This window comes from Corvus kubaryi, unplaced genomic scaffold (genome assembly GCF_017639235.1).
Source record: "Corvus kubaryi isolate FWS band 111438036 unplaced genomic scaffold, C.kubaryi_AGA036_p1.0 133, whole genome shotgun sequence".
Lineage (NCBI taxonomy): Eukaryota > Metazoa > Chordata > Aves > Passeriformes > Corvidae > Corvus > Corvus kubaryi.
Genome location: NW_024580667.1, coordinates 35,533,528 through 35,605,616, shown reverse-complemented (window position 1 = coordinate 35,605,616; position 72,089 = coordinate 35,533,528). Strand labels below are relative to the sequence as shown.

At 39.8% G+C, this 72,089-nt stretch overlaps 1 protein-coding gene across 1 annotated transcript; it reads left to right on the top strand.

Annotated features, from left to right (window-relative positions):
* Positions 1 to 26,386: 26,386 nt before the first annotated feature.
* On the top strand, positions 26,387 to 69,905 carry IPO5 (importin 5). The gene is made up of 26 exons (XM_042043476.1): positions 26,387 to 26,535; positions 31,609 to 31,689; positions 37,212 to 37,404; positions 37,905 to 38,007; positions 38,238 to 38,334; positions 39,343 to 39,447; positions 42,676 to 42,798; positions 42,885 to 43,005; positions 46,423 to 46,510; positions 50,320 to 50,426; positions 52,690 to 52,814; positions 52,900 to 52,989; positions 53,080 to 53,253; positions 53,481 to 53,699; positions 54,112 to 54,195; positions 54,910 to 55,042; positions 55,136 to 55,257; positions 55,762 to 55,858; positions 56,333 to 56,505; positions 56,942 to 57,053; positions 57,672 to 57,727; positions 60,034 to 60,156; positions 60,732 to 60,951; positions 64,159 to 64,387; positions 65,882 to 66,023; positions 69,175 to 69,905. The coding sequence occupies exons 1-26, from the start codon at positions 26,452 to 26,454 to the stop codon at positions 69,259 to 69,261; spliced, it is 3,288 nt and encodes a 1,095-aa protein (XP_041899410.1). The 5' UTR covers positions 26,387 to 26,451; the 3' UTR covers positions 69,262 to 69,905.
* Positions 69,906 to 72,089: the final 2,184 nt, after the last annotated feature.

The following is a 72,089-nucleotide window of genomic DNA, read 5'->3' as shown; positions in this document are numbered from 1 at the left end:
GCCTGTGTACTCTGTGACAAAACCACTGTGAGCTGTACATCAAAGAACCTGGACTCTTCTGAGTTCAGTGAAGAGAAGCACAGAGGTTTTTACTGAATACAATACATCAATCAACAATACCACTACAGCCCTCTTCATCTAATTTAATTTATCCTTGATACTATTTTCAATTAATGAGAGGGCATCTTTAAAATTTCAATCACTGTGTTGCAGAATCCTGGATACAAAACTAAATTGTAGCGTGTGGGAATTGGTTAAGTTGTACTTTTAATGCTTTGAAGACATGTAAAGGAAGCATAGGCCTTATAGACACACCAACTTTCCATACCTTCTGTCACAATCACGAACTTGGAGCAGTTCAGACTCAATAGCATGGAACAACCACACCACTACAAAATGCTTTCCATGAGGAGAGGAAAATAAATCCCATCAGTTAAAGGAATGTTTATATCACTGAAAATATCCCTTATTATGGCTCATGCAAATATCCCTTATTATGGGTTAGGCAAATACTATCCATTATTAGATTTACGAAAATAAGTGATTTGTTAATATAAGTTGTGTCGTTTCTTCAGGAAAGAAGAGATAAAGCATTGCTATGTGTATCAGTGTGACTCAGAGATCCAAAATGCTGAAGGAGAAAAACTTCTTAAATAAACTGTGGTGGAAACAGATGAGATGAAGCATGTGTTTGTTAGCATGGGGAGTTAGGTGGCTCTTGGTCACCAGCACAGGTGAGACCAACGCAAGACAGAAGTGCTTGCAAGTATTCAAGAGCCAGCCCTAGCGAAAAACAGGGATTTCAGGGAGATAGACCTCAATAAGCATAGAGAAGTCACAGGTAAAATCTCACAGGTCTCACATATAAAGAGAAAAATGTCTCACGTATAAAGAGAAAAAGGGGTCTTGGAAACTTTGTCTGGACAGAGAAGCTAGTCTGCGAGTGACACTTTTCCCAGTGCAGAGGCAGGGGCAGGAGCTGCAATGAGAAATCAGTTTAGCTATTTTATGGTCTTTCCAATTATACCAAATGAGGGAAATAAGCACATATCCATAGAAACAAGGTCAGACTGACTGGGGAGTATACAAAATAATAGCATAAGCAATTAAGGGAAAAGTCAGAATTTTATTCCCAGAGGAATAAAAAGAAAAGAGGAGATGCAGGAAGATAAATCCATAAATCCATCTGTAGAGATGTAAAGTACCAAGAAGATGACCAAGAAAAATGTGGATTTGTAGCTTTATTGAAAAGACAACCTATTGGCAGATGACACCAGGGAGGACCAAATACCTTTCTATGTTTATCTTCACACAATACAAGAAATCAATTAGCTAGTGAGCCAGAGAGAGTGACAAATCACTGTTCAGAATATAGAAAAGGTGGATTGGAAAGCATTTAAGTAAGAAAAGTGTTTTTTCAAATCAGCCAGGCCTCATTAATATTATCCTAGTGGATTAAACAACTTGATGTGAGCTATCTTGGAGCACACTTGGAGAACAGACAATTACTGCAAAACTTGAAAGGGAGACTCAGCTTTAAAAGGAGACAAAAGCAAGAGTAAACACAGAAGAATAGCTAGCTGTCTTCAGTTCCCTCAAGCCACTGAAACAAACAACCCAGTATCTTTAAGCATCCATAAAACAAGGAAATAAGTAACAGTCAATGGGGATTTGTCAAGGACAGACATTGGGCTAAAATAGTTTCCTCTTGTGAGTAGAGGAGAAATAGCAGATGTCACAAGCTGAACTTGGAAAACAGAATTCTCAGAGATGAACTACAGATTAAGTTACTGCAGCAGAAGAGCACAAGTAATGTTTCTGCAGGGTTATCTTAGAAATAGAACTATCTATTACCAAGTGATGGAAAAAAGCATAATCCTATCAAATCTGCAAATTTAAAAATAAATAAATAAAAGAAGAAAAAAAGCTTTTGAACAGGGCTATAATTCATAGTAATTGATAAACTGAAGAAACCTTTTCTAAAATAGCCTATGATTCAGCAAAGAAAAGTACAGAAGTCTACCCTTAAGCAGGAATAATGAGTCATAAGACTGGACCAGATAGTAGGTCTGCAAAGATCTGCAAAGGCATTTCAGTGGATCATAAGCAGAACAGCAGTCAATGATGTCATGCTGTTGACGAAACTTATTTATTCTACTGGGTCATAACACTGGAAGTATAACCCGTAAAAAAGTAAAAAATTATTCATCTGGCCTATCCACACTGGTTAGTTCTGAGAAAGTACAGAGGACAACAATCAGAATTACCAAAGATCTAGAAAACATGACCTATGAGGTAAGAGGGTGTTCAGTCTGGAAAGAAGACAACCTCAACTCAAGAAAACCCCAAACTGGAGACAGGGCTGCCTAAAGGGAATACAGGAATGAATGGGCTGCATCTGTAACAAAGAAGATACAGATTAGATATTAGAAAAAACCTGCTATCTCTGAGAATACAGAAGGATGGAAGAAGCTGTAGCAGGAATGTGAGAGATCCAGCTTTTGAGATACTGAAGACTAGGTTGTATTACTGCTTTTAAAGGAACATTGCTGATAGGGGAGTTTCTGCTTTTTGGCATGGAAAAAGATTGTATGACTTCTTGGAGCCTCCCCCAACCATATAATTTTATGATTCTGTGCTTCCAAGATGATGAAGCTAATCAAACAAGCTAATTAGCATGTCTTTACACATCTCAGTTCTAGTCTCAGAGTTGCATCAGACTACCTAGGAAAACAGCTCCAGCAGATTTACTTTGCAGCCACTGTGTTAGGAACGGTGTTTAATGAAAGCTGACTGTGCAGAACTAGTCTATGTCAACTCTATAGGCAAATGGCAAGATTATAGACTCCTGTGTTGAGGCAGCAAGCTGGAGCTAAATCCCATCCATCTTCAGGGCTGTGCAAGTCCTGATGGCTGACTACTTTGGTCCCATGGTATTTGGTCACCAGACCTGCTCTCTGAGCTGGACTTCACTACTCAGTAAGGATCCAGGAACCTACTGGCCGCTCCAGCAGCCTGGAGTTCCACTCAGGGACACTCTCTATCTGGGCTATTTTAAAGCCAAAGAAACTGCTACTCACTTTCTTTTTATAATGTGCATGACCTGACAACTTAGAGTCTCATCCTATTATTGACTGCACACATTAATCATGAAAAATAAAGCTAAGTGGTAAAACCACAGCCTAAATACGTCTTAATTTCCTTTGGGCAAAAGCTGCCAAGTTACAGGTACAGAAGCATGTTTTTGTTTTTAATTTTTACTTACTCGAGTAGGTGTGCTTTAATTTAGAAGTTGTTTGTGTGCAATTTTTAAATAAGTCAGAGCTGATTTCTTGGAAAGGCAACACGAATTCCCTTTGCCATAAAAAAAATAATTATACTGTGCATGTTTTATTTGCCACTAGGTGGGAGTGGAACATAATCTTCTAGTTAATCTTTAAGTAGTATCAATATAGAAAGTGAAAGGCAAGGTATATTTTCTTGGCTGGTCACTAAAGAAAGATCATTCTGTCGATAGAGAATGGCTTCAGTGATTCATAGGTGTCTACAGCTACAGCAACATTACATTTTTATTTAAGCCTTCAATAAAGTACTGATAATTCATTAGAAAACACTTTGACTCCTACTCAGAATACAAGTTTTTAACTTTTTTTTTCAGTCAACATTAAAAAGTAGAAGATTTACTTCTTTTTCTGAAACTTACACACCTATCTGATGCATTTTCAAGGAAATGCCTTGAATACTATACTATTGCTCAGCCCTATCACCTATTGCTACTGCTGCATCTCTTGTTAGTATTGAGAACACTGCGTATCTATATAGTCTTCAGATACATTTCAAAATTTGTAATACACCTAGAAATAGTGCTCTTTTTTATCACATAAGGCCCATTTGTTTTTCATTACCTTTATTTGCAATTATTTTTGAAAGCCTGTGCTGTAAACAAAAAGAGTGTTTCTTACAATAAAATATCCTGCCCAATAATCCCTCTGCATGTGTCTGTACCTCACTTGAAACAGGTACCCTTTTCTTAAAGCACAGTATCTTACTCTCTTATTAGTAATCAGAAATTACCATATCAAAGTACAACTGGATCATCAAAGAAAGAATGAACGACAATCACAGGTTGCAGTCTTTTCTTCTTTCTTTAGAAAGCTTAACACAAAAAAAATAATAAATTGAAAGATATCTTAACTATTTCTTGGAAAAGTACAAAGTTAAAGCATACGTTAGGAGGAATACACTGGAGGTTTCCAACATCATGGTGGTGAAGATAGAAACAGTTTGCATCACCTCTCTTGGTGCAAGAGTTTTCAGTGAAATTAGTAAGGAGCTGATTTGAACAAACAAGAAAAGCAACTTTTCATACAACGCGCATTGAAACCATAGAACACCGCGCTAATGATTGCAATGAAGTAAAAATAAACTTAATTAATTGATTGATAACTACTCAAATTATGGAAGGACAAATCAGTCATGTTTTTGAATCTTCTTTTTTTTAATGTTCATCAGTATTAAAAGCAATGGCTAAGATGGAAAAACAAAGATCTGTATACGGATGTATATGTATCTGTAGCACCTATATATGGAACTAGTACAAGATGAAGGACTGTATTTTCCCCTCAGCTTTAAGAGCATCTCAGTTCTTGCTTGAGCCTTGAAAGTCCAGCCCTGCTTTGGGAACAGCTCTGCAATGGCATGAAGAAGGCATGGTGCCACTTTAGAAAATGTCACCAATGCTTCCCTTCCAGACTGACCAAGTCTGATGGCTGCTGGGCAGGACAGGCTGGTATCTCACTATGCTTCAACCTTTAGGGACAGCTTCAGGCAGGCAAAAGCATATCTGGTAAAAAAGGCAAAAGCGTATTTGTGGACTCCCTCTGCCATTCTTCAGGGTACAGCTGGCGCTCTCTGGGTCACTGTGCCCAGCTCCTGCCATGTGCCCAGTCACTCTGCCAACAACGTACACACAGCTAAGTTGGGTTTCCACCAGGCAGCTTTTCTTGCTGAATACACACAAAGAGACAGCTGTGGTTTAAGGAGTTACCAGGCATTAGTATGCTCCCCACACTGATAAGACCTGTACAGGAGCCTTTGCTAGCCCAACAGGCATCAGGCAGGTGGGGAAGGGTCAGTCCTGCTGCTCCATGCTGTGACCTAGAACCTCCTCACTACAGTTCTTTAGGATTTTATACTGTCTGTGTTGCTCAGTTTTGCCTCCTAAATTGCTCTCAACAGCCCTACCTTGGCCTGCAATTCTGCCTTCCTTATGTCCCATGGTTTTACTCACAGCTTGGCCATAGCAGTGGGTGCCTGAGCCGGGGCTGTGCAGCTGGGACGAACCCGAGCTGGATTCTGGGCATCGGAGCCCCTGGGGAGGGGCTCAGCACAAGGTAAAACAATGCAATGGTTGCACCATGTGCCATCTCCAGGCGGTCCTAACATAAATTTAGCCTCCTTGGGACACTAGTGGGTACTTCTGCAGTCAAAAATAGTAGGGATGACGCACACCCTGCTGCTCGTCCCCTCCCTGACTGCACACCCATGACAGTCGACCTGAGACAAGGGAATATAAAGCTGCTCTCCCAGCTCCAAGTAAAAAGTGGAGTTTCTTTGTGAGACAAAAATTTTTGTTTGTGATAAGAGAAAATCCTCTTTATGAGAAGGGAATGCTTCTGTGACCTTTTCCTCATGTTTTTGCTTCCATGTGGCTGTACAGTTGCACAAAATTTGGTACCACAGAATTGCCTGCAGCACAAATCAGTTTCTTTTGTGACCAGAAATCACTAGCAGGATGTCATGGAAACAGCTTGAGCTCTTAAAATGAGGATTTTATTTACATTATAAAGTTGTTTACATTGAGTCCAGGATAGAGTGAAGTGAAGCTGCTAAAATACCTTCTCAGAGCTCTGAGGACATCCGGTTCCCTACATAATGTCCTAATTAATAATTTGAGAAAAAAAAATGCATCTAATTTAAATGAAATCAGAAGAAAAGTTTCAAAGCATGCCCTCAAGACATACATTGGGTACACTTGAGAGCCTGTGCCTCAGCAGTCAGTCCACATGACCTTGGACCCTTGACCCACAGGCACACTGGGACCTGGGACCTTCCACACCATTTCTCACAATCTCCTCAAGTGATGCAGGATTCCCTGCTCTCTTTTCTTCCCCTCTCCCCTCACATTATTTTTCCAAGGAAGGATCCAGCTTCCCTTCCCCTGCTTGACATTTTAGCCTAATTTTTGTACTTTCTGCTTGCAGCAGTGAGCTAATGGGGAAAGGGACACTTCCATAATTAGCAATTTTTAAGAGTGGGAGTGGATGCTTCTGGGACATTGTGACTTCTGAGCAGCGGAGTTCAAAATTATAATCAGGGTGACTGACAGAGACATGGTGCGCTTGGGGACTGTGGAGGACAGTTAGTAGGACAGAGAATGCAGCGTATGCTGGCACCATCCCAGAGGAAGCTTCTAAACCAAGGATGTGTTTCATTAGGGTGGTATCAAAAAGACAGGGCTTGTCAGCGTGGAACAGGAATACACACAATCATGAAGAAAAGGCAATTTTTTCCAGAAATGCTTTAAATGCTCATGCTAGTTTATAATTTTTTTTCTTTTCCTAGTCCAGACCTGTTTCAACACACATAAGGCTAATTCTCCCCTGACCTATATTTATACATCTTTACCCATATATCAGCTCCCTGGTCTAACCTGGAAATCAGTCTTGGTTTGAGCATGCTGTTGGTCTAGATGGTCCTTCAGAGACTCTTTTCCAGCTGAAATTATTTTGTGATTTGATATTTTAAACAGCTGGAAAGCACTGTTGTAGCCAACCAGTTTGCTTTTAACATTCATTTTTCACTTGCAGTGACTCCATACAAATGACAAATGTAATGCCAAGCAGTCAGAAAGCACGCTTCAGGTGTTTCACCACAGGCTTTGACAGCCCAGATCACTCCCTAGCAGTTATCCCGGCTGGGTCTGTCTAATAGGGGCAAAGGGCAGGATCAGGGGCTGTCATCTCCAAAGGGATGATGGCTGCCTCTCAATTTGACCTATCTTCCTTTTATAACAGCTGAGAGTAACCTGAACTGCGTTTCAGCTCAGATACTTACTCTTAGCTGCATCAAACGAACAGCAGGCAAAGAAAAAAAAGAATCTTACAAAACAGCTAGAACACTCTATTTACCAGTATGATTTTTATGCAGTGAGACATAATTAACTTTTAATACTGTTTACAATTTTTGAAATTTACCCAGTTTGGTCAGTAATTCCATTTTTGCACTCAGAGGAAATGCCTCTGGTGATTCAACTACTCTTAAAGGAAGAATGCGAAGTATTTTCAATATCCTAATGCCAGCCAACAAAGCACTGATACACATTAGTTTGGAAATTATGGGGTGAGGTGCACAATAATTCTCATGAAGAATAAGCAGGAATTCCAATTAAAAGGAAAATTGCAAAATATATCCAATCAAATTATGCAAATGACAGGGAAATAGAACCATATATTTTATCTGAGATAGTGACTGCTACAGATAGTGTGACAGAACAATTCTTCACATTTTGAAATAGCTCTGGAGTGAAAATCTTCACAGCTTTATTTAAAAAGTATTCAGACCAGAGGTGGTCCTGGTGATTAGCTGCTTTGAGAATTTCAGTTATGACAATAAACAGAGATACACTATAAGGAGCACCTTAAATTATAATTTTACACATTAAATAAGTGTACACAAGAACTAAATTGGAATAAGCAGACCAAATGGATTCACATGCACTTTGTGGACATGCACATTTCATTTTTGTGTTACTGAAGAGGATTTTACAACACAGCAAAAGAAAATGTTCTTTGCAATGAAGTAGAATAATGTAAAACTGAGGGGAAATGATTGATCTTGAAGGCTGTTAGAAGGACCTGCTAATTTCAACACAAGTTTGCATTGCCTTTTAAGCACTGATGAGGGTAATTCAACAGTATTCAATTTCAGAGTGGAAAAAAAAAAGTGCAACTAATCCTACAATGAATTCACGTCTCCTGTGACCTCAATGGGACTCCTGGCCTATGGGTTTAAAAACAGCAAGGAGCACAACACACTAACTGAGTATCAGTTTAACTTCAGGAAAAACACTAAACATTGTAGTTAGTTGACCTTGTCTGGACACCAGGTGCCCATGTACCACTCTATCACTCTCCTCATCACCCAGACAGAGGAGAGAACAAAAGGCTCACGGGTCAAGATAAGGACAGGGAGAGATCACTCTCCAATTACTGTCATGGGCAAAACAGACTTGGGAAAATTTATTTCATTTATTACCAGTCAAATCAGGGTGGGGTAATGAGAAATAAAACCAAATCTCAAAGTCTCTTTGCTCCATCTCACCCTTCTTTATGGGCTCAACTTCACTCCCAATTTCCTCTACCTTCACCATCCAGGAGCTCAGGGGGACAGGGAGTGGGGACTGTGGTTAGTTCATCACATGTTGCCTCTGCTGTTCCTTCCTCCTCAGAGGGAGGACTCCTCATGCTCCTCCCCTGCTCCAACATGGGGCCCCTCCTACAGGAGATGGTCCTTCATGGACTTTTCCAGCTGAGTCCTTCCCATGGGCAGCAGTTCTGTACCAATTTCTCCAGCATCGGTCCTTTCCATGGGGTGTAGTCCTTCAGGAACAGGTTGCTCCAGCTTGGGTGTTCCACAGGGTCACAAGTCCTGGCAGAAAACCTGCTCCAGAGTGGGCTCATCTTTCCATGGGGCCACAAGTCCTGCCAGGAGCCTGCTCCAGTGTGAGCTTCCCACATGGTGGTCACTGCCTCCTTTGGGTACCCACTTGCTCCAGCATGGGATCTTCCACAAGCCATAGGTAGATGTCTGTGGACCTTCATGGCTGCAGGAGCACAGCTGCCTCACCATGGTCTTCACAACAAGCTGCAGGGGAATCTCTGCTCTGGTGCCTGGAGCACCTCCTGGCCCTATTCACTCTTCCGTGGGATCTGCGTGCACAGAATAAATTGCAAAGGTAAAGACAACTCCCCCTGAACAAGCCTTACGTGCTGTCAGAGAGATCGTTGTTTTGGTGAGCTGTTCTTGATACAAGGAGCAGGTTGGTACCTCATGAAACATCCTCTTGTTCACTTCACATTTCTCACAGAATTTAAGTGCCTTTGGAGATGGCAGTGTTTTGTCCACTATACAAAAAGCCTCTTTTCCCCCTTTTCATTGCTTAGATGAAGGAAAATATCTCTGTGACTCAAAGCCTATAATTTCATGCAGATACATAGAACGGGTAAGGACAGAGTTGATTTATTAATGGTCTTTCATCCTCTCGTCCTCAGTGCAGACATGCAGTAAGCACCAAATTAATTTGCTTCCATGACATGCTTCTTTCAGGAGACTGACTTCATTGGAAGAAGGGGGAGGACACTTGCAAAAAGTTCTTAGCATGCAACCACAATCACTGCATCTCAGTCCATTGAGAATACAGAAGAGCCTGGTTAGCAGGACATCTTTCTCCCTTTCTAAGGAGTTACACCAAAAGCTATTGTCATGCAGGGACAGTTCTTTAGCATTTAATCTGGTTATTTCAGTAGAGCTAACTTTACCAGACCACTTCACACACTGAATGTATGTGCTTCTCTGCAACATTTCCTACAGAGACAAGCACCTGCAATGGACTCTCTGCGCTCTGTGTGGAGTCTATGCATTGATTCCTGCAGCACTCCACTTGCAGGATCCATTGATTCCTGCAATCCCTCTGTGGGATTTCTGAAATTTCTAGCACAGACACAAAGGTATGTGACTTCAGTCAGCAACTTCTCCAAATGCCCAGACAAAGGTTCTGTCAAATCCCTCATGCCCAGTCCACTAACTCTTCAAGACCATTGGTAGCACCAGCAAGCAGGGAGGAAAGCAGGAGGGAAGCAGCCCTCCTTCTCCCAGCTCCCATGCAATGTGGCAGAGGATGCAGACCCATCCTACCTAAATGGCATAACTACACTGGAAATCCCATCATCCTGGGCTTTGACAACAGAAAGAAGAGAGGAACATCCTGGAATAATCCTACAGCCAAGTGAACTGAACTGCTCTTCTTTAAATAGATAGGAAGCCTGCAGTAACTAAACACCAAAGAGATGCCTTATGGGGAGATCTGCCATGGTAAGTACAGAAAGGGATTAAAGAGGAAGGAAAACAGCACAGGCACTGCAGGACACAGATATGTGAGGGTTCTCGAATACATTAAGGTAGGGCAGCAAAGCTGGTGAAAGGGCTGGAAGCCATGTCCTGTGAGGACCAGCAGAGGATTTTGGGCTTGTCTAGTTTGGAGAAAAGGAGGCTGAGGAGTGCTCTTTGCACCTTCCTTTGGAGGGGAAGTGGAGAGAGAGATGCTAATCTCTTCTCCCTGGGATCCAGCAATAGGATGTGTGGGAATGATTCAAAACTGTATCAGAAAAGGTCTAGACTGGATACTAGGAAGCACTTCTCTACAGAGAGAGTGGTCAAACCCTGGAAGAGGCTTCCTAGAGAGGTGGTTGATGCCCCAAGCCTGTCAGCGTTTGGGAGGCATTTGGACATATCCTTAATAACATGATTTAACTTCTGGTCAGCCCTGAAGTGTCAGGTAGCTGGAGTAGATTATCAACACAAGTCCCTTCCAACTAAAAACAATTCTATTCTTTTTCTACCATTACAGCTGCTTGAATTGGTTTTTACTTTGATTTTTCAGATAGCATTTTGATAGTTAAGACAGCTAATTTTCTTTTTGTAAAGAATCGGCCATCTACAGTTCATTGATATTAAATTTGTATTAGTGTAAACATATGGGTTTAATTACTCTGTTTATCTAACCACTGCTTGTTGTCCACTTTACTGGGAAGAAATAAGAAGGGGTAATCATACTCTAAAGTTTTTTCAAGTATAATGGAGCAGCAAACAACCCACACAAGCCAGCAAAACCATGCCAAATAAAACTATCACAGAATCACAGAATATCAAGTTTGGAAGAGACCTTCAAGATCATCTAGTCCAACCATCAACCTAGCACCACTATTAAGGAATGCTGCCGAATAGAGAGACTTACATATAATATTTGGTAAATAAAACTGATACTTCATTTGGCAAATAAATCAACCATCAGACAATGCAAATAAAGTGACTCTGGCAGGTGATGTTCATATCCTCACCCCAGGAGTTTTAAACACTTGCCACACCATCCCTTACCCAACACTGCCACCCTCCAAGAGACCCCCCCACATATTTCATGCTGTTTAATCTCAAGCAGCACATACAATGGTAATTGCTCAATGCAGTTTTCACATGTAGCATGGATATGTCCACAGACTACAGTATTTTACTGTAGTGATTTCCACTTGTGCAAATTCATTGTTTGGGGCTCTTTCTGTAGGAGAAAAAAAACCAAAACATAAAAACCAAACAAACTTCTGGCATCAGAGATGTTTCCTTGGAAATTCTGGCTAAGCTCAAAAGCAGTCTTTCCTGTAAAGAATCTTTTTCATCAGGGAATCATTAAGAGAGAAAATTGTTTACCCACATTTGTTCGTAATTTAGAAGCCAAATTAAGCAACTCCATAATCTGTCTCACTTTTTAAAGACCCTTTTATTGATTCATCCCCAAACTTATTTGTGCTGTTCCTCTCTTCTGGGAGGCTCAGTTAAGTGAGAAAGTGGACCTTGCCTAAGCAGCCTGAGTATCCACTCAGCCCAGCACTCCTGGGCAATCTTTCTCTGCTCCATCAACAGTGTCTCTGCTGTGCTGCCTGACTGACACTTTCCATGACGTGTGAGTGGTCCGATTCAGATGTGGCTCCATTTGTCTGGTACAAGGCCTCCTCACTGAAGGCTCCTTTTTACAGAGTCTTGATGTTGCATTTTTCTCCTCCTAGCAGGACAGTTATTCCTTCCCATCATGAAGCCCCCCTAACCCTAACCTGTGCTTGCAGTTCTACTTGTGCAATGTACAGCATTCCCCACAGATAACATAACATGGACCCTCTGTAGGCAAAGACACCTTCAGGATGATGCAGGATTTCTCCCTGTGAGTTCCCAACCCTGAAGGAGGCCAGCTGGCATCAGAGCTGCCATGCACTACAAAAAAGTGAGTAGACTGCTGACAATCACAGGCATGTGAGGAAACTGGTGACATTGCTGGAGGGAAGAGCAAGACAGCTGTATGGACTCTGAGTGGCTTTGGCACGGAAATCAATCTTACACAGCGTAAGATCTCTAAAAACAGAGATGTACCAAGCCATAGCATGAAGCTGCTCCTGCTGTAAATGCTGCATGTGTGAGAGAGACAATGCTGACAGCCCTCAGAGCCTGATAATCTGAATCCAGATGGTAGTCCCAGAGGCTGTGCACATTTCTTAGAATCAGCTAACCCTCAAGATAATCACAGCCAAGCATTTCCTTGCCTATAACATCAAAATGTGCTCTTAGTCAAAGCAACCACACCTTGCCTGCAAAATGTCTGCAAAGCTACTTCCTGCTATCACACAAATTAGACTGTGTTTTACCTGAGAAATTGGATTTTTACCTGCCTTGAGACTCTTCTAGTCCTTGATGCAGCAGGAAAATAAGTATCTCTTCACTGCACCCTTATACTTTTCTAGATCTAACCAGATCTTGAAACATACAATTCACAAGCAGATGCTTTCATCAGACAACTCACTTGCACTGCAGCAGGTAAGTCACTTCTGAGACATGTGGGAACACCACTCAGTATAACTAAGGCAGAACTACTGGTTGCCTGGACAATGCTACATACCATGTAGGATACTGCTGCATCAGTGTGCTGATTTCTTCCCTAACATTGAGGACAAGCAGAGGTCTATTTCACTTCACAATGTGTTTTGGAAAAGAGTGTTTCCTTCTGAGAGAGAACTTTGGGTTACTCTCCAGTTGCTATATTCTCTAATTAACACACAACCAACTCATCATGTTAACAGTTTTCCCATTAGGATCAAAATTTGCCATACTGGGTCCAGCTTAAAATCCTTTTAACCTAGCACCCTCTGTGCAATGGAAAGCACACCCAGACATTTCATGGGAAATCAGAAGGTTGGAAGGAACTCTCAAGCGTCTATTTTTAATGGTCCTAATGCCTCCAGTTTAATATCTCAGATGTTTTGTCAACTTCATTCATAGATATTCCAGATGGGAATGTGGCAGATGCTTAATATTAAACAATGATGTGCCCAGGGATAGGACATGTGTCTTACTGCATCAGGAGAAAGCATGCGAGCAAGAAGGCAGAAGTGAGGACCTGCGTATTCCCAGACAGAACCATAATGCAAGCTTGCACCTGCCACTTCCATCATTGAATTTTCCCAGGGGTACTTCATTACTATTTTTTTATTCTGGATCTTTGTTCGTATTTTCCAAAACAGAACTATATCTTCCCAAGGAAACACATTTACTTATGACTGTGGTGCCAAATGAGACTAAATATAGCAAGAGTCGTGAAGATGGTTCTCTTCCTGTCCCTATTTCCAAACAACCTACTTTCCAGGCTAGGCATGGCCTGCCTAGGAAGACTTCTACAATTTTAACACATCCAGGACCTGGAACCTGGGCTACAGCAGACAAAAACAGTGGCTGAAATATGCCCAGCATCCAAATTACAAGCACAAAAACCACAGACATAAAACATCACACATCCACTTTTTTCACAGATTTTCTCTTTATATTGTACTATATGCCTAAGGGGAAAAATCTGGGACAGAGTGTTTTGCTGGTCCAGTGTGCCATTGATTTCCTTTGAGAATTTTTAAGAACAACAGAATGTGTCTGTCCCTGTATTTTTGAAGTATTTGTATCAGCAAGTTAAAAAAAAAAAAAAAGAAGAAGAAAATCAAAAGGTGATCTGAGGAAAATAGAAAACAAGGAAAAACCCTGAAGGAGATTTTTCTACAAATTTATCCTGCTTTCCTGCAGATCTTTTTTTATTCCATTTTTTTATATTAATCTTAAAAAAACCCAACTCATGTTCATCAATTTTTTTTCCCAAGCATTTTATTAGACTATTGCCATGGTTGGACTTTGGAACAATAGAAATGCTGTGAGGGAACAAAAAATCAATTGAACCTCATTTACGAAAACTATTAGAATTTAAATACCCTGTCCCACAAAAAGCTTTCATTAGATAAATGGGATCTTCCCTGAAAGATCTTAATTTATCTATAATGAGATTCTGTCAATATCAAGCAAATATTGCTCTGTTAAGGCTAATCAGAGGTGTGGTGATCTCTAAACCTTCTGTTTAGATGGCTGTTATTGTTTGGCAGTATTTATTACCTGCAATAGAGCCCACTTGAAAGAGATAAACCATCCATCAATAGGACATGCCCCTTCAGCAGTTGTTTTATCAACTGCTTCAAGTACCATTCTTTTTCATTAAACATCATGTTTCATTTCATCAAACATCTGTCTGTCTTTCATCTTTTTACAAAAAACTGCCACAGCAAACTACCATTGACACGTCGCCCCTTGCAACGATGATAATATGTGGGTTTTTTCAGTTTGCCTTATACTTTTTGATCTCCCTCAGAGAAAGAAGGCAAGCAAAGGATAATATGTTTTACTGAATCATACAAAAAACCCCCAGTCCAGCATGCATTTTCAGGCATCCAGCCCTTCAACACACCAGTTTAAAAAGAGTAAAGTCCTTTTACTATTTACACTTATTTACATATTATATTAAAATATGTAGATGTTAGAACCATAAAACAAGAGAATACTACTAAAAGCATACTCCTGTTGCTGTAGAAATTGAGCTTGATTTTTTTCTGCTACACCAGTGAGAAGCAATTGAATACAAATCAACATCTTGGCACCTTGACATTTTAGGATAATTAAGGTGTAAGGCACAACAAAGAGATATTTGAAATACATTTGTTAAAAAAAATACATTAGAAAAAGTTTTCAGGTAGAGCTGGAGGGAGATAAGTTGTTATAAAGGACAGAAACAACCATTAGAATCACAGAATCAATAGAGGTTTGAAAGGACCTCCAAAGATCGAGACCAGCTTTTGACTGAATACCACCTTGTCAACTAAACCACAGCACTAAGTGCCATGTCCAGCTGTTTCTTGAACACTTTCAGGGATGGTCACTGCACCATCTGCCTGGGCAGGCCATTCCAATGCTTGACCACCCTTTCAGTGAAGAAAACCTATCTGATGTCCAGCCTGAACCTCCCCTGGCACAGGCTGAGGCCATTTCCTCTTGTCCTGTCCCCTGCTGCCTGGGAGAAGAGGCCAACCCCACCTGGCTACAGCCTCCTTTCAGGTGCTTGTAGAGTGATCAGGTATCCCCTGAGCCTCCTTTTCTCCAGGCTAAACAGCCCCAGCCCCCTCAGCCGCTCCTCATAAGACTTCCTCTCAGGACCCTTCCACAGCTCCATTGCCCTTCTCTGGACATGCTCCAGCACCTCAGTGTCCTTCTTGTAGTGAGAGGCCCAGAACCAGACACAGAACTCAAGGTGCGGTCTCACCAGCGGTGAGTACATGGGCACAATCATTGCCCTGGTCCTGCAGGCCACACTAGTTTTGATACAAGCCAGGCTGACGCTGGCCTTCTTTGAGCACAGGCTGGCTCATGTTCAGTGGCTGTTGATCAGCACCCCGGGTCCTTTTCCACCTGGCAGTTTTCCAGTCACTCTGTGCCACCCTGTAGCACCGTATGGGGTTGTTATGACCCAAGTACAGGACCCAGCACTTCACCTTATTGAATCGCATGCCACTGACCTCAGCCCATCGATCTAGTCTGTCCAGATCCCTCTGCAGTCTTCCCACCCTCCCGCAGATAGGCATTCCTGCCTGACTTGGTGTCATCTGCAAACTTACTGAGGATACAGACACTCCACCCCCTTATCTAGATCATCAATAAAGATATTAAGTATCTTTACTGGCCCCAACACTGAGCCCTGGAGAACTCCACTGGTGACCACCTGCCAGCTGGATCTAGCTCCTTTAAGCACCACTCTCTGGGCCTGGCCATACAGACAGTTCTCAACCCAGCAAAGAGTGCACGTGTCCAAGCTGTGGGCTGACAGCTTTTCCAGGAGAATGCGGTGGGAGACAGTGCCAAAGGCTTTACTGAAGTCCAGGTAGACGATATCCATGGCCTTTCCTTCATCCACTAGGTGGATCACTGGGCCATAAAAGGAGATCAGGTTGGTCAAGCAGGACCTGCCTTTATGAATCCGTGCTGGCTGGGCCTGTTCCCCTGGTTGTCCTGTACGTGCCATGTGATCACACTCCAGATGATCTGCTCCATAACCTTCCCAGGCACTGAGGTCAGCCTGTCTGGCCTATCCTATCCCCAGATCCTCCTTCCGACCCGTTTTTATCCAGGCATCACATTGGCCAACCTCCAGTCATCTGGGACCACCTCAGTTAAGCAGGACTGATGACAAATGATTGACAGTGGCTTGGTGAGCTCTTCCACCAGCTCCCTCAGTACCCTCAGATGGATCCCATTAGCCCCATGGAGCTGGGAGTGTCTCTGGCACAGCAGGTCACCAACTGCTTTCTCCTGGATTGCAGGGGCTCTGTTCTGCTCCCTGCCCCTGACTGCCACCTCAAGGGCTGGCTGTCCTGAGGAAAACCAGTCCTTCTGTTAAAGGCTGAGGCAAAGAAGCTATTAAGTATCTCAGTCTTTTCCTCAGCCTTGGTTACAATGTTCCCCTTAGCATCCAATAAAGGTGGAGATTTTCCTTGGCCCAGTTAGATACATTTCTTTCCAAATACCATACATGATCTAACAATATATTGTTCAAATTTTGATATGCAATCACAGAATCATAGAATGTTAAGGGGTTGAAATGGACTTTAAAGATCATCTAGTCCCAGCCTCCCCTGCCATGGGCAGGGATACGTCCCACTAGACCAGGGTGTTCAAGGCCTTATCCAGCCTGGCTTTGAATATAGTGAGGGTTGGGGCATTCAAAACCTTCCTGGGCAGCCTCCTGCAGTGTCTCACCATCCTCACAGTAAAAAAATTCTTTCTAGTAGCTAAACTGAATTTCCCCTCTTTCAATTTGCACCCATTACCCCTTGTCCTATCACTACAGTTCCTGACAAAGAGTCCCTCTTGGGCTTCCCTTCAGGCCCTTGGAAAGCTGCTATGAGGTCTCCACACAACCTTCTCTTCTCCAGGCTGAACAGCTCCAACTTCCTCAGCCTGTCATCAGTAGAGGAGATGCTCCAGTCCTCTTACCCACTTTGTGGCCCTTCTCTGGACTTGCTCCACCAGTTCCATGTCCTTCCTGTGTTGGTGGTACTGGGGCTGGATGCAGTGCTCCAGGTGGAGTGTCAAAGAGCAGAGCAGAGGGAGAGAATCACCTCCTTAGACCCACTGGCCACTCTGCTATGGATGCAGCCCAGGATTAACTTGGCTTTCTGGGCTGTGAGCTCACACTGCCAGTTTATGGTGAGTTTTTCTTCAACTACCAACCCAAAGTCTTTCTCCACAGGACTCTCAATCTCCTCTCAATCACCTCTCCACCTTATCTGTGGCATAGAAAAGAATCACAGGCTCCAAACAAATAAATTCAGTGAGAGCACAAAGAACAGATACCTGAATTGCAGATAGCTTATGTAAGACATATTTGATGAAAGACAGTTAGAGAAATGAATGTTAGAAAGCTGGAAGAGACAAGAAGAAAAACAGAGGACTTTGTAGACTTCTAAGGTAAGTTTGGTATTCAGGGCAATTAAAACTAGATTAAACTGAAACTCTTTGGAGCTCAGTATATCTTGCAGACTGTTCTCAGTCTCCATCCCTATTTTAAAAAAATCAGATCTTCTTTTAATTAAACAATTTGACCTTCATTCTTCTTAGGGAACAACTTTCAGTTTCTACAGGATAATGGAAAACAAGTGAGTGGAAGCAATGCCACTTTATACTCTATGTCTAACAGACCCCAGGAGCTACAGTCAAGAATGCAATTTAATAGCTGGAAGATGTCACAATTATTTGAGATGACATAACTACGTAACTTATAAATAAGAGGGTAATTAAAGCATGATATAAACTCAGCTGGTACCCCAAATACTGTTTAAATTTTATTGAACTTTACAACCTGGACTAAAACTTGTCATGTTTGTATCAAACACTTTTAGCTTGATTTCATGCAGAGCCGTTACCATTTCCAAGAATGGAACTAAAGGACAGTATTTTCATTTTCCCACCTCAACAAATTTTTACAAGCTTTTCTTTGAAACATGCCTGGTTGAAAGGCTTGAAATTTGAACTAAGGAATTTTTTAATGGCATAAAATGTTCCTGGAAAAAGTAACTTTAAGTTAGCACACTCTCAAAATATTGCTCAATCTTCAAAAAAAAATTACAGTTCATACATGCTGAATAGAGAATTGTTATAACATTTTCAAGAAAATTTCAGCAGAATGTTGATTAGCGTGAGAATCCTGCAGGCCATGATTGAGCTGTACTTTTATTCTGCAGGACCACATCTGAGCAGGCTTGGCCCGGTTAACAGCTGGAAACAATCTGTAGCACCTGAGAAGTACAGAAAGACAGGTTCAAATACTTACTCACTGGAAAGCCAGGCCAAAGGGAAGACCATACATTTACAGTATTCTGTCTTAATCCTATATGATAGATTTTTTATTACCTTTTTTTTTAATTATAGTGTTGGAAAATACTTACATTTACAAAGATAAGCATTTAGAATTTGGAAATATCTAAGTTTCCTGTGCAAAGACATTTTTTTTGAAATCTTTTTCCATTACTGCAATTACTTACATATGTGACCTCACATCCTCATATGATCTGGGAAATTCAAGAAAAATTTTCCAAAATTATAGCCAAAGGATTTTTTTCCCCTTAATTTAGCCCATTTGTAAAGATATGTAATACTTCATATAACTCTCAACAGTGTAATTTGTGTTTGCAGAATCTATCATGGTAATTGCTGATTATCACTTCTGGCTTTTCCTTTTAAATGCATCCTCCCAGACTCCTAATTCTAGGTTAGAGCCTTTCCTGTGATAAGCACATTCAGTTTTCATCAAAGAGAATGGAAATGCCACATGCACAGCTTGTAATCTGCACTTGAGCTTGCTACTTTGCTCTGATCACAAGAGGTGATGCTTGCATAGCAATGAGCATCTCCTCACTCTGGGAAGCCATGCTTCTGTTGAGCAACCCTAAAGTACATTGGTGATTTTGCCACACTATTCATTTACCAAATCAAATCTAATTTTCTACCTGTCTTGTATCCATATGTCCTTCCTTTTACTTACCAAAGACTATGACTGACTGAATTGAATGTCTTTTTTTTTCCATATGGATTATTTAACAGCTCCTTTACAACGAGTCACTTTTTCATGTTTTTCTTAGTCTCTTATTAACCCTGGCCCTACTAAACATGCAAATAACCTTTTCTTTAATCTGAAGATCTGAAAGAGTTCTTTCAGAAGGTGTTTAAACAGGTTAACAGTAGGTAAGCTTTTATAAAGGTGTCACAAATGCAGTATATTATATGCAAAAAATGAGCACGTGATTTATGAGTTAATCCATAGAATAAATGAAATTTGACATTGAACTCATGTTTGGGCATATCAACCTTTGTAATTTGGAAATGCACTTTGTTATAATTATGTGCTTCCAGACTATGCTTCCTTCCAATGGATTTGCCAATTATAAGCCAAATAATGTGCCAAATCAATTGATGCTCTGTCTAATGCACAAACAATTGCAAATTTGATTCCTGCTGAAAAGATTATTTTTCTACCAATATAGCAAAATGAATTGTTGAATTGTGACTATTTAGCCATCTCTTTCTCCCTCATACGGAACCTGGAAGAAGAAAGGAAGTTGTGCAACATTAAGGCAGAATCAGTTCTGGAGGGAGCAGGAACCTTGAATTCTGACAAGCTGACCTAGATATAGCAGTATTGCATTTCCATAGTGGTTTCCATGATTTTACATTATTTCTGAATAATACCTGATGAAATGCCAAACCAGCTGAGAGCAAAGAGACTTTTACCATCTTAATACAGCAGGCAGCTTTCAATTTTTTCAGTAGGAACAGCAAAGTTTTTTGTGGGAGCTCAGCAGGTATTCCACAGCATGTTGCTCATTGCTTCAGAAAAAATATTACTTTACTATCATTCTGTGTGCTCATAAAACATGTTATACAATGAAAAAGTTATTGAGTAACTAACAGAAAATTCTGAAAATGGTTGTGAATCTGCCTGTTTCCTCCTAGCTTGGCAACAGGATTGGAGCACAGGGGCTTGCCAAAGAAATAAATATGTAACCAGACCTGCCAACATTCACTCATTCAAAATCACATTATTTCATACTGAATTCATTTTAATGTTGTCAAGTTTTTCCCTTTAGGGGTAAAGGACATTTACCATGAATATTATTAGACATTGACAAAAATCTCACTGCTATTTATTTCCTGTGGACACTGAATTTGTGAGTGAGGAAATGGTATTTCACCTGATAGCCCACACAGTGGCAATGTACACATTCTGGAGTAATTGTGTTCATATCCTGCTTTTAAAAGCACTACTCCCTTTCCATCTCAAGAAAAGCATCCTCCATAGACCTGCATCTGAAGCACTGACAGGATCATTCATGTATTTTCTTGTGGCCAGGCTAACACAGGGAGGGTCAGAAAGCTTCTTTAATCTGCTCAAAGCCTCTGTTCAATTGCCTTGTCAGACGCATGCTTTTGACAAACTGCCTTAATAAAAGCAACAATACCACTGAAGTCATCTACAAATCTTCAATAATAATTGAATTCTATAACATTGAATTATATTCTAAGAAAAAACTCTATGAATGGTCAATTTTTGTTTGGTTTTTTTTGTACAAGCTAATCCCCTGTGTCTTTATATTAGTCTCTCAGAGAGCAGTTACATCTCTCCCTACCACCTCTTGCTGTTATTGACTAAAACGGAATTATTTTTTCATAATTTATCCAATTTCTTCAATACAAAACACACAGTTTTTTCACTCTTCTCAGCCCCTGTGGTGTCAATACATGAAATCATGCAGTTCTACAAACACTGGGTTTGTAAGTGCCAGAAAGTTTCCTCCTAAATTAACAAAATCACAGTATTGTCTGGAACTCAAAGGCCTGCATTCATGATGCTTACAAACTACTATTTTTTTAAGTGCATGTCCATCTTCGTGAAGTTCAGCAGGTTGTAGAACTTGGCATTGGTCAGGCTGCTCAGTAAGTTATCCTCCTTGTCTGCTGACACAGCAGGCACAGCCTTGGCGTAGTATTATCTGCAATCCACACAAAAGCTTTGTCTCCTACTTCTTCCACTGTATCACTCTTTGGTAAAATGACCCTGGGCAGAGCCCTGTTCAAGAAGTCACTTATCTCCACAGGTTATCCCAGCCCTGTACACTTCATTATTCTGCACTGTCTGGTGGCCTCTGGTGAGGTTAACGTGTACTTTTTCCTCAGGTATACTTGTTCAGAAAATACTCCTAGACATATATACAAGTCCCTCTGTGTTCTGCTTTCTGGGAGTAGCAAAATTCCCTCAGTTTAATGTCTTCCAAGGGATATCTGACTTCAGTGAGAAAATCTGGCAGGAGGGAAGTATGGGATGCCTCTTTGCAGCTCTACAAGATGTTCAAAGCTTCTTCACAACAAAAGCTTTTCAAGCCTGTAGTGTGTAGGACCTACCATATAACCTGCATGTGAAGCTTTCCTGCCTTGTCATTAAGCTTATTAACCATTTCAATGGCTTCAGAAAGTTCCCATCCAAGAATTCTGGATCTCATTAGTGGTTGATGGCAATTCTCCAGACTCCCAGCATGCTCACCAGTCTAGTAGACCCCTCAGCTGGTGGTTAGACATGGTTGTATCACCTTCCAGCTCTGCCTTACCAACACAGAAAACCAGTAAGAAACCGTAGGTCAGGGCTTCTTGGAGTAGAACTGAAAGAGCAGCATCTCTTTCGGCACCCTTTATAGTTACAGGCATCCCACCCCCATGCTTAAGACATGGGAACAGAGCAGTGTGCCCTTTCTGAGTTCCGAGCACAAGAAATAGATGAACAGATTTGTGAAAACTGTAGTCCATACTGACTGCTCATTACCGACAGGATTGTAATTCTTTGCCTCATCCCACATTTTGGCCAGAGTAATTGTCAGACACTGCATGCTCTTCACCGACAGCTTGCTCTGCCAAGACAGCTTCAGACAGCCCTCACTAGAGCATAGCTTCCCACTGACATCAACTTACTCCATTCCGTTGACTTTTGCTGGAAATCTGCCCTCATGCACTTTCTAACTCTTCTCTGGCCTCTGAGGCTATAATGGTTGCACTTTTTTTTGATATGTAGGGTATATGGAATCCATATGGACCATCAATAGTCACTTCAGACTTACAGTAGATCTCCTCATAGGACAGAGCTGACACAGCTGGCCTGTTATTGTGCTTCACAAAGATGTTTAAATTTCTTTTGTGATATCTTCAGTATCTTTCTTTACCTTCATCTCATTCTTCGCTTCTGAATGTTGAAGCACATACATGTCAAACCCTTCACCTGTAAGTCAGCATCAGAAATTATTTTATAAGAATCTGAGACATCTTTCCTCATTTTATTTGTCATTCCACATCTCCTATTACTCTGTAAGAAATGTTATAGCATTCCTCAGGTATAATAAATAGTTTTCTAGCTCTCCCTCTCTTTGTAATCCATTTGTTTCTGGAGTTGTGAAGTTTAATCAATACTACACTAAAGCTTCTGCTTTTTGAAGACTTGAATTTTCAATTTCAGAGTCTGTCCAAGTTTTAAAACATCAATAAAATTTCATTGCATAAACTACAGTTCAACACACTTCTCAGGCCTTAACCGTTTAGAAGAGGTCAAGGTAATCCTTCTGATTTTGGCTATCATATTTTCTCCTGTCTTTTGTTGTTGTTGTTGTTGTTGTTTCTTCGAACAGACTGCAGCAATCGGGCAATATCCAGCAACACCAACATTGCCGCTGGCTGCTTTGTGGCTGTATCTATTTGAGCTCTCCTCAGATACTTGTTCAAACCATCTTTAGTACTGATACCTGCTTCTTTAGCATAGTTTCTGGCTGCTTCCCACATTTCAGCTTCAAACTTGTCCCAAGTGAGAACAAGCACCTGATGTGGAGACTCTCTGATCACATGGCATTACTGACAATTTTGTTTGCTTAGGAATCTTTCCAGTATCTTAACTGCTTTTTACCTAGGTGAAGTTTTTAATCTGCTTTCCCCAAACTGTCAGGATTTGAAGTGGAAGAGCACTGATCTGCTGAGTTTACCAGCAAATTCTTCTCCACCCAGTATAGATGCTCCCCTCTATGCTTTGAATACCAGGGTGAAATGTATTCAAATGTATTCCTAGAGCATTACACTACTAAGTTTATTGATCATTACACACACAGGAACACAAACACACATACATGCACACGTAGAGAGACACTCTGGCTTGGCTTGCTCTAATGAACTGCATCAGGTTGTTCCTGCCTTCCCTGCTTTCCCCTTCCAAGGGAGCTCTAATGGAATCTGATGTTCATCACTGGTACTCCAAAGATAATTTGGCAACCGTTTTTCAGGTCTTACGCAAATTTCATATGCTTCGCTGTTTCTCAAAGACAACTAGACAGTTTTTATATAACAACCCACTCCCTGCATCTACAGATGTGAAAACCAGCAGGAATAAGAAAACAATTTTCCATATCCTGTGGTTTACATTCTCTCCCCAACCCCAATCAGATGTTGTATTCTTTAGCTAACAATTCTACTACAGATTTATGGTGAAATCACCATTAACACAAGCTAGGATGAAAGCAAATACATTTATTTGTTTATGCATGGAAAGCAGACAGCGATGTTACTGAAGTTCATACAAACCAGTTTACAGGTGATAAAAAGGCAGGAAAACAATGTCTATTTCAAGAAGATATCCAAAAGGCCCTCCAGAACCTGTGACAAGCTGTACACACCTAATCCACATAGCTGAATTCTGAGGACATTTACAGGAGTGCACTTCACACTAGAAAGCATGGTTGCTTTTATATTTCATCTTCACTTACAGCCCTTCTGAGTTTTCAGTCAGCTTAAAATCATTCTCTAACCCTGCCTGCAATTCTTTCTTGATGCAGTCGTTTCCTTCCTTCCTTCCTTCCTTCCTTCCTTCCTTCCTTCCTTCCTTCCTTCCTTCCTTCCTTCCTTCCGAATTCCTTCCTTCCTTCCTTCCTTCCGAATTCCTTCCTTCCGAATTCCTTCCTTCCGAATTCCTTCCTTCCTTCCTTCCTTCCGAATTCCTTCCGAATTCCTTCCGAATTCCGAATTCCTTCCGAATTCCTTCCGAATTCCTTCCTTCCTTCCAAATTCCTTCCGAATTCCTTCCGAATTCCTTCCTTCCGAATTCCTTCCTTCCGAATTCCTTCCTTCCTTCCTTCCTTCCTTCCTTCCTTCCTTCCGAATTCCTTCCGAATTCCTTCCGAATTCCTTCCTTCCTTCCGAATTCCTTCCTTCCGAATTCCTTCCGAATTCCTTCCTTCCGAATTCCTTCCGAATTCCTTCCTTCCTTCCGAATTCCTTCCTTCCGAATTCCTTCCTTCCTTCCTTCCTTCCTTCCTTCCTTCCGAATTCCTTCCGAATTCCTTCCGAATTCCTTCCTTCCGAATTCCTTCCGAATTCCTTCCGAATTCCTTCCTTCCTTCCGAATTCCTTCCTTCCTTCCTTCCGAATTCCTTCCTTCCCTCCTTCCTTCCTTCCGAATTCCTTCCGAATTCCTTCCTTCCTTCCGAATTCCTTCTGAATTCCTTCCTTCCTTCCGAATTCCTTCCTTCCATCTATCTTTTCTCCACCAGATCACTGGCTGACTCCTCCTGCTTTTAAAGCATCAGCATTCCCTGGGCACAGCCGAGGCACAGCAGAAGGTGGTACCTGACCCGGCCAGCCACTGCCCTTCGGCTGCACTCCGAACAGCTGGGTGGTGCACCTCAAACAGCCGGCTGGTGCACATCGAGGCACAGAGCCCTCCACCAATGAGCTGGGCAATGCTCAAAGCCTCCCACCACACACATCATGAACCTGTGATAAGCTCCTGTGACCAAAGGGAATACTAATTAAGTTTTATTCAATCAAATACAAGCTCGATGGATTGGAGGGATGAGCAGACAAGACCTTCTGAAATTCAACAAGGGCAAATGCAAGGTCCTGCAGCTGGGGAAGAATAACCCCCTGCACCAGCACAGGCAGAGGGCTGATCCGTTGGAAAACAGCTCTGCAAAGAAGGACCTGGTGGTTCTGGTGGACAGCAAGCTGTCCATGAGCTAGCAGTGCCCTTGTGGCCAGGAAGGCCAATGGTATCCTGGGGTGCATCAGGAAGATCATTGACAGCAGGTCGAGGCAGGTGGTCCTGCCCCTCTGCCTAATGCTGGTGAGGCCATATCTGGAGTGCTGTGTCCAGGTCTGGGCTCCTCAATACAAGAAAGACAGGAACTCCTGGAGCAGGTCCAGCAGAGCAGGATGAGGGAACTGGAGCAACTCTCTTACAAGGAAAGACTGAGGGAGTTGGGCTTTCCTGGTCTCAAGAAGAGATGGCTGAGAGGGGCCTCATTAACGTGTATCACTATATGAAGGGAGGGTGCCAAGACGATGGAGCCAGGCTCTTCTCGGTGGTGCTGAGCAATGGAACAGGAGACAACGGGCAAATACTGATACACAGGAATTTCCACATAACATGATGGTGAACTTCTTTACTGTGCAAGTGACTGAGTGCTGGAACAGACTGCCCAGAAAGGTTGTGGATTCTCTCTCACTGGAAATATTCAAGAACTGTCTGTATGCAATCCAGTGCCATGTGATCTAGGACGACCCTGCTTGAGCAGAGAGCTTGGACCAGATATCCCCGTGGTCCCTGCCAACCTGACCCGTTCTGTGTTTCAGTGACTCCGTGTGGCGGGACAGCAGCACGACGTCACCGAGCGCCAGGAGGCGACGCCCCGTGATCTCCCGCGCTTTCCGTCCCGTCCCTCCCCCCCCCCCCCCCCCCCCCCCCCCGGCCCGGCCCGGCCCCAGCTCCGAGTCCCGGCGCGACCCCTCCCTGCCCGCACCGCCCGACTGCCGCTCCGGCCAATCCCGCCGCGGCTGCCCGCACCGCCCGCCAATCAGAGCGCTCCGCCGCCCCTGCCTCCCGCCCCCTGCGCGGCGGCGCACCAATGACACGCGAGGAGACGAACCCCCATTGGGGGTCGGTTGAGCCGCCGCTCCCCGCTGCCCGCCTCGCCCCGAGCCGCCGGGACGTCAAAGGGAGGCAGGGCCAATCGGGGGCGAGGCTCCGTGCGCCGCAGCCAATGGGAGCGCGGCTGGCGCTGCGGCCCCGCCCCTTGTTCCCCCGCCGGCGGCGCGGCCGGCGCTCCCCCTTCCTCCCTCTCCTTCCCTCTCGCAGCAATGGCGGCGACGGAGCAGGAGCAGTTCTACGCCCTCCTCGGCAACCTGCTCAGCCCGGACAATGCGGTCCGCAAGCAGGCCGAGGTAACGGGGCCGCCGCGTCAGCGGCCGCCGAGACGGCCTGTCAGACCCGCCGGGCCTCGCTGGAGGGAGGGAGGGAGGGAGGGAGGAAGGGAGGGGGGCAGGGAGGCGGCGGGGCCGGCCGAGCCCCACGTGTGAGCAGCGGCACCAGCTGCCGCCGGGGCGGCCCGGGCCTTCCCCCGGTCTGCGCGGCGGGGCCGGGCGGTGGCGGCCGTTTTGCCTGGCGGGCGCAGGGCCCGCGCCGGCCCTTGGCCCGTGAGGGCGCGAAGGGTCCCGTTACTCCCCTCGGCGCTCGCCCCGGCGTGTCCGGCACCGCTCTCTCCCCTTGCCCGCCTCGAGACCGCCCCCCCGGGGCCGTGTGGGACAGTCCCCAGGGGCTGCTTGTCCCTGTTGCCCATGGCTGGCTCCGCCTGAGCCGCCTGGCGTGACGGAGCGCGGCCCCGGCCCCTCCGCGCAGGGGGGGGGGGGGCACATGTCGGTGGCGGCAGTAGCGTGTAGGGGGGCCGGCTCTCAGTGGCTCGGGAGCGGAGGCGTTTCCCGAAGGAGGTCAGAGCGGGTGCCTGGCGCGATGGAAGTGCTCTTGTGTGCGCTCCCGAAGCGCCCCTTGCAGGGGCTCCGTGCCCCCGCCCCAACTTGGCCGGCAGGAGCGGGACTGAGGTCCTTCTCTGTTGCCGCCCAGTAGTTTGGTTTTTTAACTTTTCGGAACGGCCGCGTCTGTATTCAAGTGTTTCGTCAGCTAAGAAGTATTTCACCCAAAAGAAGTGTTTTCAATATGCTGAGTCTCTCTTGTTATCAGCAAAAAGTTTTCAGACGTGTTGTTTCAGCTGAAATTCTTTGTGGCGGCTAAGCCACGTTAATTCTTTCTCTCTGTCATGCTTAAGGCTCCATTGTCAAGCCTGGTGGGGAATCTCTCCCGTTGAATTAAATACCAGCGTCTAGGTTTAGCATGAATTCCCGCTGCATGGCTGCATCGGGTCTTTTATCGCTCTCATCACTCCAGCGGTCAGCAGAGTTCAGCGCATTGTTTGGTGAAGAATAAAAAGCATTATTCCCGATGCTGCAGTGAAATTCCTCAAATATGAATCGAGAGTGGGAAGGAGAGGAGACATAAATTTTTAGAAAGCTAGTGAAGTTCGGTATTGATAACTACATTTTCTAGAGAGTCAGCAGGAATTTTTCCCACATTCCTGAACAGAGAGCTGCAATGGAGGCCATTCTCTGGGAGCTGAATTTCTTGCTCTTCTCAACTGCTTACATATAACCTAAAAACATCTCTAAAAACATTTTGAACTTTATTGGAATTATATCAAAGCAAGTTCATAGCGCAGCTATGTTGTAATGCCTATGAAATAAAACATTGGATAAAAACTCTGAAACACAGATTCTTACAACTGGCGTATTTTGTCAGCAACTTGCTTGAAACTGAGTTGTTTTTAATCTTCATAGATACATATGCACTATAGTCAATCAGAAAAAGAAACCTTAATTGATACCCAATCTTTTCTGTTAGTCTGTTAGTTTCCTATAAAAATACAAGGAGTAGTATAACTTTTTACTTATTGAATAGCACTGAATTTGGTATTAGTTTCTGCATATTTCCAAGGTGTGCTGCAAATACTTTTACGGTTTAGGATCATTCAGAGTGGAAGGGTCCTCAGGAGGTCTGTGGTGCTCAAAGCAGTGTCAGCTATCAGGTCAGATCAGGTCACTTGGGGCTTTGTCCTGCTGACTCTTGAAAACCTCTAAGAATGGAGACTGCACAAGCTCTTTGAGTTACTCACTCCTGCTTGACTGTCCTCATTAGGACAGAGAGGTCTGAACCTCTACCAGTCTGAACCTCATTTTTTCAATTTATGCCTGTTGTCTCATTATTTTCTACCATGCATGGCTGTGAAGAACCCCCCCTTAGTCTTCATGGTGAATTAATGAACTTTTACGTAGAAACACAAATATATCTCTACAGTGCAGCTAGACGGACTTAAGTTGTCTATTTATTGAAGTAAGATTTCTTTGGATAAAAGTATTGCATAGCCTTTAAAATACTTGCTTCCTAAAGTCATACAGGACTCATACTTGGTTTTAAACATTAGCATAGTCCAGTCAGTTCTTCAAAGTGTGCTTACTGTTGGAAGGTAGTATTGAAAACATAAAGGATTCAAATAACTGCAGGTAAATTGAATAGCAGGTTTTCATTTGTATCCAGTGAAAACCAGTCAGAATGAGAAATGGATAGACAGGGAACTAAGCAGACTCAGGGTATTTCAGATAGGTTTGGTCATTGAAATAAGAATGAGGAGTGTTCAGTTGAAGACTGAACTCGATGGAGATGAAGAGTCATATACTGTTTGGGAGGATTGTAGTAAAAGCTGTTAAAACAAAAGGATGAAGAAGAAAGCCTGATGATTCCAAACTCATGTTATGTGTGTGGATCTATATGTGTATAATCTGCTCTTGTGAGACCCCCACCTGAGTACTGTGTCCACCTCTGTGGCCCCTAACACAAGAAGGACGTGGACCTGTTGGAGTGGGTCCAGAGGAGGGTCGCAAAGATGGTTGGAGGGACTGAACAGCTCTCCTGTGAAAGACAGGCTGAGACAGTTGAGGTTGTTCAGCCTGGAGAAGACTGGAGAGACCTTAGAGCAGCCTTCCAGTACCTAAAGGGGACCTGCAAGAAGGGTGGGAGAGGGGCTTTTACAAGGGCATGTAGAGATAGGACAAGGAGCAATGGCTTTAAACTTAAGGAGGGCAGGTTTAGCTTAGATAAACGGAGTTAATTTGTCACTGTGAGGATGATAAGGCACTGGAACAGGCTGCCCAGAGAAGCTGTAATGTCCCATTCTTGGAAGTATTTAAGTCTAGGTTGGCTGGGGCTTTGAGCAACCTGGTCTAGTGGAAGGTATCCCTGCCTGTGGCAGAGGGTTTCGAACTAGATGATCTTTAAGGTCCCTTCCAACCCAAAACATTCTGTGATTATGTATATGACCTAGCATGCTCATAACTTAACCTGTCTAGTTGATTGCAATCTGGTTGGTTCATTTTACCATCTGTCCTGTAATGTTGTCTGTTGACTATGAAAGCCTGTCTTCCTCTTACTCATGTGTCTATCTTCTAATAGAGAAACTTTTATTTACTTTATTTGGGTGATTTTATGCTCTTTTATAAAGTGCATTTCTCAGGTTTGGGAGAACATGAGTAGTAAGTGTAGATAATAGGCATTTTCTTGCCTGTGTTATGAAAGTTGGTCATGGTGTGTGAGAAATTTGTACTTCTGTATAAGGTCACTGGGGAAATAACTGTAAACTTAAAGAATACAGTAAGATGTAGCAGAATCCAGGTACATAGTTAGGGTGTGGGCAAGACTGGTAGTAAGATAGGTAGGGCCTGCAAAGAAGACTGCCACCAGCTCAGAGGGAAGCTTCTGTGTTTGGTCATGTATTCCTCGTGCCCCTTTGCTTTAGCATCCTCTGAATTGAGTTTACTGAATTGACAGTTATACCATTGAACAACTGCTTAGGTTGCTGCCATTTTTAGTGAGTTAAACAACACAAAATAGAATTTTATGGTTACCAGAATTGACATGAGGGAAGCCAGCTTTTACTGTGGTTCAGCTCTCTGTGAAAGCATAACTTCAAGTCCATGATGGGCTTGGGTTTAGGGAACCTTCATGGTTTTGTATTATTTTTCGTATTTGTAGATAATAGTGCAATATAAATATATATGTTCATGGAAGAGATTAACCTGAGAAGACTTTCTATTCTGACCCTAAACCTCATTTAATTTTGCAGTCTCCATGAAATGATTAGATTAAATGCAGGGATTCATTGGGGATTCAGAGTCTCATTGACGGTGAGTGTATATTGGCAACTAGAGAGAATATGAAATGAAGATTGACTTTGTGAAGAAGGCCTACTAGGAAGCAGGTACAGCAAGGGGAGGAAGATGATGTCTAATATTAAATGCAAAACTACCTTATTGAAAATAGCAGGTACCCTGTCAAGGTGTGTAAGAGTTTGTTAGAGTATTGGAAGTAGCTGCTGCAGTGTTGCAAATGAGAAGTAAGCAGGCAGAGAACTGATGGAGGTGAGCCTGAGCTTTGCAGAGTAGACTCATTCCTTGAGTTCAGGATGGGATAATGAATATTTGGAAAGGGTGAAGAAATTCTTCTTCAAGACTGTCCACAAAAAGTAACTCAAAGTTAATAAGTATAGAACTATTGCTGAATGTTATGAGGTGTTGCTATTTAGCTTGTAATTCTTCTGCTCCTACCTACATAGGTTTAGTGTATTTTAAAAAAAGCATTTAGAGTTTCACAGTGCTCGCATATACCGTGTTTTGGATAGCAAAAGTTGTTTTCACTCTAGCTTCTAAGTAACAAGGTAATTTTAAAAGGAGTAATGAATAAAATGCGTGCCAGAAGCATGTAAGACAACGTAACTGAACTTTTCATTAAACTTTTCGTTTTTTTAAGAGGGTTTTCCTAAGGAGGAGACTAAATAGCCTCTCCTTCTGAAATTCAGAAAGTTTAAAAATAAATTCAGGTGTTTAAAAATAAGATGTTCTTATTCAAAATGTGTGGTTGAGATGTGTGGCTGCCACATAACATTGTAGAAGGTACAAAAAGGTTCAAAACCAGAGCTGATCAAATTTTTGGACTATGCATTTGTCTGTGATTATTCACCTGTTGGCCACAGCTTGGTCTCAGGCTTCCAAAATTTTTAATTCTTTGATATGATAAAAGCTATGATGGATTCCCAGTAGGATATGTTTGCTGTATGTTGTATTTCTATGAGTTTATGTTCTATTCATGTTTTGTAACTAATCTCCTAAGTGGCAAGTCATGCATACGTAGATCATTCCAATATGACAGATCTTACCAGATAACTAAGATTTTACTCATAATTTTAAAATAGGTCATAAATTTTTATTTTGATAGGTTTAATTTTTTTTTCTGCTATGTTATTTTTTTTAGATTGGATGGATACTGATGTTTTTTTAAAAGGAAAGTCAATTCATACTAGTGCTTAACACATGCTTTCCAATAAATGTTTATAATAAGCTGCATCTCTTTTTGTGCAGGAGACCTACGAGACTATTCCGGGCCCATCAAAGATCACTTACCTCCTGCAGGCAATCAGGAACAATGCTACTCCCGAGGAGGTATGGCTCAATAACCTTGGATTTGTGCAGATTTTCAGGGTGACTTGGAGAAGGGGGGGAGAAATCAGTGTTGATCATTTTGGGATAAATGAGCAAGTTTGGCGTTAACTAAAGTATCTTAATTTACTGCACATTTGTTGAGGGATCACTCATCTTCTCATCTTGTTGCCTAATTCACTAGCTGAGACTTTTTAGTGTAGGATATTTAGTTTTTTGTAAGCAACTGCTTGGATCTCCATTGTTTTCTGTTGTGTGCTTTGTGTAATGAATGTTATTTTTCATTAAATGTGTAACTAGTATGTGACTTACTGTCATGTTTCTTCAAGTTACAGTTGAGAAATTATTTCCATTTGGGGTCCTGTGCCTAAACATGTTAAACTTGTGTGTTGTCTGAAACTTAAAGTGCTTCTTAGGTCGTCTAGCAGTATTCTAGAGTGAGTGGAGAGCAGTCTGAGCATTATACATATTTTTTAATCTGGGCATAAAGTAAGTGTGCCTTTTAGTTGCTCCTTGGTTTTGTAAAGGCTCACAACTTTAGCAATCAGTTAAAAGTACTTACTGGTAAAACTATTATTCACTTGGATAAGCAGTGAAGAACTACTAAGCTTTCAAGATATTACAAATTTTAGAGTCACTTAAAAGTAAAAATGTTTTACTTTTTCAGGTTTTCAGATTTAAAGTTTTACTGAGCATTGGAAGAACGTAGCATATAGAATTCCTGAGTAATATTCTTAGAGCCTAAGTGTGCTGTTTCTCTATAGATAACAATTTCTCCTGGTAGACTGTATTCAATTTAGAGTTAGTTGCCATTTGTGCTTTTTAATGCTAAGAAAGTATCAGCTTACCCATACTGATGCTTATCGATCTACAAAGTTGTGTTCTTCTGTCAGAAACCTTCAATATTGTACTAGCACCTCGTTGCATAAGAGGTATCTAGTTTTCCTTTCTGCCCCTCTGAGATGTTGCAAATGATAGAAAAGTGTAGATCAGTGTTACTACAAAGTGTAAATAAATAGTTTTTCCATGTGTTTGCTGATTTTATTCCCTTTACATCAGCTAAGGAAATAACCCAGTGTAAAATGCAGGAATCTTGCCAATGACTTGGATTCCAACTTGCAAAGTACACAAAAAACTTTTCACCTATAGAAGTTACTCTTGCCAAAGACATCAAAGGCTAACATTTGTAGAATAACTTGACATTTATCTCCACCAATGGATTAATCAGAGAAAGGTTTAAATGTTAGCTCTTAACATAAGTAAACATTAGGTGCTGGACTCAAAAAATCCTGATTAATGAAACCTGCAAGCACCCTCTCTTCCCTGTAAATCCAAGTACTTAGTAGCCTAATTAGAGCTTAAGTGAAGTAATTCCCATGCTCAATCTAAACACTGCATATAAACATGCTGGGAAACATTCTGTGCATATTTAATATGGTGCTGGTATCACAGGTAATTTCTCCATATGTTTTATATGGATCCAAATGCTGAGCAGAGTATTGCGTGTCACCAGTGGATAGAGCTTTGGGCCTGGTACGCGTTCTCTGAGCACATTGAATGTACCAGCACCGCCAAACACAGGATGCTGGAAGGAGCTTCAGAACTTTAAATATCCCTTGTCCAGGCTATGTGAAAGTTCGATTCAGATCCCTCTTCATCCCGAAGCCTCTGTATTGCTTTACCTCCTTGCTGGAAAACTAGGCTGAAGAAAATACTCCATCCTGTTTGCGTGAGTTGGGTGTCTGTGTTGTAGAGAGTACAAGATTTGTAGGACTATTCAGACAGCAGTTGTGGAAATCCTGGCTCTGCAAGCCAGTAGTTTTGGCATTTAAGTAGAAAAACAGGGATGCAGATCGTGCTCCCAGTACCCTTTGCATTTGACATAGAAAACACCATTAAACTAGATTAGGAATAACTCTTTTAACTAACTGTATAACAGGTTTTCTCCTAACCAGATGCCTGAACTATGGAGTCACCTTTTTCCTCTGTTCTTATTTCATCCTTTCCTAATAGCAAAGCAACGCTGTTCACAGAAGTGCAGGGAAGCATCTGACTGAACAGTTAGAACACTTCTGTGCCCGGTAATGTGCTAGTTTGTATACCTCAGTCTGAGGAGGGGCTTGGACCCAGGTCCTTACTTCCTGTCTCACTGTTACAAAGTTAGGACTCTGCTTTCTATGCAACTGCATTTTAAAAGGCTGTACAGAAAGGTGATCTATATTCACAGTTTATTTGACTTGTTTTATTCCTAGGACTTGTCTTAGATGTTAGAAGCTGTTACTTTGCATAAATCTTTGAGAGGAGCGGAAGTTCTGCATTTTCTCCTGCATTTATTTCTTCTTGGTTATCTCTGGATTGGCAGGTTTTGATTGTGTCCTAATTTACAGATGACTGATAAAATAACAAATGCTCTGTAAAACTGTTTCTGCTGTATTCATAGTCTTCTTGGAGGGCCCTGACCTCTCCCCAACCTCTGCCCGTATTGTCACATGAAGGGATGCATTTCTTAGTTTGAAGACTGCTGTTGTGGACAGCTTCCTGATCAGCTTTTGGGAAAGAAGGCAGCCTAAGGATGCACCACAGTTCTGCCTTTGGGTTGTCTGTGGACCTTGGGCACTCTGTGCTTTGAATTCCACATAGGACTAGCTCCCATAATGACATTGTGCAAGTCCATCTTTGGATCATGTCCTAAATGTTCTTTACTTCCATCCCTGCATGTTTTCTTCCTTGAGGACTTGAAAGGAACAGTGAAACAAAAGTAAAATTCACCGTGACAGTGCTACACAGGCTAGTCAGACCTTTTCTTACGAAGTTTGTAGGGTTATGTGGATGCTTTGAATACCGGTGAAGAGCATGGTGTCCCAGATTGCTGTTCATAATTCTGCTGCTGCCCTGTTTAGCAAATTCGTTTTCTTCTTGTGCCTTGGTTCCATCATCCCTAAACTACTAAAACATTTTTAACACCCTGCAAATTCTACTAATAAGAAGCAATATGTTGAAATTTGAGTATTATGACTACTTTTTATATTAATAACTTTGACACCTCAGTTGCATGTGAGCCTCTCAGTAATTTAGACATGCAGAAGACCCAATGCTGGGAAAAATGTGCTCTTTTTATGCTTCATTGGTAGCTGGAATTTCTTCTTTGGGATGTATGCTTTATATTGTTCCTCTCCTCATTAAAAGCTATTGCCACTAAATTGCAGGATTTTAAAATGCTTGTTTGAGTAAATATCTTGAAATACTTAAGCATAAAAGAACCTTTGGGGTGTGTGAAAAATACATATATTCTTTCTTAGAGTAGAAGAAACAGCCCAGGAGGTGCCATTAATTCAGCCATGTTTGTCATAATTAAATTGACAATGATAGTTTTCATATGTAACTGAATATCTGTTGAGGAAAATATGCCAATTTTTTATTATTAGAAGTCAGATGCTCATTTGTCACTGCTTCAAACACTTGACTTTGCTTTAGGGATTTCAGGGATTGTTTTTTTACTAAGCTAGTAACTATAACCAGGAGATAATTCATGTGCTGATCTTGTGTCTTTTTGTATGCCTTGCTACTTGTGTTTTTACTTTGCAATCAGTCTGTTTATTTTAAATTCTTCAGAGTTTGAAATTCTTGTTTTTGTAAAGCATGTAGTCTCAACCTCTATTCCCTGTCTGTCCACCTATTATTACTTCATGAAAGAATATAATACAATGCGAGTTCAGTCATTATCTGATGTCAGGAAATATGTACTGAAGCGCAATGCCTTGAGTAAGGGAAGACATAACACCAGAGTTTGTGCTGCGTTTAGTCCCAGTAAACTTGCTCCCCACTCAAGGCATTTCTATGTAAGTTTACCATACTAATGAGGAAAAATTTAATCTTTCCCAATGTTGGTGCTCCAAGGGATGGGAGAAGGAAAGATACCATTATATTGCCGTACCATTAAGTTTTTGGACACACTGTTAGTGAGATTCCCACAGGCAGTGAGGAAAGAATGTCCTTCCAAACTCATGTTCCTGGTGTGACAGCCTATTGGTAGAGAATCTTGGCTTCTGATGGAACTACAGCACAGGTGGGCACTGTGACTGTTCACCTGCTGCCTTCCTTAGATCTACTAGGGAAGAGCTAATCCTACATATGTGGTGGCCTTAGTCCATGCTGGAGATGGTGAGGAGGAGATAAGGAATGATCAAGAGTTGCGTCCAGTTCTACACCTTTCCTTCTGCTGGTACTGAGACACTTTGTGTGTGCTACTCTTTAGCTGTACAGAAGAGAGCTGGGTAGATTAGAAAAAGACACAGTGAGTCTGGAGACTGTAGAACATAAGAATAGTATCTTGGGTGATGTTCTAGCAATACCTGATATTTAAAGGATATGTTAGAAGTTGACACTTTGCAGCAGTTTGTGTTTCACATCTATAGGTTATGCTGTAATAATATAATTGAGAAATTGGAATTGATTACTTTTGCTGCTCATTGAATGTTTTTGAATTTCAAAGGCTTATAAATGAAACTGTTTGTCATTCAAGTGCACATTAAATAAGAATACCTTACAAAAAAAATTGAGTTTGGATTATTTTTTGTGAGAATTTACCACACATAAGGTTTTGTTACATTTGTTAAACTTCACAAGTTTCAGTGGTGATTTTTAGTTACTGTGTGTCCTTAAAGAAATACTAGTTGGTGAACATTCTATTAAGTTATTCAGAGTGCTTCGTGTTCTTTTTGCCTTTAGTGTATGTGTTGCTCTATTAATTTTGAATTATTAAGCAATGTTTTTTGCTTCTAGTTCATGTACAATTGTAAATAATACAGATATGTAAATGATACTGTTGTAGAATAGGTGTATGAATACAGGAAACAAGATTTTAATATGTGGTATTGAGGTTCCTATGCTTACGTTCAAGTTTGAAGAAAAAAGTTTCGTCCTAGGGCTGCAAAACTCTGAAAGCTTTGTTTTGATTTTGATTTGGGGTTTTTTTTGCATATGTGGCTTTTTTATTGTTCAGAGAAGAGTTTTATTTGCCAAATTCTAACTGTAGGTTCCTGAATCTAGCTTTAAATTTAGTTGTTTGAGAAAGTGAAGGAGGGTTTACAGGTTAATTATCTGACAAAGTTGTCCCAATAAGTCACTTTTTAATCCAAAAAAACCTGTCTGGATTATAATGACCTCATTAGACCATTTAAAATAGAAAGAATGCATGCTTTAAAGATGTTTCAATAATACAGCTGAGTCCTTAACTTGCCACAAAATATGTCTGAGGTTCAGCTGTAGAAAAATCCTAAATACCTCAGTACTATGGTTATTTATTTGAAAAGCTGTAATTGTCAGAAACATGGTTGTTAGCTTATGTTTCTTTAGTATGGTTTTTTTTTGTTACGATAATTGTCATCTATTGCTTGAGAAGTATTCCATTCACCAAAGAAGTGTACACAATGGAAGTGTCATTTGGAAGCATGATGTCAGTGTTCCCTTGTAGGAGCGTGATTATCGTATCAAACACTTCCACACACATACTTCTCCTTCAACAGGCTCGGCAGATGGCAGCTGTCCTTCTGCGCCGCCTGTTGTCATCTGCATTTGAAGAAGTTTATCCAGCTCTGTCACCTGAGGATCAGACATCAGTCAAAAGTGAATTGCTGCTCTTCATCCAGTTAGAAGTACAGTCCACTATGAGAAAGAAAATATGTGACATAGTTGCTGAATTGGCCAGGAATTTAATAGGTAATTTATTTATATAAGTTGATATAGTGGTAACACATTTGTGTATTGATAGTTGTATTTGTATCTCTTGTTGTCTAGTCCGGCTGAGGTGTTTGCACATGATGTGCTAACTGATTCCATGGCTTGTAACAGAACCTAATATTTGTTCACATTATCCTTAACCAGATAAAAATAAGATTCTTAAACTCTGTTTTTTAAATTGCTCAAGTTTAGGTGAAATTGTATTAAGGTTTATAAACCCAGTTTTGTGTCAGTTGTCATAAATTATGCAGAACATTGCATCAGTTTCTTTTTTTGAGTGCTGCTATATAGCAGCAAATAGAGATCATCTTCTATAGTGTTTTTAGATAGAACATTTCACAATATTTTACCTTGTGACTTAGGCATGTCTTCAGGGTCTTTTAAATTAATTTCAGTAGTGATGACTGGTTTTCCTGCACAGTTGAGATCTCACCACTCTGAAGTTTGCTTATCCTAAAACTTGGTTGTATTTAATGTAGATGAAGATGGCAACAACCAGTGGCCAGAAGTTCTGAAATTCTTATTTGACTCTGTCAGCTCTCAAAATGTGGGATTGCGCGAGGCTGCTCTACATATTTTCTGGTAAGCTACTTTTTTGTAGGATAGCAAAATCATGTCTGAAAATATAAGAAAAACTGTTACAACTTAATTAACTAGCAATCATATTTATTTCATTTATTTTGTTGTATTGTGGCTTACTTAACTCTAACATGTATAGTTACAATCTGTAACTTAAACAATGGATAAGTTTGAAATAGTAGTTTAACCTTAACTTGTGTGAAGTTTTATTAATGTTTTGTTCTTATCCTTAGGAATTTTCCTGGAATTTTTGGGAATCAGCAGCAACACTATTTGGACGTCATTAAGAGAATGCTGGTTCAGTGTATGCAAGATCAGGAGCACCCCTCAGTAAGACCTTTATGTTCTTTTGGGTTTTTAATACATTCTGAGCATAGGAACTCAGTGCAGTAGTCTCAAACATGAAGGTTAAACCATAGATTTCAGCCAGAGAATTGCATTACCTGAAACTGATGTACATACAGAGTTTTGACTATGCCTGCTGCAAAACAAAAGGCTCAGACCCTTTCATGGTCTTGAAGCTGACTGGCTGCTCATATCTGTGTTGCTTAGGCCCAGATTCTTCCCTAGTTATGCTAGGAGAAACCCAGTTGCAGTGGCCCCAAGCAGAGGGTTTTAGCCAGCAGCATTGAGGAGTCAGAAACTCCTTGTTAAATTCTCTTTTCTGGCCTTTGTGTTTATAAGTCTGTAGTGTCTCTACATACAGTATCTGTACATGGTATGTCTCAAAATTCTGAATATACGACAGCTTCTTGAACTGTTCATGCATGTTTTGCTCTAAGGGTGTGTAAGCCAGCCTTTCTTTTTTGGAAGGCTTCAAATTAATTGATTTGTGCAGAGAATTGTACTTTGAAAATGTTTCTCTTGTTGTGGAAAATGCTGGGCAAGGATAGGAAACCCTGCTGTGGTATATGGGTTCAGTTTGCTGCTTCCCCGTGGATTATTTTTTCTGACCTTTGAAAGTCAACTGAGTAACATTTTCTAAAGTACCACAAGTCATGCCTTTAAAGAAGCATGTCTTAAACACTTAGATCACTCTTCTTGAAAAATGAGACTGACACTTGCATGCAGATTTGAAGTTTTGATGGAAGTTGAAAACAATAGGGTTTTTTTCCTGTTTTCTTTCCATAAATGAAAACCACCAAAACAAAAACTAGGGAATACTTGCCAGCTCATAATATGATAAACTTTTTGTATTGTAGACAGCATAGATGCTGACGGTCTTCATTATCACTTTACCATAATTTGAAGTAAAATGTAAAATCCCATGTTGAAAACTAACAAAAGCATGTTTTAGTACTAGTTCCTCACATTTCTTTCTCCAATCGTGTCTTCTAGATCAAGACTTTGTCTGCTAGAGCTGCAGCTGCCTTTGTGCTTGCTAATGAGCTCAATGCTCCCCTTCTTAAACATTTTGCAGACTTGCTACCTGGAATCTTGCAGGTAAGCAACCAAACAAGTAACACTTAATGTGTCGTTACTGTCTGTATTGACTGTACCAAATGTAAATTATTGGTCTGCAAATTCGTGAATTTTTGCTGAGACCTGAATTAACTGAGCCTGTTAGCCAGACAGTCGCCAGCGAGATAAAGGGGAGACTAATAAGGAATTTTGCAAACAGAGGATAATTGATAGGGTTTTAAGGAAAACAGCTCAGTGCTGATTAACTTACGCAGTGTTACAGAGACAAATGAGTTAAAATTCTTTGTAAGGTATATAGGTCAAAATCATACAGCTTTTAAATTAACCATGGTATTGAAATACAGTTTAAATACAGGCTACCCTGAGATTTGACGTAATCTGTAATTGGGGGAATTCATGGACCTGTGATATCCTGTATCTCTTCAATTTAGAGGAAAACAGAATTATTCTGAACATAGATTCTCAGACTGAGAAAGAGAGTCTGTAGAAATTATCTTTATTGTTTGATTAATTAGGAAATTGCAAATAAAATGCCATTTTAAGCTTCATATAATTTCTGAGGCTGGATTAGATCTCTTAGATGGATGAATTTCAGCAGAAGTTGAAATTCTAGTGTAAGAATTTTGCAGAGAAGCCTATTATAAACCAAACCAGAGACAGGAATGGTTTGAGCTCTGAAGGATAACAATTTCACAGTACACTTCCCTTTCTATGTCGAGAAACAGTGGAAGCAACTAAGTACCTATGATAACAGAGGATGTGAACTTCTGATGATTTTAAATTAGGCTAAATTTACATTAAAGACAGACTTCTCACTACAGTCAGAACAGCAGGTTCCTGTTGACAGTGTGAACTGTAAACTGCGTCTGCTTTGTGGCAAGCTGAAGAAAAATTGTGCCAAATCTACTGGTGTCTGCAACTGATGGAATTCTGCTTGATCTTAAATGGAAACTGAGAGGAATTTATTCAAATCATCTGAACTTGAAAATGGGCTATTCTAGTGCGTATAAGTTAAGTGCTTTGATATTGAGGTCTTTATTTGGTGGTTAGTCCCTGTCTGTGCCTTTGTCAGTAACAATTTTGTTTAAAAGTTGTAACTGCCTGAGAGGACCTTGGCTACACAGTACTGTGTAAGTGTGGGTGAGGCAGGGTTTGGGGTGGTCATGCCATTTGTCTTGATGTTTGGCACTTAAATAATGTGTGGGTTTTAAATTTTGGGCTAATAGCCCACTCTGTGTGCTATAACTTTCAGTGCTACTGTTAGACTATTTAGACACCATAAAAACACATGCACTCAGCTTGCTTTTTCAAGCTTTATTTTGCAAATATAGAGCACAGAGCTGTGTTATGAAATCTGTCTTTTTGAAGTACTTACTCCAGGAAAAACTAGATTTTCTGGCTGTGGTAACACAAGAAGGGTATGAAGATCCGAATTTATAAATAGGAATGTGTTAGAATAGTGGTGAGTGACCTTTGGAGGCAGTTGGATGCTTTTTTTGTTGCTGTTGAAATTAATTTTGTTGAAATACTGACGCAGTAAAAAAGCTAAAAATAAAATTCTGACTTGGCATATCAGTTCTTTCAATACAAGATCTATAATAGTTATGCTGGAAGTTGAACTTCTAAAACTTTTTTAAAACTGACAGTTGAAACTTTTACCCAAAGCTTTATCCTGCACTGGAGGTAAAAGCAGATAGAACTTTACTGACTTCCCTGGATGTTGTTTGATACTACAGGAAAGTGCCTCTGCCTTTTAGGGCTCACTTTTCACTTTGAGCTGCTTTCTTCAGAAAACCAGTCTTGCTTTAAAAAATTGTCAGAGCTGCAGTGGGTATAAAATACAGTTTTGCAGAAACTTCCAGTAAATATTACATTATCCTTTGAGAGAATCAGAGGATGTGGTAGCTATTAGACCAAAAGGCCCTAACCGTGACAGATTTTTTTTTTTTCCAGATTTTTCCAGAAAATTTCTGGTACTAGAAGATGCTGCTTCTGTATTGAAAGTGTGGGTTATATAAGTGCCGTTATCAAAAATGTTGAATTCTAGACTTAAATATTAAAAATCATTCAGTTACTCACTTCAAAAAATGTTTCAACATTAGGAAGGCATAAAATACCTTGCTAATGAAAATTCTTTTCAAAACCCCAGAAGTGTGTCTAAAGACTTTTTTCTTTGGAGCCTTGTTTACTTCTAGATTCTAACACCATTGAGTAACTGTGTTCTGTTTTGGCACTAAAATATCACCCTGATCAGTTAAAAGTAAGTTTTAAATTACTTTTCAGAATATGGATGTGGGTTAGGAAAGATGGTTGCAAAAAGCTTGATTTCTTTTTCTCTTTTCCATGTCCTGTGACTGAAAGCTGAAAGGTCTGCTCTAATTTGGTGCCTCTGGAGTGATGTCTGGAAAAAACCTCTTTAATCTTGTGATTCCTGGTGCCTATAAGCATAGGCTATTCAAAACTTTTCTTATGTAACAGGCAAAAGAGGAGTTAGGCTCATTTTCCTTCTTCTGGCCAGAGTTACTTTCTTTTAAATGGATTTTGAAGTTGTTCTTGTCAGAACTCGGTGGTTTTGCATGTTGGAGCCTCTGATGTGTGACCTTAATTCCTTCTGAGTGTCTGCAGTGTTAGATTTGAACATTGTGAGCCATAACGTAGTTGTAGAAAACTTGTCGTTTTGGATGCTGCATGGTATCCTGTTATGGATTTATGCACACAGGTCACTGTAGCAGGGTCTGACTCTAGGATCCTGCTTAAAGCCAGAGTGAAGGCTTCCAGTTAATTGTATCCTGTTAGTTCTCAGGTTACAGCTTGAGCTGGTGCCTTCAGAGAGGGACCCCTATCCCAATTCATGCCTCTCAATTGTACATGTGCCCGGATGGCCCAGTCCCCAGCCATTTATTTCTGGTTGGTGGTCTCTTGGTTTCTTGCTGGTTTTCACTGTTGCAGGGCTGATCTTCTGATTAAGTTACTTCATTCTTTTGGAATTGTCTGCTTGATTCTTGTCTTCTTCATTCTGCTTGTATATGCTGGAATCAGCTAGTTCATTGTTAGAAGCATTAGTTTTAACAAAAAGTTTACTCTGGTCAGTTCTTGTGGCCTAAGGCTTTGGCTACTTATCTACTAATGCTAAATGAAGCTGTTCAGAGAAACAACAATACAATTAATGAAATTCCTTCTATAACACTGGTCGTATTCATAATGTTGTTTGTTTTTATTTAATCTTATCTCCATCTTACCTTTTTATAGGCTCTAAATGATTCCTGCTACCAAAATGATGATTCTGTTCTGAAATCCCTTGTAGAAATTGCAGATTCTGTTCCTAAGTATTTACGACCACATTTAGAAGCTACTTTGCAGCTAACTCTGAAGGTAAAGCTAGGAATGTTTTTCAAGAATCACTTTTTCCACCCCAAAACTTCTATTATAACCATTTACTCTAATCTTTTGGGTTGTAGTTGTGTGCAGATGCCAGTCTCAGTAACATGCAGCGTCAGTTGGCGCTTGAAGTAATTGTGGCCTTGTCAGAAACTGCTGCTGCTATGCTGAGGAGGCATACAAATATTATTGCACAAGCCAGTAAGTATTTTCCTCATTTTCTTTCTTGAAACAGTTATCCTTTACAGTATTAAATTGACTTTGCAGTTGGTCAGTGGCAAAACCACATCTAACTGAGAGTTTGCTGGTGCTGGTAACTTACAACAACTCAATTTAATGTCACCTAATGGAGTAACCCCCTTCCTATTATGACTCTTCAGAAATTAAGCTGTGTCTATGCAGCACCAAAAATTTGAATAAAAATACAGTGGACTCTTACTATTAGATGTTTCCAAGGAAAACACTACTTGAATGCTTTTCTGCTGGCTTTGGAAAATTTTACTGTGACAAAAAAAAAGGCATTTAGTTCTGAAGTTCTATGTTTGAAGTTCGGTATGTAGGCCAGATACTCTGTGCCGCTGGCAAGCGAAGACTGAAGGAATTCAGCATGCATGTTGAGCATCAATGTTGAGTTAAAGCTGTGAATTAAAAAATCAGATGCTGGTATAAATACATAGAAATAATCTAATTAGTCTATTTAACATGCAGATGGTAAAGTCTTTGAAGAAGCACTTTTAAAATCATGCATTATTATTTGAAATGCTAAAAATAAATGTCTTCTGGGCAGCCCCAGCATCAGTGCTGTTTGCACTGGTGTTTCTCTGCCTTTTAAACCTTTTGTGTGACTAGATCAGGGCACTGGCACAGCAGTGTAGCCTGCTTTTCCCTCCCTGTTACACTTGGGTTTGTCTAAATTCTTGCTTGTTTTCTGACACTTGCATAGAAGGCAATTTTTTTGTGTGCACTCAGGCTGAGGAAGGTTGTATAGACGTCACTAAAGTTATAAAACTTCTGTTGGAAAATGCTGTAAACTGGATCTGCTTGGCTTAAGTGTTTAAAATATTGACAAGAGGTTTTGTTTGCTAGTACGATAGTTTTTTGAAGAAGAGGTTCTTTTAGAGCATATTTTGAAATCTGTAAATTTTCAGAACACTCTATTTTCACTCCATCCTGTAGCTTGTTGGAATTATTAACACTTGACACTTGCTGACCCCACATCATTACAAGCTTCTTACTTGGTCAGAAGAGAAGTACCTCTTACTTCTTTAGAATGTATTCCTATTATTGGGTTGCTAGTTGCTGCCTAGGAATGAAATACTTCTATTAAGATAAAGCACTGTATGGGAATGAATTGTAATTTCATTTGCAATTCATTCTGAAATTAGTCTTATTAATGTATCATTAAGGAGAAAAACATTTATTTTGCAGAGCTAGTAAAGCAGTTGTGTTCGGGGAATGATAAAAAGGTAGCAAAAGAGGGTTGCTTTTGTCTTGGCTCTGTGTCTTAGTTTAAAAGGTTTTCTGTTTTCATTCAACTGAGAAGTTGCTAGATCACTTGATACGCCCAGCTAAAACTGGGACTTAGGCAAAATTATCATCTTGTGCTGGTTTTACTGCGCGCAATGCTGGTCTAGGAGTGTGTGTCCTGTGTGCCAGTTAGCTGCTCAGGAATCCACTTTAAGATTTCCCTTCTTGAGCTCACAGGATTGCAGAGCGTTTTGTTGCTCTGATAAAGAAGGAGGCTTAGTGGGCTTATGCTTAACTTGTTTATAAGTTAATTAAATGTTGAGGGCTTCTTGGGACAATTTTGAAATTTCTATGGACACTCTACATTTTTTAAAAAACTTTTTGTGAAGCTACTCTTACTGACAAACACACTCACATAAAACATCAAGAAGAAACAAGACATTGTAGGTTCTAGATACAATTATGGCCAGAGCACATTGGATGAGAATTTGCTCCCAACCTTGTTTGTTAGTAGCAACAAACACTGATGTGACTTTTTGGAACCGCATAGCATTTATGTCAGATGATGTTTGTCTTCCATATTCCATAGGTGTTGTGACAATACATGATTCTCATGTGCGTGCTTATGCGTGTCTGTGTCAAACTTCTTGACTGTAATACTTTGGCGTTTTATTGATGTCTAATAAGTGTATATAAAATTCTAACACGTGGGCATCATGGTAGAGAGATCATAGTGTCCGTTATCTTGATAGTATATAAAAGCCCTCTGGAGGTTTTTGCAGATGTAGAATATTCTCTGCCTGAAAATACAGAAACACACCAAGCAAATAAATCCATAATTTGATCTTTTCTTGATACTTGCCCTACAATGCTGTCAGTGAGCAATATTTTTTTAATGTCGTCAGTTGACCAGAAGTTTCTGATCTGTCCAGCTGTGTGGTGGTGAGTTTGCTTAGGGTGTTGCCTCTGTGGTAGACTACAATAGTTTGGGTATACTGTGAAATTCAGCAGTTGCAGTATACTTGATCGGTTCCAGTAAGTCTCATTAACAGCATGGACAGTTACTGGATGCCTACTAGTTTTTCAGGTAGGTTGCTGTAAAGGGCAGTTAGCTGTGATGGCTGTCTTCAAGATGTGTGGTAGGCTGTCCTAAAAAAGATTGTTAAAGGTGGAAGGCTGAGTATTTGACTGAAACCTTTTGTTTCCAGGTCAAAGTGAAACTTTGTTGCATAAATGATACTAAATTCAAACAACTGCTCTGAGCGATTGGTGTGTAATACAAAGTAAAGAAGTGCTTCAGAGCGCCTTACTGTGCTTTGAAAGTGCAAGGTGGGCTTTTCACCCCTTGTGCTTCTGAAGGGCACAGGAACTGGCATACTTAATTAGAGCACTGTGCTCCTTCCTCCTGTGAGAACTCGTCAAAATAGGTGATGTTTATTGCATAGTAGCTTAATGCTGTGATAGAGATTTTGTAATAGTCTCTATAAAGACTTAGAATGAGAAGAATGGACAGAATCAATCTACAGAAGTAGGAGTAGAAAACTGGTGGATTATAATGTGCTAGATAATGTTCATGATACAAAAGCAAAATTTGCATTAGGTGGAAAAAAGGAAATCTCAAATTCTAGACCAAGGCCTCACTGTAAGAGAAAAGCTTTATGGTAAGTGACCACTGTACATATAGCTAGCAAAATATATTACGTTAATAAAACTAAGAGTTCTGTAGTATTCTTTCATAATTGATAGTCTCTTTCATTAGTAAATGTTAAAAGGATGATGTCAAAGTTTCAGAAAAATTAAGGAAGTATATCAGAGTTCTTAAGGCATATAATACTGTTTTTAACTCTTTCAAAAACGTAGACTTTACTAAGGAATTTGCTTTTTGTAATTGTCATGATTTACAAAAAAAATTTGTGTCTTGATAAGTTACACACAAGATTTTTGTACTCTCAATTTGAATGTTCTGGAAATACTTTTCTGGCAATCAATTCTGAATTATTGGCTGATGCAGTTAGACAGACTTGGCCATCTGCTACGGGAAGAAGAGCTATATTTTTCTTCAAAAATTTTTGAAAGGAGAAAACTTAAAATTCATGCTTGTTATTTGAGAATATTTTAAGAGATAAGACTGAGTTTAAAACTTTTTTTCAGTTCCTCAGATGTTAGCAATGATGGTTGACTTGGAAGAAGATGAAGATTGGGCAAATGCAGATGAGCTTGCAGATGATGATTTTGACAGGTAATTATGAAACCAGTTGTTTCAATATATTATCAAGGCTGTGGCTAAAGGCATATTTAAACTGCAGAATGCAAATGCCTGTGGTGCATTACTTTTTCTTTATTCAAATAACTATTGTAATTTTGTTTCTTCAGTCATGAGCAGTTTATATGTAGGTTACTTAGGTAATGTTCAGCAAGGAAGTAAATTATTTCAGTTTTCGTATTTACTGTAATTAGACAATATGTCTAATGCATGTCCCTTCTCTGCTGTTTTGTACTACTGTAGCTTTCCAAAGCCTTTAGCTTTTGTTTTTTCTGTTATTTATATTACTCACTTCAGAAGTCAGTGCCTCCTAATCCTCTAAATTGAGGGCTAATCCTGAAATTAGCTGGAAGCCAAGTTGAAGCATATTGACCTGTTTGATAATCTACAACCAATCTCTTGGTATTTCTCTGTATCTATGCCCTTGAAAATGCATTGTTTTAGATGACTTTCCAAAGATGACTTTGGAAAGATATCATCATGCATGGCAGATTCCTTGTTGGATTTCACTTAGTTCAAAAATACTATAATTTTGCTATTATTTTAAATCCCTTGGTATGGCTATCAATAGCTTATCTTGTTCTGTGTTAGGCAAGAAAGATCTCAAGATGTCCGGTCATTTGGATTTGCTTATTCCTGCATGCTTTGTAGCTTGCTCCGACTTTTTACTGGAATAGTGGTTTGTGTACAGCATCCTGTTACATTTGCTCTTGTCCAGCTACTGTTAGAGTGAAGTAGAAGAAAGCAGAAATAGGTGTAGGAGGTAACAATCTCCACACTTCCATAAAGACATGGATGCTCATTTACCAGTCTAGACACTTCCTAGACATACCTGGCTTATCCGGACTCAGATGTAATTAGTGTTTTGAGACAGTTTATCTCAGAACACTTAGAGATCTTCACAGGAAAATAGACAATAGAAGAGATGTTGGTTTACCCTGAGCTGTAGAGCAACTTCTAATAGATAGCAGGCATGTAAAGCCACCTGTAGAACTGATGCATAGGAATTTATGGAATAATCCATTTAATCTTTGCCTTATTTGAAATAATTTTTTTAGTTCTCTTTGCTTATGAAATTGAAAGTGAGCTGTCCTTTCTTCTCTCCCTCACATAGTAGACCATACCCTTTTAATCTGTTTCCTCAGTGTTGAAATTTTGCTATACAGGTGTCAGACACCACCAGTACATTCAGGTTTGTTAAGTATTTGAATCTTTTCAGTCAGTAAAATTTCAAGGGGAAATAGAATATTAAAGTTCAAATCCTTATCAGGCCTTTCAGGGTGTGGAAATTTATTCAGATGGCTTGCTTTAGGCAGCTTACTAAGTATGCTGAATCATCCACTTAAGGCATGCCATTTTCTCTTTATTGTCAGCAGAGTAACTCTGTCCTTCTAAATACTAAGCTAAGCTGCCTAAGGATTTTGTAATGACAATTTTCCTTTTCTTTGTTAGAAGTCTCAAGTAGAGTGAGCACAGATCAGAAAACAAGTTATGCTCTACAACCTTAGTCTGAAGAAGAAATATAGCTCCTTTGGCCCTTGGAGTAATAGGAGAGCTTGAGGCTTAGACACAAATTACTGGGCATGAGCTGGTCTCTGCTGATCCTGTGTATGAGGGCAGTTTTTCTTTCACCAGGTGTAGGTTACGGACGGGTTCGGTCGGGACGGAGATGGATGGAGAGATCTCTATAGGCAGGTCTTGGGACACAGTCGGTTTATTGTAAAGGCGTGGGTATTGGGGCACTGCTCAGAGCTGCTAGACTCAGCTCTGAGCAGGCCCAAGAGAGTAAGCAGGTGAGAGAGAGAGAGAGAGGGTGTAAGAGCAAGAGTGGAAGTAAGAGTAGAAGTGGAAGAGAGGAATAGAGAAGTGGAGAGAGAATCAGAATGTCTGAAGTCCCGGTTACAATACAATAAATCATCTTCTGTACTGAATATTCTAATTGTCACTAACCAATCTAATACAAGATACAAATCCTATAGCATTTACATACAGCCTATAAGAGTTCTTATATTACCATAAAGTGTTACATCTTAACTTCTAAAAACTACTCTTTGGACCCCTTCTGCTGAGCTAGTAGGGTCTGCTCTGACCCTTGGACCTGTTTGCAAGCAGAGGGTATTGTTTCATCAAGAGGGGATTACTTCAGTGGCCATACCATTGTTTTCTAGTTGTTCAGTAACTAAGACCTGGTATTTCAAAAGTGGCTTTCATTTCGATGTTGCCTGTAGTTTTCATATTCCCAAAATCTTTTGTCAGGCAATCATATTTCCAAGGTTTTCCTGTTTCATCCTCCCCAACAACCAGGGTCACTCCTAGTGCTTCTATGTGCTTCCCATTGTTGAAGCTCACCTTTGTGGACAGCTCAGTGGCTGATGTGCATGCTAACGTCTCCTGGTGCTTGAGTCTTTGTAGCTTCATAAGAAGACTGAAATTGTTGTGCAGTCCCAGGAACAGGACAACGATCATCAGGCTGCACCCTAATTAGGGTGTGTTCGGATCTGATTAAGGGGGATATGAGTCAGCCTACACAAAAGCAGCAGGGAATACTTTAGCATTTCCAGTTTTTTGTTGCTCCAGCTTCATAAAGGAGTGCAATTCTAAAGGAGGAAAAGGTTAATCCGACTTCCTCTTTTCTTGGCAAAAGCCTTGCAGACATTACAGGGAGATGTGTGGTCATTTTTCTGAGATAAACTGTCTTTATTTCTTGAAACTGAATGTGTGAATTAATGGTGGGAAGAAAGAGCTCAGGGAATGGAGTTTCAGATGAAAGCTGCTATTAACTTTAGTGAGTTTGCTCCAGTTTAGTGCTATATACTCCATTGTCCTGCTGGTGATGTGTCTGTTTATTTGAACATGACTAATCTGAGGAACTAATACAATACTGTCAATATCTTTTCACAATCACCTTTGTCCACAACATGTGAATTTCTAGATTATTTATGGTTTGTGATGAGATTTGGGGACTCAAGCATAGTAATTTGAAGACCTGTTTCTGACCCAGCTGACTGAAATTTTAAAGAGGAGGGAGATTGTTCCCTTTTTGACCAATTACTCAGCTTTTTCATCATCATGGGTGTCTAGGATGGACTGTAATAACCTTGAGTTATTACACTGCCAGCTGTACCCAGACTGTAACAGTAGTTATCTGTATCCTGGAAACTTTCTTGCTTTTCTGTAGGGAATAATTCCATTGGGTGGAACAAATCACTTTGCACAGATAACGTTTGGCTATTCTGAGTTCTGTAACTGGCCAAGAGTCACAAATTCCACACCTGAACTGGGTGTTTTCTGCCTGAGTCATTGACAGAAGACCGTGCTACTGAGTACAACCATACAAGAAAGGTCTCTTGTGTGCCAGAGTTTGAATTCTGCTGGTTCACCTGAATCATAGCAAGTCTGAACTGGTTTATGTTCTCGTGACAAAAAGGTGATGGCCAGTATTATTGTTTCATTCATTGCAAATTTAGTTTCAGCTTTCTAGGTGTGTGTATCTGCTGTGAAATTCAGTCTGTACCTTTGGTCCTAGTGCTAGTAAGGCTCAAGTTTCTTTGGTAGTAGACTTAATCAGTGGCCTGCAGAAAACAAATGTTTCAGTGTATAGTAAATAACTATTTTGTGACTGGTGTGTGTGTTTTTAGGTTTGGGTATGGTTTATTTACTTGAAGAGGCTCATGTTTTCAGATGGCAAAAGTTTGAAGATTAGAACTGCAGGAAAAGGCACTCTGTTGAACTACTTGTTTCATTGTACATATCAAACCACTGATATTTGTGTAACTGATATTTAGCAATGCAGTGGCTGGTGAGAGTGCACTGGACAGGATGGCATGTGGCCTTGGAGGGAAACTTGTTTTGCCTATGATTAAAGAACATATTATGCAAATGCTTCAGAATCGTAAGTAACTGCATTTTCTTTTCTTATTTTTTAACAATTGTGTCCTTTCCAGGAACTTCAGTACCTATTAAGTCTTCATGTTTAGCTACTTGATATGTTATGATACATTTCCACTTTTGATGTCAGCAGCAAAAACTGTAAATGCTGTGAACTTGAAAGTTTATACCTTCTCTTAGGTTGTGATTTATTAAACTTACACAGTGTATTACAACATTTTTTCTGGAACATGGACAGCTGAGCAGAGATGTCATAAAAAAACTACATTTTTTTGAAACAGTCTGGGAATTACATAAAAATAAGGGAAAACTCGGCGGCTTTTCATTTAAAAATACTCTCTCTAAATCCCTAAACAGACCCTCACAGTACCTTAAGTTTGTCTAAAGTGCTGCTTGTTTTTCTGTAGCTCAGTGGTTTTGCTTCTTCAGAAGTGCTGCATTTAAGTGAAATTTTAATACATTACAGTTCATAGAGGGAAATTTGTTGGATTTTTCCCCCTGGAATTTGATGGACAGGGGTCATTGGTAGGCTGGCTGTCTTCTGGTATGCTGATTTTAATACTTGTTTCATGAGGTGTTCCCATATATTCTTTCTTATCAGTTGCTTTGTATGCTTCTTTTCCTCTTAAAATACCTGTAATGCCTGCTCAGCCAATTATTGAAAAAAATGCTGTGCATTGCTTTCATGCGCTTTTACTTGACGTATGATTTGAGCCTTTGGAGTAGAAGATAATGGCAGAAGTTCTGGATACTATTTCTACTCTCCTGGTTTAAAACCCAGTCCAGAAAAGGCTTGTTAGCATTTTGGGTATGGAACAGAGAGGGTAGCACTTGCTGTGTGTGAACACTTACAAAATCTGTTTGGAATTAAAGTTTTTTTTATAAAGTTTTATTAAGGAAATGGGCTAACCTGATGCAGTGTTGGTAGCTTCTAGGCTGGCAACTAGCTAGTTCTGTAGTGCATTCAGAGAAGTGTGGAGCCTAATCACTGAAAGACCTGACTCCTGTGAAGGGGAGGTCATGCAACTCGTGCCTGATGCTTGCTTTCTTCTGGGTCAGAGCTTTCCATAACCATCAATACTCTTTGGAGAAGGGAAATGAAAAAGATGTTGTTTGGATTGGAGGCTCTCACTGGTAGGGAGTTGAGAGGAAAGGTGAAGACATTTAGATTAAAGTATTGACAGTATTCCCGGAAGTCAAACTTCTTCTCTTATCCCTTCTTTCTCACAAATATTTATTGAAATAATAATTTAAGACTTTTGCGTTTTGACTGGGTGTCCAGACAGTCCAAAGATGATTGTGTTTCATTTTGAAGATTCATTAATTTCAAGTTTGGAATACATGGTAACAGTAATGCAGTGAGAGTCGTGAGGTGTAGGCTTAACTAGGAGCATCTAATGAACTGAAATGGCACAAAATAAACTGCTGCTTTTCTGTTGTACCTTCTGTCAAGACGATACTTCATCTCATCCTGGTCAGACAGAAGATTGAGTGTCAGGATTCCACTGCTCTGAATTGTGTTGTTCTTCATTCCGGGAATGTAGTATGTTACTAGCAATAATGAAATATTACGCTGTTTTGGAGATAAGTTCTGTAACATGCCTTTCCCACAGGTTGTTTGGTAAACCTGTTTATTCCTTTGGTTTTCTCTTCTGCAAAAGAGAGGGGCATGAAAGATTCATTTCAACAATACCCACTATCCTGAGAATAGGCTAGTAGGACTTGCAGGTGGGGAAAGTTTACATCTATAAGTGGAATGTTACTGTTCTTACAACCTTGAGAAGACTGCTTAAAAGTTTAGTACCAATCATTTATTTGTTTTAAATTTAGATATTGTTTGAGTCATTAGACCTTTTTCTTGAGGAAGATATGGGCTCTTCTGATGATACTAAAACAGAAGAAAGATGGGGGAGAGGGAAATAAAAATACTGTCCTGATGTTTGCCTGGTCAGCTCATTTAATTAAAATGCAGTTTCCAGGTACTAGTACTATGTACGTACTTGTATCAGCAGTTAAGAATTCTTTTTTCTAGGTCTGGATTTGGTCTGGATTAGACACTCAATTTTTTGTGCATCTCTGGAAGTATGTATGAGGAAAATGGAAGAGTATTTAACAAATCAAGTAGATGCATTAACTTCCCTTCCATCTCCTGTTCTTCACTCTACCTCCTCCTGTGTCCCCCAGCCCCTGAAAAGAAAAGGTGATTTGTCTTTGTGGTTCTTTGGAGTTTCCAAAATGAGTAACACTTCATTTTTACTCTTCTGTAGCTGACTGGAAATACAGGCATGCTGGCTTGATGGCACTCTCTGCCATCGGAGAAGGTTGCCACCAACAGATGGAAGGAATTTTAAATGAAATAGTTAATTTTGTTTTGCTATTCCTTCAGGATCCTGTGAGTATAGTTCTAGTAATTATTTCAAAATATTTTCATTTCTGCTCTCACAACTGTTTGTTAACTAAGGGAAATATTTTTTCAGCATCCGAGAGTAAGATATGCTGCTTGTAACGCTATTGGACAAATGGCAACTGACTTTGCACCTGGGTTTCAAAAGAAATTCCATGAGAAGGCAAGTAGTAGAGTAGTAGGGGAAAAAAAAGTGGTAAAATTATGATCCCTTCAGAAACTCGTTTTCTGAAAATAAATATTTCTTTTTCAGGTGATAGGAGCTCTTCTACAAACCATGGAGGATCAAGGCAGCCAGCGTGTTCAAGCCCATGCGGCTGCGGCACTCATAAACTTCACTGAAGATTGTCCCAAGTCACTGCTTATTCCGTATTTGGATAATCTAGTGAAGCATCTTCATTCCATTATGGTGGTAAAATTACAAGAGGTATAATACACTGAACAAATTGTTTCCTGGAAGATAACCTTGTCACATAGGCGGAATAAGTATAGCTGAACTAAGACCTCAGAAATGATCCAGTATACGTATCTGCTGATGTTGGTCTAAATAGACAAGAATTAGTATACAAGCGAGAGCAGATTTTTACATTTGGCATGCTTTTAAGTAAAATGTGTGCTTTAGAAATATAACACTTTATTCTTCCCCTTTCCAAGTTGATACAGAAAGGCACTAAGCTAGTTTTGGAGCAAGTTGTGACTTCAATTGCATCAGTTGCTGATACAGTAGAGGAGAAGTTTGTTCCCTACTATGATTTATTTATGCCCTCCTTGAAACACATTGTTGAAAATGCTGTTCAGAAGGAATTAAGACTTTTACGAGGAAAGACTATTGAATGCATCAGTCTAATTGGTCTTGCTGTTGGCAAAGAAAAGGTAAGCTTAGATTTTATATAATGGTCTAAATATATTTTTTAATGTCTTTGTTTTTTGTTAGCCTTGAATTAATATAATCACTTGTTAAACATACAGCTGTATTGTTGCTGATTTCTATGCTTGTCTTTGTGTTTTCATTTCTGAGGTGACTGTCTTGCTGCTTAGATTCACAAATTTGCAATAGAATCTTATGGTAGCTTAAGTAATTCTTGTCACACTGAAGTTTCTTTTTGCCTTAGGAGAAATGTCGTGACATCTCATTTAGGCAGTTTCAGGGGCAAAATGTATGCAGTTCAAAGGAAACTTAGTATAGTTTTGTATGTGGATGCCTGAAAAAGTTTGTGAGCTTTTAAGTCTCTGAGAAGTAGCATCTTAATTTGCCTTTAAAAACATAGTTGTTTCCTATATCTAGTTTATGCAGGATGCATCAGATGTAATGCAGCTATTATTGAAGACACAGACAGACTTCAGTGATCTAGAAGATGATGATCCACAGGTATGCTAAAATTGTCTTTGGTATTAAAAACATCCCTTGTATACATCATGTTTCTGCCCCACCCGTAGCCCTTCAGGCTAATTATCCAGCCTGTCTTACAAAACTTGACATTGAGATGGCCCTAGAATCTTTCACAGAAGCATGGTTAGGAAATGAGACTTCCAGGACCTGTATTTGCTGAAGAAATTTGAGCTTGCTGTCACCTTCTTATAAATAGATCAACAAGATTTGTTAGGCAGCTGTTCTAATGAGCAGAGAGCTATTTTGACTTGTACATCTGAAAACAAATACTCCTCTGAAAACACAGTACTGCACTCTTTTTTTTTTTTTTTTTCTTTTTGCTCTATTTTACCATTTTCAGGAATGTGGCTCAGTTAGTATCGTGTGAATCTGGGAAATATTTCAGAAAAAAAATTAGTTTTTTAAAACAGGCACTTGCAATGCAATCACGAATCTTACACTGTCACATTTTTACATGTATAGCTACTTTGATCAGTGGTACTGTCAAGGTGTTGTTAGACTTGGGATGTCTTTTGAAGATGCATTTTTATATGGATTGCATATTGGATTACTTCTCTTTGAAAAAAGCTTTATGGACTGCTGACAAATTCTTTTTAAAAGTCCTATTCTCTAATATATTTCCTTTATGCTTTCCTTTTAAGTGTGCGTTAAAATAAGTTGTGGGACATGAAAATTCTGCCTTCTCTTTTCTAGATTTCTTACATGATCTCTGCATGGGCCAGAATGTGTAAAATTCTTGGAAAGGAGTTTCAGCAGTACCTTCCTGTTGTCATGGGACCTTTAATGAAGACTGCATCCATTAAACCTGAAGTAGCTCTTTTAGACAGTAGGTTGAAGATGATGATTTGCTTGAAAAATATATTGAAATAAATTATTTTGTAGCACTTTTAAATTATTTTTCCTCCCCTCTGTTTAACAGCACAAGATATGGAGAATATGAGTGATGATGATGGTTGGGAATTTGTAAGCATAGGCGATCAGCAGAGTTTTGGAATTAAAACTGCAGGCCTAGAAGAAAAAGCAACTGCATGCCAGATGCTGGTGAGTAATAGAACAGTTTTGGTGATCTATGTGTTTCTGGTCAATCGAATCTGAAGCCAAAATCTGTAATCAAAATACTCTTTTTTGTCTCACGTGAAAGATCTTTTGCTTAGTTTCAATTACAGGCACTTTGTTGCGTGTGGTTTAGTTGATTAGAAATACTTTACTTAGTTGAGAGCTTAAAATTTTTAAAACTAACAGTTTTCCTTTGTTGACAAAACTTAAGAAATTGGATATGTTAAAAAAGTAGTCCCTTTCTACAAATATTGCTGTTTCTGAATTTGTTTTGAAAAATACATGCATGTCCTAAGAGCAAGAACTCATGCTGCTATCAGGGTTTCTCAAATTACCACAGTTGAGGGGGAAAGTAAATGGATTATTGCATGTTTTTTAAAATAAACTAAAAAACCCTTACACTTTTAACAATCTCTCTCTCACATTTACGTAGTTGAAAAATATAAGTGTTTTCCCTTAAAAGAGGTGTATCTGTCCTCTATTTTTCAGGTTTGCTATGCAAAAGAGCTAAAAGAAGGATTTGTGGAATACACAGAGCAAGTTGTAAAGCTGATGGTTCCATTGTTGAAGTTCTATTTCCATGATGATATCCTATTAACAAATTCCACTGTGAAAACGGAAACTTAGAATCAAAATTGTGCTTGCTGTTTTCCTAAATGCATTGGAAGTGTTAGTGTTAAAATATTCTGTGGCTTTGTAGCAGAAATGGTTTCAGAGATTGTTGTTTTTAGACACACTATTTTAGGCAATGTATTCCTGCTTTTTCCCCTAGTTGCTTTTTAAATAAGCGATCAGTAGAAAAAGTGATTTTTGTGTAACAAAGCAGAAGAGAACTTGAGCAGCTTTTCTGTCATGGCCTGAAACAGGCCTGAAGCCACTTTTAAATAGCAGACAGTGTAATTTTCCTATGATTTAATCTATAGCTAATTAAGAAATCAAGTGAATGGATTGTAGTGAAATGAATTTCAGGTAGAAAACTAAGAACTTCATTATGGTGGTGGGGTCTTAAATTCTAAGCACTTTGTTGGTGTTGATTGCTGTATTGCCTTAATAATGACACGTGTTCGAGTGGCAGCAGCAGAGTCAATGCCCCTCCTGCTTGAATGTGCCAGGGTTCGTGGGCCAGAGTACCTCACGCAGATGTGGCACTTCATGTGTGATGCGCTCATCAAAGCCATTGGGACAGAGCCGGAGTCTGATGTCCTCTCAGAAATCATGCACTCTTTTGCAAAGGTAACGTTCTTACAAATTTCATGGCATCACTGCTTGTAGCTTTTTGAAATAAGAACTGACATGTTTGATGTTCCTTTAAATGGCTGGAATAAATGCAAGGCTTCCTCTACAGGAAATTTGTTTTGACTATAAATGTTGTTATAGCTGATGGGAAAAGTTGGATTTATTTTTTTTTTATCCCAAAGTATTAACCTAAAACAATTACCAAATTTGTTCCACTTTAACCACAAGCAACTGAAATTATGGGTGTGAAATGTACAGTGGTACTATGCCTTACTTGTATAATTAGAGCCTTGATTACAGTATGACTGTTCTACTAGTATTATTCCTGCCAGTGATCCAGAGCATGTATTAATATTCTTTGCATGCTTAGACTTCATTAAGACTGCTCATGTTAAATTTTAAAGCTGAAAAATTGGTTGTTTTATTTCACAAGTGCATTGAGGTAATGGGAGATGGATGCCTTAACAACGAACACTTTGAAGAACTTGGAGGAATACTGAAAGAAAAACTAGAAGAGCACTTTAAAAATCAAGAATTAAGACAGGGTAAGTTAACACAAATCCTGTTAACATGTGATATGGCTGTTCTTTAAAGCAGAATTTCTAATTATTTCTGAACACAGAGAAAAAAACTGTTTAGATTTCTTTGATTTGTATATTGATGTTAAGTTATTGGACTTTGAAACAACAGAATCCATGAGTTATATTTGTAAGCTCTTGGAGGATGAAGATGATGATGGCATCATTTTCAGCAATACTGGAGTTTTAATCAAAAGTTGATGGATGGACAGATTTTCTTGAAACACAGTGCACGTCTATGGTGTTATCATTTCTGTGGTATTTTTTCATCTGAAGTCTTTGCAGTTTTCTCAAAGCAATGGTAGTTTCTCATTTCTAAGCTCTTCTCTTGTCTTTGTGGACAAGCTAGTGTGTTTATTTCTATTACCTGTGCTTTTTTTACACATTCTTAAACTGAGCTGTCCAATACTTTTTGTTTTTCTGTGAAAGCTTTTTGAAGCTTCTTAAAGATGGAAAATTCCTTTTGCATTTTTAGCTACTGTTTCCTGTTTTCTAAATTTGTTTCTGCATAATTTTACTCTTTCACAGGCTTCTTCTGCACTTACAGAAAGGTAGTGGTTTAATTTTTTTTTTTTTTTCATTTAGTGAAAAGACAAGATGAAGACTATGATGAACAAGTTGAAGAGTCATTACAAGATGAAGTAAGTTAGTTTGAACAGTTTTTCCACTCATCAAGCACCAGGATAAAATATTGCTCAAATATACTTTCTACTCAGAGCATAGTGCACCCTCAGTATTATCTCTTCATAGAAGAATGTTGTTACCATAGTCTTTCAAAACTTTCAGTAACAAATGGGTCACATTACATTTGTGAATTAAAGAAATATGAAAGGTTTTCTTGTCTGGTATACTGAAGTAAGAAATTCAGGATATAGCTTTTTATTTTCTTCATCCTCTCAAACACTTCTTGGATGACATTAACACTGATACAGATTTGACGGCAGATTATTTAATCACAGCATAAGCTGAGTTGGAAGGGACCCACAAGGATCATTGACTCCAACTCCTGGCCCTGCACAGGACCATCCCCAAGAGTCACACCATGTGCCTGAGAGCGCTGGCCAAATACTCCTTGAACTTAGACAGACTTGGTGTGCGACCACTTCCCTGGGGAGCCTGTTCAGTGCCCAGCCACCTCCTGGGTGAAGAACCTTTTTCTAATATCCAACCTAAACCTCCCCTGACACAACTTCAGGCCATTCCCTCTGGTCCTGTCACTGGTCACCACAGAGAAGAGATCAGTGCCTGCTCCTCCTCTTCCCCCAGTGAGGAAGTTGTAGACTGCAATGAGGTCCCTTGGTCTAGCCCTGCTGACTTGCTTTTTCTCTGAGCCTTGCAAGTTAGGTGGCTCTTAAACTTGGGCCCCTATACTTCTGATTCCAGGATGTCTGGTGTGTCATGTCAGGAGCCTGTCTCAAAAAGAATAGCCCCAAAACGGTATCAGAGAAGGGCAGCAGGATAAACAACTGCCATAATGTGTTTGCTTATGAGAAAATACCAAAATAACTACTTACACCATAAGGTACCAAAGTGAGTTAATAGTTTAAAGTGGAGGTGATTGTAGAAGAGATACAATAATTTTATTAAATCATTATTAGTATGGAGAGAGAGTAATAATGAATGACTCCTGCTTATAATATGAGACAAAGGATGCTCAGTAAATTAAAGAACTAAGAAATTTTTTGTCTGCACAATGCAGGTAGGAAGCTTGATCACATGAGTTTAACCTGTATGTAGACTCCAGAAATCATATACCCATATGTAAATACTGTCTTAAATAACAGTGCAGTTCTTGAGCCTCTTTTTAGGCTTTTTAGAATTAGGCCAGCATTCAAGAGGATAGATTTTTATTCCCTCCAAGACCCTTTTATTTCCTATGTTTCATTCTATACTGATAATGAGAGAAAATGCAAGCAGGCAGCAGTTTCAGAAAAGCTGAGTCTGTACTCTGCAACAGAGTTGCAAGGCATTTTAAGAAATGTTCTAATGTTTGTGGATTTTTCTGTAAAGTCTGAAGAAAGATTTGTCTGCATTACCCTGTGAAAGGAGGGGTGGAACAAGAATGTCACTTGCTATATGGACGGAATTAACATATGGCCATGAGTAACATTTGGATATATACCTTGGGTCTCAGAGTATGTTTATGTAGCCCTTACCTCAAGGCAGCAGAAATACAAGAAGCACAGAAGTCATGAAGGTTACTCAGACAGTAGTTTCAGATATAGCCCTCACTTCAGCAGTAACTAAATTGCTGATTTGGTAGAGAGTGGAAGGCATACACCAAGCAAGAGTTACACTCTCTTCCCAAGGATGTTATCAACTATTGCTCAACAGGCACTACCAGGCTAGGTAGACCTTGTAGTGTGCTGCAGCAGTTCTCTGCCTTTTAATGTCATTATGTGTATGTTCCAGGGTTACTGCTTAAGTTGTGCCTTGACAACACCGAAATTATGTCACTAGGAAGGGTTTAAATATCCAATTGTGGGAAGCTGTGTCTTGCACGAGAAATAATTACTAGTTTGTCACCAGAAGGTGAGAAAGGTCAAGGTCACTAGGGACCAGAAACTAGCTGTACCGTTTTCCCTGCCTGTTAAAGTATAATCTGGTTAAGGGGACAGTGCTGTGTAGAACAAAAGTTGCTGTAAAAGAAAGTTAGAGTTTTCCCAGCGTAAGTGTCCAGGGAATAATCCTGGCCTGTAGATACAACTTGAATTGATAGCTTTGAGGTAAGGCTCTTTACTTGACCGGTTTGATTTATTAACTGGGCAAGGTGCCAAATAAACAACAAGAGGAAGAGAATAATATTTGTTGTATTTTTACCACAATCTTTATCACAAAGCCATAAAATTTATTCCATTAATTTAGATACCTTAGCACTTCCACTAAGTGAGTTCCACTCTGTTAAAGATTGTTAGTCTTCATGTGAATTGTATCCTTTTCCTTTCAGGATGACAGTGACGTTTATATTTTGACTAAAGTATCGGACATTTTGCACTCAATATTCAGTAGTTACAGGGAGAAGGTACTGCCATGGTTTGAAAGGTTACTTCCACTAATTGTCAACCTAATTGTAAGTAGCTTGCTTTCCATTAGTTTAAATTTTGTTATTTTTCTGATATTTTAGTATCCCTTCCATGCTGAAGTCTTAGAGAACTTGGTAGATAGAAGGTAGCAATTACTGTTTTACAAAATAGAAGGTTCATTCTAGATCAAGAATGAAATTGTTATCCTATGCTTTTGAGCAGGGTCACTGCTATGCTACTTAAAATTTGTATTGCAAGACCCAGGATCATTGACACACACAACTGTTTTGAGAAATTTCATTTCCTTGAGACTATCCAGTATCTCTAAAATAGATTTCAAGAGGAGGGCCAAGAAAGTGTTGCAGACTCATGGGGAAAAATTGAAACTTATATATGTAACAGAGTGTGAAATAGAGGTGCAAAGATAGCCACCTGGATTTTGTTTTGTTGGTGGTATTGGTGGAACTATCACTACTGCAAATTACCTGGTTTTAGGGTTGAATTTAATCCATGAAGATTTTAACAAAAGTGTTAGACCACTGTTGCTGTGATTGTTGTTGGTATAATCATTGGCTGTACGATAATTTCAGGGTGTCCTAACTGTTGTGTGTTTGCGCCACAGTGTCCGCATCGGCCGTGGCCAGACCGGCAGTGGGGGCTGTGCATCTTTGATGATATTGTGGAGCACTGCAGCCCCGCCTCCTTCAAGTACGCCGAGTACTTCCTGCGGCCCATGCTGGAGTCGGTGTGTGACAGCAGCCCGGAGGTTCGGCAGGCAGCTGCCTATGGAGTGGGAGTGATGGCACAGTTCGGCGGGGACAGCTACCGGCCCTTCTGCCCAGGTATGGACCTGCGGCTGACGGGACTCTTGGAATGTGGGGGTCAGGGCAAGAAATAAAGATGGCTCACCTTTTGGTAGATGAAGTCTCTTCCCCTTGGAAGTGAAATAGATTGCCAGTATAACCTGTGTGGTAGACTGGTGATGGATTGACAAAGTACCTGAGTTCCTCGGGCTTTTACTGTTGTTATGCTTAGTAGCATTTCTGTTGCAGCACTTACTGCTTAGCAAACTTGCTTTCCATATTCTTTTTTTAGCATGATCTGGCATGCAAATGTTAATTTCGTAAAAACTGTCTTTCTGATACACAGCTGTGTCATAGATGCTTTCTACTAATATTAATGTGGTTACATATTAATGCAAAAGCCTTTGGATGTCTGGAAAAACTACACAAAAGCCCTATATTAAAGAATAGCCTAGAATACAACTAATGTGGCTCTCTGCTTTCCGATTTTATAAAAAGGAGCCTGATATCTGCAAAGTAAGACATGAAATGAGTGTGATAATACTTACCAGAAACACTTTGTCTCCTTTACTTCTGAATGTTTCCAATTTCTTTGAAACTTCACATTCATCTTAAATTTAAAGAAATGATTGTCTGCTAGCACTCCTCTTGCACACTAAGTAGCACCCCTTATCAAAGGTTTTCCTTTTTTTTTTTTTTATTTAAGAATATTTAGTCATCTAAGTATGTATTTAGAATATGTATTTCACATTAATCTTAAATGAAAGCTGAATTAGATGATGTAAGAAAATAAGAATCATCTGATAGGGACTAACACAAATCTTGCCTACATCAATCGGGGTTGTAATTTTCATTGTTAACAATCAGTCTTTTTAAAAAGAAAAGAAAAAAGCAGTGTGGGAAGCCTTGCAATGAATCATTAAGAGCCTGAAAACTTAGAGTTGTCTAGATAGTTCTGATTTTGAATTTTTTTGAGCTTTTTCGCTTCTGTTGAAGTCTAATTATGTTTTTCATTAATTGCACTTTATCTTACACCACTTAAACTTTGTAACATCTTCGATCCTTTTCTTTTTATTTGGACAAATAATCCCTGATTATGTCCAGACACTTGGCTTGTCCTGAAGTTGAATTTTAGATAAAATAAACTTTCAATTTACAGCATACAGTTTAGCAGACACCTCAAAAGTATTCTAAATCCTTTTGTATGTACATGAAAGAACTTTGTGATTTATTTTAATTGATGAAGATATGCTGTGATTAGAAACAAAGTAAATCCATGGCATGAGACATTATCTACCCCACAGGTTTTGCTATTTCTCTAAAAACATCATGTTTGTGAACTTTTGTTTGTAACTTATTTTCTTTACTGGTGATGTATAGCACTGGCATATTGTTCTTTTACAAGTTTGAAGAGTATGTAAATACTCTTCAGAAAAATCAGAGGTATTGATACGAGCATTTTTGGCAGTCAGTTAAAAAAAGTCCAGGAATATAGGGAGAACTTGTAAATGGCACATGAGCTACACTGATGAAACAAATGGCACTAAAACCAGATTTCATAAAGAACAAAAAAATAAGATAGAAGGAAAACTACAGCAACAGGGATACAAGGTTACAATTGATGCAACTGGCAGGGTTGCTTCTGTTATGTTGGTGGAAGAATATAGTTATCTGTTCTCTGTGAGAATTGTATCAATTAACTGCATGCATTTCTTCCTAAATCACATCAATAGCCTCAAAATTGTGTGGTGCCAGATGTCAGCGCAGTCAGTCCTTGGAAAAAAGCTTAACATTATAGAAGATGGGTCTTTTATTGTCAAAAGGCTTTTTTTAAGGTTTATCTAACACAACATCCATGTGAGAATGGATCTGTTTTATAGACAAGGTGAAGACTTGTCTGGTAGGCTGTAGGGAGAAAATTATGCTGATTCATTTTGATGCCCTCCTAATTTTGCAGTTGCAAGGACACACATACCTAGAGAGTCATCCATTAATATTAGTGAATGAGATACAGATGAGATGAGATTTAGCTTCAGCAGCCACGAAAACCTGAGGTATAAAATGCAGACTCAGTTGGCCTGGACACTGTAGACCTCTCTGAAACAAATTCTGCTTTGCAGAATAGTCCAGCATCATTATCCTGCATTCGATACATAAGCTAGTGGGTCTGATGTTTCTGTAGTTCTGTAATGTTTAACAGCTTTTACCACTGCTGCTTAATTCTTCAAAAATCTAATGCAGTGGACTTAATATAGAAAGTGTGATTGTGTATTCTTTAATTGCAAAACTGCTACTTACTCATCAAAATTCAGTAGTGTGAGATCTCGCTCTTCCTCAGTAATTAGTTATTTTGAAGTGTGCTTTCTGTACAACTCCACAACCTGTTTGCTGTGCTGATATAGAATTCCACAGCCGTACTATTTTATTTTTAGCAGAAGAACACAAGGACAATTGTTCCTGCTTGCATGTAGTGTGCTTGGAAGTCTGCATGGACACTAGTAGCTAAAAACACGATATTAATGTTCATTTAGAAGTGTGCATGTGGTTACCCACGTAACTATTAAAAAAATATAATTGCTATTAACCTAGGAAGAAAACTGGCATTTTTCCTCCATTGAAAGACATTTCCTTTCCTTGATATTTGTGATCTAAACTATGCCAGGTTGATTGACCAGATGAGATTACTCCTATGAGCTTTTCCTAGGGCACGTTTTAGTGGCAGAAGGTGTGTATGTGTACATACGTACCTATTTTTATGTACAGATGTGCCCACAAGGAGTAGATACACAGCAGGCATACGCTGGGGATGTGCACTATAGTTCACATTACTGTGAATGTCACTGTAGCAATGCTTTTCCTCCTCCTGTGTTTTTAGAGCATATTGGATTAAACAGATAATGCTTGCTATCTACAGTGTCTTGTGTGTTTTAGATTGCATAATTCCAATTGAGAGACATGGGAATATTATTTTCTTCTGAACTTCTAAAGAAAATTCAAACTTCTGCAGTAGCTGTTTCCTTCTGTTTCCTTGCAGAGCTTTATTTATCTGTTTGGTTTTCATATGATAATTATTGAGCAGAGAAGAACCTAGAAGCAGTGGAACATTGAAATGATTGGATTTTAGTGCTTGGAACACAAAAAATCCTGGTTTTAATACATAGAGTTGTCTCAAGTAGAATTTGTGATACTAATAAAGTATAGCTTGATTGTGCATTAAACTTTATTCTTGTGTTGTTTAACAATTAGAGGCGCTTCCATTGCTGGTGAGAGTCATTCAGTCACCAGATGCCAAAGCCAAAGAGAATGTCAATGCAACAGAAAACTGCATTTCAGCAATAGGAAAGATAATGAAGTTCAAGCCTGACTGTATAAATGTTGAAGAAGTCCTTCCACACTGGTTATCATGGCTTCCACTTCATGAAGACAAAGAAGAAGCTGTTCATACTTTCAATTATCTGTGTGACTTACTTGAGAGGTAAGGCAAAGTCTTCACACTAATGCAGAAAGTAAGCCTGTTTGCGTGCACTTTCCTTGCACTCTTTTTCCAAAACTGAGAAACTGTGAGGTTAATCTACATATGGGTTAGAGAAGATAATTTGGAATGTCAGAACTGGGCCTTTCCTGATGTTACTGATGTTTTTTTAACCAGTTATTGTTCCTGTCCTAAATAGTGTTGGTATGGAAAAAAATCCTGGCTGCTTTATGTGTACATAATTAGAAATGGTCTGCAGAAAACTTGTACAGAAAATTTCAGGAAATTTTTTGATACTCTGCTTACATATCAGCACTAGTAACTGATCGGTCTTTTCTCTTAAAAGCAGCATACATGCTCTTGCAGCCCCTTTTTGTAACCTTTATAAGTAGTTTTGCACCTTTTTGCTTTCCAACAAAGTGAAATATAAAGTAGAGAAATAATATGGAAAAATTCATTGTACGGTGCTATCTCAATTATTTCAGTTATTATTGAAAGCATCTTATTCTACAGTTTATTCTTTGGATTTGTGCTCCCTCCCATAGGTAAATGGAGAAAAAAAAGTAAATGGTTATTCTAGTGTGGTGCACTTCATAAATGAGTGAAAGAATGTAGCCTCTGAGGTGTTACGTAGCAAGCACATTCTGGCTGGAATTGTATTACATCTTAGGAGAAAAAATATAAAGGAAGTAACTTAGATTTCTTACAGTCTTTTCTGTTTTGTGAATACCTTGTATCTCTTGGTGCTTTATTAAGACAAAGTCTCAAAATGGCAACTGAGGTCCATAGACTGATTATAGAACATTTATGTAGAGACACCATAATAATGCTGCCAGGTGTGCATGTAAACAGGAACATAGAAATTGGGAATTGCAGTACCAGCACACTTCTGTACCCAGCTCTGTGCAGGTGGCTCAGCCTGGCTACCTGCTTCTCTGGAGCTCTGCCAGTCCTACATTCACAGCCTCTGCGTTCCAGCAGTGGTACGTGGCAGGGCTGGAAGTAGATCATGTGTTCCACACAGATTCCTGATAGCTAATACTCCTCCACTCCAGCATTTGTCTGGGAAAGAGGCAGCAGAACTGCTTGTTTGCTGTGTCATCGGGAGTGCTGGCAGAGAGCTGAAGTTACCAGCGCTCTTGATGCCAGTAACACAACGTCCTGGGAGGCACAGAGAGAGGAATAAGTCCTTTTAGGCAGGGTATTTCTGTCACACTGTTTACAGTTCCATCTGCATGGAACCCGGCCATTCTGTAAAGTTCAGAACTTCTTCCTGATAAAGTTTAGGCTGAGTAAAGAATCAGCTGGTTAAATATTAACAGAAGGGGGAGCATGCTGTCAGCAGGCAACAAAGCTGTGCATACTTACTCAACTGTGTGAAACTTAAATCTAAATAAGCAGCTTTAGAATAAGATCATTCAAAATCACTTATGTGTAAAGTGTTTACATTATTTATAGTTAAACATTAATTCCTTTGTAATATATATTTTGTAACAGCAATAACCCAGTTGTCCTTGGTCCCAACAATTCCAACCTTCCCAGAATACTTGGTATAATTGCGGATGGTGAAATCCATGAAGCTATCAAACATGAAGATCCATGCACCAAGCGGCTGGCTAATGTTGTTCGCCAAGTGCAGGTAAATAAATGCTTGTTTAAGTATAAAGGGAACATTTAGAATCTGTTTGCAGAAGTAACTAAACTGTTAAACCAGTTTTGAGAGCCTTCTCTCCTTAGAGAATAATGGTTCAACCAGTGATCTTGGAGATCCTTGGACATTCCTTCAATGATTAATGATGAAACTTGGTGACATTTGCACTTGAATAAAATAACTGAAACTAACATGCAGTGAGGTGGTTAATGTGCGAGCCAGTATTAGTTTTTTGGGGGTTTTTTTTCTGAGTCAGAAATTAGAATCTGGAGAGAAATCTGCATGTCCTTTTATCAGTGAACTGTACTGCAGGATTTGATCCAATATGTGGTTCTTGTAAAGGGTCCCCAGCATCCTGTGGTGACTTTCTAATACTGAAGGCAGTTTGGGTTCTTTGTTAGCGAATGAGTGCAAACCACAGGTTATTTTACTACTGCCCTTTTTAATCCAGTGCAAATATAGGTGGCTGCTCAGTGTTTTCCCTGCCTTTGGGGAACTGCCTTAAGGTTCACCTCCTTTATGCCATAATGAGTCACTTAATGATGATGGGGATGTCCAAATACTTAAGCAAAGCTTCTCTGCAGTGCTGTAAGTGAGAGTGCTCATAGGGCAGATTTGTTCCAGGGCCAAATGTTGTTGGGTGAATGTAGCATTAATGAGAGAAAGGAGTGTGCCTGGTAAGCATCTCGCTCATAAAAAAGCATGGAGGATTTTGAGCAGCAGATCTTCAATTATTGACCTTTCTACCTGACCTGCTTTGGCAAAATTCAGGTTCAAGAATTTTAGGAGCACTTGATGTTGGAAAGGGTTCACCTGTATGAGTGTATCAGTCTTGAGAGATCCATTATGTCTGGTAGAAAAAGCTGTTAAAATTTTGAAGGCATAAAGAGAAGGAAATGGAGCGAAGTTTCAAAGTGAAAGTGGTATAAGTGGCTGCTCTAGATTCTGCCTGACAGATACAAATCCTTGCTGTTAGTACTTAAAGTCTGGGAATGGAACTTTGTATTAGGGTTTACCTAATGCATTTGTTCACTTTACCTCAAATCATCAAGGTTAGATGATGATTTATTTTTTTAACAGTACAGTGGCACATACACGTATAGATTAGTTGTGTACAGCAATGTCTGGTTTTGGCCAGGATTGATAGGAGCATTAATATGAGACAAGACCTTTAGCATTGACTGAATGATTTACCTTCAGACCAGGGAGGAAAAAAAAATCTTAGAAGTCGTGTCTTTTTGTACTAGCTTGAAAGCAAAGCAGTGAGAGACTCGAAATCAGAACTACAATTTAATAGGAAAACTAAAAATAAATGCAATGATACAAAAACACTGACAGAGTTAGGATACAACCTGACACCCTGTTAGTCAGGGTGGCAGTAGCAGTCCGATAAGATGGTGGCTGCAGTCCTCCTGAGGTGATAGATGTGGTTCTGTTGAAGCAGTGATCCTGTAGAAGGGTCTGGTCTTCCTCTGAAGGTCCAGTGGTGGTTATGTAGCTCTTGTCCTCTGGGCATCCAGTAGGCAAGGGCTACCAGTGGTCCAAACCTCAGATTATATCCAGGTAGGAAAGCTCAGTTCCTCCCCCTGGGCGGAGCATCTCACAATGGGATGATGTAATTCTATGAGTCATGCAGTGAGGCTGGATGGCCCATTAACTGAAGATATCCCTCTGGAGGGAGTTACCAGGGATGTGTCATGGAAGAGACAAAGAACACTGGGCCAACTGGTTTTAACACATGGTGGTTACATCTTTTGGTTACATCTTACATTGTAACCTAAGACAGTTTTAAAGAATACAATTTTAGCACAGTGTTACCAATCCTGTTTCTCTTCACACATAGTATTTTTACTTTAGTAAAGCTGAAAGACTTTTATGCTGTTACTGACTGTAAGAGTTTTATACTCTGATAGGAATTTTCAAGGTTGTGTAGTTGCTAACAAGCTCCTGCTTCCCAGATTCCAGTAGACTTTTTTTTTTTTAATGATCTCAGTAAGCTATTTCACTGCCAGTGCCTGACATGAACAACATGGTCATAATAGGAATTGAATATAAACTTCTTTGCTTAGGTATTGTCAGGCCAGAAATATTTTAGTTTAAAGTATCAATTTAAACATGCATCAGAAATGTTGGAAGAGTACATTTAATTCTGCAATATTTCATCATACATTGAGTCTAAAATGCCTAATGTTATTTAAAACTAAACCCACAAACTTAAATTTGAGAGCATTTATTTTTGAATTTTGTGAATCCATTTTTATATTTTTTAAACTTTTTAAATTTCGAGAAAAGGGCATTATAATAGAACTGAATGTAAAATATACCAAATATAAATTAAACTTCTTTTTAAATTTACTTAAATAATACTGTTACTGCACAAGCCAATCTAGAGACCTAAAGTCAGTCACCTACAATTTTTTCCCTGTCATTGTCCTAAACAAAGCAGGGTGCCAATTACTTTCAGTTTCTATTGATAAGTGAATAAATATTTTTCCTCAATCTTGATTAGTATTCAGCACTCTCTGGTGCCAGTAGAACAGTCCTCACTGATGGTGACTTTAAAAGCTAATGTCTCAGCTGAGGACTGTAATAGCACAGATGAAGGGTTTACATTTTCCCAGACAGATGCTCTGCAGTTCTCTCTGGGAATTAATTGACCATTCCTTTCACTAGAGAGCCATGCCCTTTGTTGGCAGCAGAATTTTGCACACCTACATGTGGCACATCAGGCTGTAATCCCAGTGTTCACCTCGAAGCTCTGAGTGTGTTACTGCTGCCCCAGTGCCCAAAACACTCATATGGAAGAGGCATGGTTCAGTTTTGCCTGAACAGGGGTCTTTTAACTTCAGTGCAAAACGGAGCAAATGGTTTAGGCTGTGATTAACACAGGAGTGTCAGTTGTCAACCCACGTAGTGGTTACAGGGAGTTCCAAATCAATTACTCTGCTGCTGTTTAGCCTTTTGGAGCATCTCATGTTGAATCTGTGTAGCACTGTGTGTAACTGAAGATTTCAGTCTCTGGCATATATATCACAGGAATAAGCTGAGTGAATGTTGAGCTTTGTAAACATAGCAATGTTTAGGATGTGCCTTGGACACTTTCAGCCTACATAAAGACCACTTTTCGTTTTTTTCCTAGACATCCGGAGGACTGTGGACAGAATGCATATCACAGCTCAATGCAGATCAACAGGCAGCCATACAGGAGCTCCTGAACTCTGCTTGAAGGGCCTTAATTATCATCTGCAAGAAAACTAACTCCAAATAAACGTTTACCCTATTGTTTAGGTTTCTTTTGTTTCTTTTCTGAGTAAAACCAGAACTGTAGTGCGTGTAGGCCATTCTGCAACCTACAGGCAGTGGCAGCAGGAAGAAGCATTCTTTCAGAATGGTGTTTAAATCGGTTTCTATCCCACAACATGGAAGAAGTTTCCTGTAAACCCTACAATAGCACTGAAGAGTATTTTTCTAATGGTATCAGCCATCCATACGATGGTGAAAGGGAAACAAGTTGAATTTTCTCATTAGACATAAGACCTTCAGCAGTAGATGTACGTTATAACAGATAAACATTTCTCTACATCTAGTGTTAATTGTATTAATTGGAGTGTGAGTCTTTGTAGGGTAGAAAGTGTTCTTCTGCCCAACAAGGTAGTAGATCAAAAGATGAAAAACTGAAGACAAACATCGAGCATGAAGACCTCATTGATCGCACTTTCGATTCCCAAAAACAACTTGTACAGTGACTCAATGAGGAAAGCTGTTCAGCTTCCAGCCCTTGAATGTGAAGTCTCTTTGGCATGTCTGACAGTATCTCATTCACTCCTCAATAAATGACATTGAAACACAAGAAGCTTGTGTAGAAGTTCAGTGATGTGTGGTTCTTTTAATTTACTCTTGTGAAAAGATGAAAATAACAAACTATACAAGTCACAATTTTATATTTGAAACTTTGTATATTGTTGCCTATTACAGATTTTATGCTCTTTTGTTTCTTGACTTTTTAACAAATTTTTCACCTGAGTATGTAGAATGGAAACTTAATGGCATTCCTTGTGTGCAGTAAATTTACATACCTTGACTTTAAAATGTTTTTCATGTTCAGATGCAATTGCATTTCTTAACTTATAAAATGTAGTGTTGTTCCAGCTGCAAATGTGCAACGTGGTCTGGTAGGCAGCAAACCTGTTGTAGTAGCCTATGTTTCGTTGAAAACAATCATGCAGTTGACAGCCTGGCCTGAAAGAATCAAAAAACCTTGTCAGGTCTTTCTGGTACTTCGAGAGCAATACATCATCTACCAACAAACATAGGCATAGAGTATCTGATTTCTAACAAAGGTGAGTGAGGTTTTTGCACTCTATTACTTCAAAGCTGTTAATATATGCATTGATCTTTAAAAACTTAAGTTCTTACTGGAGTGTCCTTCAAGTTGGTCTCAATTGTCTCTTGAAACAGATCTTTTCACAGAGGGTGAAAGTTTTCTTCCTTTATAATAGGAAAAGGTAGAACTCTACATGTAATAAATGCCTCTCCTACTAAAGAATAAATTTAGTTTTGCCTTTGAAAGTCTTTCAGAAAAGAAAATACAGAATGAGGTGTACCAAAGCCAGCCCAGGACCATTATACCCAAAGGTTTGTGAGACAAACTGCCTTAACCATAGAACTTGACAATGTAGTTTCTTTAGAGGCACCTGAAACAGTGCAACAAAGTACTGTTCCAGTTTTCATTTTGTTCAGTATTGTTAATCTCTTATTTACAGAAACTCAAGCATTCATGCATCTGGAAGATGAATGCTAAGGATTGGATACCAGTACTGTGAGAGAACTAGTAAGCCATGTGAGTTATCTCAAGCACTGGTCCTGACAATATCAATTGTGCTATACTGTATCCATCATCTTTCTTCTTTGTGGGGTTTGGCTTCTTAAGTATTTGTTATTTCAATTTCCCCTCGGTCTAAAACATGTAAATTTTTCCCTGCAGCAAACTGTTTGTACTTTTTCCCAGAGCTTCAGGCTTAGATTTTTTTTCCCCTTTCTTTGGACTGTGTGGTGAGAATTGTAGCACATTTGGCATTTCGCAGAAATGGTGTCAGCTTGGCTCTGTAACATAAGCAGCATTTGAATTGCCCTCCTAATGGACCAACTGTAATCCTCTTGCCTTCCTTTCAGTCCAAGTAACAGAACAAATAGAACCAGGAGATGGGATTGCTCTGTGTGCCAGAGCCAGCATAGAGCAACTTTGTGCAGTTGCTTCTACCTTGTTAATCATTTTATCAAAGCAAAGGGCACTGAGTGAATCACTGTCAGCCTGACAGGTAGGTTGGTTCCAGGTCCTACCTGGAGATCTATTCTTGCCTGTCACCACTGAACTTGTCAGGGTTAATCCAAAGCTTCTGTGGCATTTTCTCAATTCACAGAAGCTTTAAAAACTACACTCCCTTTCCACGTGTTTAAAAACTGTCTAGATCACTAATCTTGGCTTTTCTGGTTCCTTAACACAGAATTTTTAAGCAGTCAACCATTCCTGTTCTTCATTGCACTTAAGTACTGTTGCCCAAAGAAAGTATAGTAGAACAGTAGCTTCATCTGCAGCTATCTAGAAATTAAGTGTCATCCATATGAAAGAGCCAAAGTAATCAAACTGTGGTACTGATATGGAAAGGTAGTTTTGATTCAACCATTTTTCCTGGGAATAACTCCAATCTTGCTTTAACAATCTGCTCAGCTGTTGTGTGGGTTGAGACATGTACCTAGTGTAGCGTAAAGAGCACTGCAAACAATAGCAGTGCTTTGCTTTGCCCAAACAAAGAGGTACCAAATCCACCCTAGACATCCACACAAAAGTGCTCAAAGTTGTACTCAGTAACAAAGCACAACTAGAGAACGCCATGCAGGTGTTCCAGTACTGGAGTTCCATTAGCCGGTTTAATAAGCATTGAGAGTAACCAGTGTTCATGAGCACTGCTTTCCAAAGTAGCTCATCGCTCTGAAGTGTGGGTGAGTTCCCATCTAAACTCTCACCCATTCTTACTGTTCTGAAGGTGAAACTTC

Bases quoted from the DNA above. Each gene is read 5' to 3' on its own strand.
- IPO5 (XM_042043476.1), top strand. From the start codon at position 26,452: ATGGCGGCGACGGAGCAGGAGCAGTTCTACGCCCTCCTCGGCAACCTG. The intron at 46,511-50,319 runs GTAATTATGAAA...ACTGATATTTAG, and splicing joins GCAGATGATGATTTTGACAG to CAATGCAGTGGCTGGTGAGA. The intron at 66,024-69,174 runs GTAAATAAATGC...TTTTTTTCCTAG, and splicing joins ATGTTGTTCGCCAAGTGCAG to ACATCCGGAGGACTGTGGAC.